At 40.3% G+C, this 60,842-nt stretch overlaps 7 protein-coding genes across 10 annotated transcripts in view; 4 read left to right on the top strand and 3 right to left on the bottom strand.

Moving 5' to 3' along the window:
- Positions 1–4,493: 4,493 nt before the first annotated feature.
- LOC113153367 (25-hydroxyvitamin D-1 alpha hydroxylase, mitochondrial) lies at positions 4,494–10,495 on the top strand. The gene is made up of 9 exons (XM_026346960.1): positions 4,494–4,779; positions 5,604–5,794; positions 6,247–6,437; positions 7,224–7,424; positions 8,084–8,247; positions 8,337–8,503; positions 8,588–8,669; positions 8,788–8,985; positions 9,363–10,495. The coding sequence occupies exons 1-9, from the start codon at positions 4,552–4,554 to the stop codon at positions 9,474–9,476; spliced, it is 1,536 nt and encodes a 511-aa protein (XP_026202745.1). The 5' UTR covers positions 4,494–4,551; the 3' UTR covers positions 9,477–10,495.
- A 1,112-nt stretch (positions 10,496–11,607) lies between these two features.
- mcrs1 (microspherule protein 1) lies at positions 11,608–17,120 on the top strand. The gene is made up of 14 exons (XM_026350302.1): positions 11,608–11,793; positions 12,589–12,743; positions 12,914–13,052; positions 13,168–13,332; positions 13,453–13,562; positions 13,663–13,771; positions 14,010–14,148; positions 14,702–14,777; positions 14,961–14,989; positions 15,385–15,477; positions 15,572–15,654; positions 15,798–15,885; positions 16,216–16,343; positions 16,439–17,120. The coding sequence occupies exons 2-14, from the start codon at positions 12,589–12,591 to the stop codon at positions 16,523–16,525; spliced, it is 1,401 nt and encodes a 466-aa protein (XP_026206087.1). The 5' UTR covers positions 11,608–11,793; the 3' UTR covers positions 16,526–17,120.
- A 1,272-nt stretch (positions 17,121–18,392) lies between these two features.
- Positions 18,393–25,809, top strand: suox (sulfite oxidase). Its single transcript, XM_026349669.1, has 5 exons — positions 18,393–18,503; positions 20,930–21,000; positions 21,314–21,473; positions 22,260–22,532; positions 23,451–25,809. Exons 2-5 carry the CDS (start codon positions 20,942–20,944, stop codon positions 24,672–24,674), a joined length of 1,716 nt encoding a protein of 571 aa, XP_026205454.1. The 5' UTR covers positions 18,393–18,503; positions 20,930–20,941; the 3' UTR covers positions 24,675–25,809.
- A 3,510-nt stretch (positions 25,810–29,319) lies between these two features.
- Positions 29,320–33,300, top strand: mmp19 (matrix metallopeptidase 19). Its single transcript, XM_026346854.1, has 9 exons — positions 29,320–29,461; positions 29,559–29,644; positions 29,795–29,925; positions 30,516–30,728; positions 30,818–31,063; positions 31,290–31,415; positions 31,579–31,743; positions 31,830–31,957; positions 32,065–33,300. The coding sequence occupies exons 1-9, from the start codon at positions 29,372–29,374 to the stop codon at positions 32,293–32,295; spliced, it is 1,416 nt and encodes a 471-aa protein (XP_026202639.1). The 5' UTR covers positions 29,320–29,371; the 3' UTR covers positions 32,296–33,300.
- Positions 33,301–33,648: 348 nt separating this feature from the next.
- Positions 33,649–44,569, bottom strand: LOC113153254 (transmembrane protein 198-like). 2 transcript variants are annotated; one of them, XM_026346803.1, is made up of 5 exons: positions 44,284–44,569; positions 36,370–36,604; positions 35,574–36,149; positions 34,822–34,970; positions 33,649–34,634 (listed from the first exon to the last, which is right to left on the bottom strand). In XM_026346803.1, the coding sequence occupies exons 2-5, from the start codon at positions 36,506–36,508 to the stop codon at positions 34,485–34,487; spliced, it is 1,014 nt and encodes a 337-aa protein (XP_026202588.1). In that variant the 5' UTR covers positions 36,509–36,604; positions 44,284–44,569; the 3' UTR covers positions 33,649–34,484. The 2 variants fall into 2 exon arrangements, with proteins under 2 accessions (XP_026202588.1, XP_026202589.1); XM_026346804.1 differs by having other exon boundaries at positions 34,893–34,970.
- A 3,803-nt stretch (positions 44,570–48,372) lies between these two features.
- timeless (timeless circadian clock) lies at positions 48,373–57,724 on the bottom strand. 2 transcript variants are annotated; one of them, XM_026349456.1, is made up of 30 exons: positions 57,609–57,724; positions 56,701–56,840; positions 56,443–56,596; positions 56,152–56,266; positions 55,980–56,042; positions 55,791–55,892; positions 55,546–55,701; positions 55,326–55,459; positions 55,107–55,194; positions 54,811–54,987; positions 54,161–54,378; positions 53,978–54,081; positions 53,627–53,796; positions 53,421–53,546; positions 53,076–53,227; positions 52,742–52,839; positions 52,377–52,497; positions 52,061–52,262; positions 51,625–51,764; positions 51,449–51,525; positions 51,207–51,327; positions 51,047–51,129; positions 50,766–50,920; positions 50,425–50,647; positions 50,228–50,296; positions 50,030–50,148; positions 49,632–49,863; positions 49,321–49,372; positions 49,167–49,231; positions 48,373–49,027 (listed from the first exon to the last, which is right to left on the bottom strand). In XM_026349456.1, the coding sequence occupies exons 2-30, from the start codon at positions 56,780–56,782 to the stop codon at positions 48,885–48,887; spliced, it is 3,741 nt and encodes a 1,246-aa protein (XP_026205241.1). In that variant the 5' UTR covers positions 56,783–56,840; positions 57,609–57,724; the 3' UTR covers positions 48,373–48,884. The 2 variants fall into 2 exon arrangements, with proteins under 2 accessions (XP_026205241.1, XP_026205242.1); XM_026349457.1 differs by having other exon boundaries at positions 57,646–57,709.
- An 805-nt stretch (positions 57,725–58,529) lies between these two features.
- Positions 58,530–60,842, bottom strand: part of prph (peripherin) — a 5,357-nt gene continuing 3,044 nt past the window's right edge. Inside the window, exons 4-9 of one of the 2 annotated variants that reach the window (XM_026349458.1) lie at positions 60,423–60,587; positions 60,189–60,314; positions 59,862–60,082; positions 59,489–59,535; positions 59,299–59,372; positions 58,530–59,182 (exon numbers count right to left, since the gene is read on the bottom strand). In XM_026349458.1, coding sequence (XP_026205243.1) covers positions 59,102–59,182; positions 59,299–59,372; positions 59,489–59,535; positions 59,862–60,082; positions 60,189–60,314; positions 60,423–60,587 — 714 coding nt within the window. In that variant the 3' untranslated portion in view covers positions 58,530–59,101. Of the gene's footprint in view, positions 59,183–59,298; positions 59,373–59,482; positions 59,536–59,861; positions 60,083–60,188; positions 60,315–60,422; positions 60,588–60,842 lie in introns of both variants that reach the window. The other variant, XM_026349459.1, reaches the window with a different exon arrangement.

Below are 60,842 nucleotides of genomic sequence, written 5' to 3'. Positions count from 1 at the left end.
GTTAGAGCTTCAGGATTATTTTGAGCTCTTTTTTGGTCCCAGAAGGACAAGGTCTTTCCTCTTGTGCCACTTTCAGGGAAACAAATTCTGGACACATGTACGATTATAGTGTAGTGAGTCACACTAATGTGGGACAATCAAAACTCAGACTAATTTTTACTTTACTTGTAAGGAGGAGAGTCAGAGTTTCATCTGTATCGAAGTTCACAATATCTTTCAAAGAGAGAAATCATGAGCAGGATTTTTTATACACACATAAGTTGACCTCAGGTGGTTCAGATAAGCACACAGCTGCCCTGCTCCCTACATGTGCATCTGCACGGATTTCCCATGTGAACGCAGATGTCTTTTCTATCTAGAGTTAGCTAAGAAAACAACACACAACAAAACTGTTTGATTTCACACGTTTACACACACACACACACTGAAGAACTGCCTTTTCTTTTGGTCTTCACAGTAATGGGTTTACTATTGTAAGGTTCTACATGAATTGTAAAGTTTAATATATAATTAGACTTTAAAAAAAGTAAAGTTTTAGTTTCGTACTCTTACAAATCACTGTAGAGTTCTGTGTAATTACTCCTACTATACACTTCATATACATATGTGTGCTGTCGTAATAGTGAACATACAGATGTGCTCTTAATCTATGACATCTTAAACACCTATTGTATAATGTTATAGTAATGACATGAAAGTGTTTCAGTCCTAATTCATTACCATATGTTCACCATTAAAAATCATTTTTATTGCTCTATTGTTATTCTTCATTACCACATCCTGATATCCCATGTGTTCACAAGCAGTATTAGGTTTATTGTCAGAGGTAAGATTCTGTGTCTGAACACGTCTAAATGAAACCGGTTTAACGCACGGTTAAAAACCGTTTTAAAATATGAATTGGACAAACAGGAACAACATGTATGTACTCCAGATAGAATTATATACAAGATAGAACAGGCATTACCGTACACATTCATAATAGCATTTTGGAACATTGCAGTTGTTGCCAGTGAAGCAATTTAGGTCTATTTGAGCTGATAGAGCTGTCAGACAAAAATGACTGTGGCCCATGACTTCATGTACAACGGCCATTTAAACGCCATCTTCACGGGCCTGCTGAGTGAGGGGAAACACATAGTCGTTCACCTCTGGACACATGAACATATATAAACATCTGTGTGTTAACATGTGTGTGTGTGTGTGTGTGTGTGTGTGTCCAAAGACAGTTCTGATACCACCCAGAGAGGCAGTCTAAAGCCATGAACTTTAACATACTAGTCTCTAAGTATAACGGTCTTGCCTCTGGGCATTGGGCCAACACAGTAAAGTGAAATACCTTTTAGGTTGCATGTGCCATGCTCTATACCATGAGCTCCAAATGGGCCACATCAGTGCACACTGCATGACAGCACAAAGAAACCATTCTTTCCCAGGATTTCTTATAATGTTTTCCATAATCAATATTAATCCCTTGTTTCTCAGGCTGGAGCAGATTAATTAAAAATGTCTGGTTTGGGGGGGGTGTTTAAAATTTGTGGCAACGTTGTGTGTGGTCTTCAATTAACAACCTGCTGAACTGAAGGCAAGCATCTGAACCACTGTGCCAGAGCAAGATGTGAGGCCATGTGCATGTTTCTTAGAAAAGGCCACGAAGAACAAGAGGTGTAAGGGGCGTTTTGATATCATTTTTAAGTCCTAATAGATATTAGGTGTCCATTTGTTTGCAGTGCATTGTGTAAGATCACCCCCCAAGGTAGCAGAGACCTTGTTTCAAACTTGTTCATGTGTTCATGTAAATTTCAGAGGTCAGTGGTTATCTTTCATCCTTGAAGACGACTCAGCATCTTCGAATCAGGCAGCCTTATGTTACGTGTCTCGTGTACAGACTCTCGTCTGACAGAGCTGGTTTGATCTTTGCTCCGCGCTGCACTATCTTCGTCATAACTCAGCATCACACTTTGTCTACTGCAACAAAAGTCTGATTGACATGTCCAGGTTTAGTACTGTAAATACTCAGCTCAAGTCAAGTGACGAGTGCTGCACTGGTTGAAAAAATGGTCTGCCAATACTACCCTTTTCCCCTGGAGACTTTATTCAATACAGCTGGAGCTCTTGTCAAGTCTTTGCATTGATTTCATGTTCGTCTGATTTAGTGTCCACGATCACGATTGTGCAAACCTAATGTGACTTTGTTATGTCAGACGTCTGCCACTGATGTTCTTATTCCTGCCTCTGCCATGTGTCGAGCTTTGCAGACAGCTGCAGATACATCTTGAACATTATATTTAAGATATCTGACATATATTTGACTATTACTACAAAATGGGAGGCTTGTTTGAAGTTCCCCAAAACTTTCCCAGACACATGTTGGTTTTTGTTTCATTTTTACTGCCGATCAATTAAACTTCATCACATCCAGTCTTCACAAGCAGTATCAGGTTATTCTCATGGGACTAAATCCACCTCCAGCCCCCACCTAAATAAATCATTCACACTTTACTTGATATTTGCAGAGTGTCACATGAGATTGGCCCAGAAAATAAACACCATTTTCCCAAAACAGAGGACCTAAGCATTCTGCACTAGCTCCCACAACAGATGAGACCTTTTTACCTGGAGAAGAGTGGCTGGACATGTGAGAGTGCAGCAGCAAGAACTTCTGTGCAATACAATTCTCTTTATCACCATTTTGCTCTGTAATACTGCACCCTGAGTGTGAACATCAGAGGGCAGTAGGCGTATAACACTGTAGTAAATCTACTGAATACTTCTGCTTAAACAATATGCTGATGTGATGGTCTTCAGTGTCACTTTTTGAACAATGCTGTGGGTCAACTCATGTTTCTTTATCCTTTGGGCTGCACACATTTACACGGCCGTATCATTGGGCAGCCATATTATGCTCATAACTCTGATTTTAAATGGTTAAAGTGTGGCATTACAGTCATAGGTGGAAGAATGATTTAATCATATGTTTCAGATACACTTTTTTTAAAAATGTATTCAACTTCTGCTTATATGCAGTTATTTTAAAAAGCAATCCAATATCAGTTTAATCTTTATAGCTATAGTTTTTTATTTTAAGTGAGGGTACAACCTGTCACTCAGTTGATGCTCTACCTATATATATATATATATATATATATATATGTATGTATATATATATATATATATATATATATATATATATATATATATATATATATATATGTATGTATATATTGATATTGTCCTTCATAATACTACCACTAAATAGTATTATATTTAAGTGTTTGTTATTTATTTCTTTTAAAATAACCATTTTAGACTCATTAGCCTGACATGTATGAGGCTCATAATCTGATGTGTTCATTTTTCAAGTATAGTATATATAAATATAAGTATATTAACCTGAGGTATTTATTCATATTCTCTGATTCGTCCATGTGTTCCCTCAGACTCTACAGACAGGCCATTTTTCTAATTTGTATGCGTGTCTGTTTTTATGGATCCTCTGGTAGTTGGCAAAATGTTATAACTTATACTAATATATATATTTATATACACACACATAACATTTTCATAAAGGTAAACTTTAACACACACGCCCACACCCACAGTGCAGAGGCCTTCCCTCAGGCCTCATTATAAATATCTTAGGTTGCCAGCCGGTCCTCTGCGTTTCTCTGAAGCTGGGTGATATACGATTTCTAACTAAAGCAAACGAAATACAGGAGCAAACGTCAAAGCAGATTCTGAGTACGGGCTCAGGGTTGTTACTTCACAGTCTGTACACATGGTGCTTTGGACAACTTCCATTTCAAATGAAATCAGGTCAGGATTTTCTCTCTCACTAAGAAACCCACCCGGTCAGCAAAACGATGGTTTCGATCTGGGTAAACAAAGCACCACCAGGTCTTGACAAGGCTTTGCCTGACTTTTGTTCCACTTAAGCTTCCAGTGCATTTGCTGCTGTAGGTCCTCTATACCTGTACAGTGTGGATGCTGGTGGAGAAAACCAAAACCATAAGTTGTAATACTTATTGGGTCTCTGTTCCTGCTTGGTCTTGTTAGGGTGAAACTGACCTCCATGGTGTCCAGACCTCTTATCTCTGTCAAACACATCTGGTTTCCCCTTTTAGATAAATAGGATCTATCACAACATTGGCTTTGGGGTGTTAGATGTCTTCAAATCACACAAAGCGCAACTTCAACGAGTGCGTGATCATTTTAAATATGTCGGGGTGCTGGAGAACCACAGAGCCAAGTGCTTCACATGAGGTCTGAACAGAAACACACATCTTCACTGTTATTTTTCCAGGACCTCCACGTGTGCTGCTGCGGGATGGTCCGGGATCAGTCCCCTGCTTTGACACACCTTCATCGCAGCTCACGCCTTCGCAGTCTCATCCAGGGCGGAGCCTGCGCTGCATTTACACCCACGATTGGCCAAAAATAAGTAAATTTACAGCTTGATTCGTGCGGGTCCGAGGAGCAGGTTGCCTCTTATAAATACAGCCTCCTGCCGGGAGAATAAAATGAGCACAGACAGCCGACGGCCACCGCTCCATGATCTCATTGAGAAGGATGCTGCAACAAGCTCTTCGAGTATCCGGCCGGAGCGCCTTCCCCCTGGTCAAGTGGATGGAGAGGTGGGCCGAGGGTGCGGCTGTGGCTCCTGAGGGGACCAAGCAGCAGACAGTGAAGACTCTGGACGAAATGCCCGGACCATCGGTCGCCAGCTTCGTCTGGGACTTGTTCGCCAAACGAGGGCTCTCACGGCTGCACGAGTTACAGGTAGGATGGGGCTGAAGTTTACTTGAGCATTGTTACTATCTTTGTACTTTTTCACACCTGTTTTTCAATGCATGCATTTGAAAATAAAGTACAGGGTGCATCATAGTAGACTAGAGAACAAATACGGATGCACAGGGTGAATGCATTTTAGAAAATGGATTCATTGCTTATAGGTAGTGGAGGGAGAACAAGGTGATAAGATCTGCGAAGATTAAGTGGTAGAGAATGATCTCAAAGGCTGAAATTGCTTGTAGCTTTCCTCCAAACACTTAAAAATACTTGGATTGAATAATGATTTGTCTCTGACTTGGTTTTACTATTTGAAACGTTGCCTTTCTTTTCCATCTCCAGTCTAAGCTGTGAAAATGCAAAATATAGTCAATTTACTGGATACCAGGTTTCTCTGACCATGTTTGAAAATGTATTCTCAGTCTATGTGCACTGGAGATCTCCATCATATAAGTGCACTGTGACTGGTTTCCAAACTAGCTGTTACGTCACCAAAACCTCCAACTCAACTTTAAGATGTTCTCAGAGAAACCTCCTCGGCAGATGAAGGAGAAAACCCTGTAGTGTCGCATTCTGCACATTATTCTGCACAATGAAGATCACATTATTAAATGTGTTAGTTGAGCCGTCGTCTATCAGCCAGACAGTTTGGCTGATGTTATGTTCAAAAATGATCTCACCAGCAGTGTGTTGGAAAAGCCTGCAGGCTTCTCCATTTCTGCAGTGGGCTTCAAACTAGGAGTTCATCTAAACATGTCAGCTATCTTGCTGCCTGCAGAATGTTTACAAGGTCATACCTCTTTCTCATGTCCCAGCTGGAAGGTGTGCAGCGGTACGGCCCGATGTGGAAGGCGAGCTTCGGCCCCATCCTGACAGTTCATGTGGCTGATCCAGAGCTCATTCAGCAGGTACTGAGGCAGGAGGGCCAGCACCCCATGCGTTCTGATCTGTCCTCCTGGAAGGATTACAGGAAACTCAGAGGACATCACTGTGGACTTCTGACATCGTGAGTAATTTGGTTTATGGCAGCTTTTGCTTTTAGTTTTCCATATCTGTGTTCTCTCCGCTCTTAACTGGTAGAAGTCCTGAATCACAAGACAATTTTACATTGAATGTAATGTATGATATAAGACGTATGATGTAATGAAGTGACTGAAATGATAAAACAAAGACATAGCATCGAGAAATGACCATTCACACAATCGACCTTCCTCTTCTGTATTTAATTTATTAATTAGTATGAAACTATTTAACTCACATAAAAAACTGGACTATAAATAACTTTAGCTACAGTTTAAGATTCATAAAGTGTAATGAGGAGGAGGCCTACTGTACAACATGCATGGTTAAAGCACAGTGGATAAGCAACAGTTCACGACTATCTGTTGAAACCAGGGAATACTAGAATCAGCTATGTGCAGGTCATTATTAATTTTTACTCTGTGTGTGTGTTTGTAGTGAGGGGGAGGAGTGGCAGGCAGTGAGGAGTCTCCTGGGAAGGCACATGTTGCGGCCAAAGGCAGTGGAAGCCTATGATAAAACCCTGAACAGCGTGGTCAGTGACCTCATTGCCAAACTTCGCCACAGCAGTCGACCTCAAGGCCTTGTCACTGACGTCGCCAGCGAGTTCTACCGCTTCGGCCTCGAAGGTAACGTTTCATTCACTACTATGCATCGCTACAGGATGTAGCACATCGTGTAAACATTGACTCTAAGGGCCAGGCGTCTGCAGGATGCAGTATTGAAACAGTGTTTGGAATTAAATGTTGTGGCTGCAAACAGAAAGTTCTGCATGAATGTAACCAGATACAGAAGAAACATGGCTTCTACTTATGTATGATTATTGAATATAGCTCAACTCATGTTACAGATCGCCTTTCAAAAGAAAATGGAGCCTACTTGCCTCAAAGCTTGTGAAGAGTTATTCTTGATGTAAGAAAAAGCAACATTCATTTATTTTCCTCTCCCAAATTTTCTCAGACTAAACACTGTTAAATCTAGTGGGTCTGCGGTTGCACGGGTAGTTCCCAAACATTTACTCTACTGTCGTCTAAATGATAGTGTTGTTGAATGGAAACTGGGCCAAGAACTAGGCTGGATGATGGTACAACTCAACTAATAATGAAAAATTTCTAATTAGCTATTAAATAACAATAGATATCACAGCCATTCATTCCCTTTGTCATAGTCGTTTCTGCAAATCCCATGAACATGAATACTGAGCACTTTCTGTTTGTCAACCACATAGTTATTAATCAAACACTTTACTTCCTGCTATGAAATTCCAGTTGTCATCAAGTTACCGTGCTTGTTATTGCTTGTTTTACTCTATCATAACAAACTGTGTGTAACGTAGCTTTACCTTCTCATGTATCCAGAGCTTTCGGCACATTGTTCTCACTTTCTTATCTTCTTTCCATTTTTTTTTTTTACAGGCATTTCCTCGGTGTTGTTCGAATCTAGAATCGGTTGCCTGGATCCGGTTGTTCCTGAAGAGACAGAACGTTTCATCCAGTCCATAAACACCATGTTTGTGATGACGCTTCTTACAATGGCCATGCCAAGTTGGTTGCACCAGCTGGTCCCTAAACCCTGGAACATCTTCTGTCAGTGCTGGGACTACATGTTTGACTTTGGTAGGTTGTATGTCCTGAGCGTTTGGAGTCAGCATATGTGCAAACAGGCCTATCGGTAAATAGGAACTGTGATAGTGATACTGATAATGATAGTTGTATTGCATTTATAGCATCAAACTTAACAAAATGTTACAATGTGACACGTTCAATCAAAATATTTTAACATATTAAATATGTTATGAGAATTCATTAAATTCCTTTTATTCTCTATATTTTTCACTAGCTGCTGTTTTCCTAGTGCTTTCCAGCACTGGGTTGTTATTTGACTAACTCTGTACAGTATATTAAGACTTGATCTGACATGTTTAAAATAATCGCACTGGTCTAAACTGGATCAGGAAGCAGGAGATTAAAGTTCTTAAGCCTCACGCACTACTCACTAGATCATCCAAGCTGAAACTAACATAAAGTCAGATCTTGAACAGTCTTGATCAGGCATGATGATCAAGTTGAGAGCGTAATCAATGTCATAGTCTTGTGTTAAGTTCCCTAACTTTGTAAATCACATATTTCATGTTTTTGAGCAAACCTATGATATAATCAGCAGGAAATTCATGTGTGGCTTTAAATTCTCAGAAAAAAATTGTTTAAGAATAACTGGATCTCATGACTTGCTGTAATATCACTCTAATAACTGTCCATATTATCTGTGCCTGTAGCAAAAGGTCACATTGACCAGCGTATGAAGGCTGAAGCAGACAAGGTGGCCCGTGGAGAGAAGGTGGAGGGGCGTTACCTCACCTACTACCTGTCCCAAACAGGGTTGCCCATGAAGACCGTCTACAGCAATGTCACAGAACTTCTTCTTGCAGGCGTTGACACAGTAAGAACAAACCCTCTGTCCTCTTCGATAGCGGAGTCTGTTGTCAGTCTGCACGTTTTTAAACCCTTTTGTGGCCTGCGTGGTTCCAGATCTCCAGCACAATGTCCTGGTCCCTGTATGAGCTGTCCCGTCACCCTGGGGTGCAGGCCTCACTGCGGGACGAGGTGCTGAATGTCATGGAGGGCAGAAGGATACCAGAGGCAGCAGACGTGGCTCGCATGCCACTCCTAAAGGCCACAGTCAAAGAAGTGCTCAGGTATGATTTAAACGGTTAAACCTACCTTTAGATTTCTACCTGCAGGTTGAACTGTGCTTCAGTTGTTGAACTTTGGTTTTCCAGGTTGTACCCTGTTATCCCTGCTAATGCGAGGGTGATTCCTGAGAGAGACATCCAGGTTGGCGGCTACCTCATTCCTAAAAATGTGAGTGTTTTGTTATATCATATTTTGTTGTGGATATTTAGAGATTTAGGACTGGGCTAGATATGGGTGTTGTGTTTGCAGTGCAACACATATTTGACCATAAAATCTTTCCATCTAGACTCTGATTACCCTATGCCACTTTGCAACATCCCGGGATCCGGCAGTATTTTCAAATCCAGATGAATTTCAGCCTCAGCGATGGTTAAAGAAGGATCACACCCATCACCCGTATGCCTCTGTGCCCTTTGGGGTGGGAAAACGCAGCTGCATAGGTCGTCGCATCGCTGAGTTGGAGCTGTACCTTGCCCTTTCCAGGGTGAGTTAGCTGCACTTGATCTGATCTGATGTTTAGGACTTACATAGTTTGTAATATGACCTGGAAGATTCATTTTTGCTGTTTAGTCAGCAATAATACTTTCCTTAAAACAGATAGCACATGGTGCTGCATGTGCACAGATTAGAAACTGCAGTATTTCTGACAAATCCTCTTGCTGCACCTTTTCTTGGAACAATGTGGAAAAAAACTAAAGCTATTGTCCAAATCCAGCTCCTAATTAGCTAATTTGATTACTTAATCCAGGGATTTCAGTTAAGAGTCAGTACCCAACACTTACCACACAGTGAAAACTCGATTTGTTCATTTCATTCACACTGTAGTAAATCTGGTTTTCCCATTTCTGCTCTTATTATTAGATCCTTATAGAATTCGACATCAAACCCGACCCAGAAGGGGTTTCTGTGAAGCCTATGACACGGACGCTTCTGGTTCCTGAAAATACCATTAGCCTTCAGTTCAATGAACGATGACCTACTCTCCTGAGCTGATCAGTTACGTGGAGGTAAAAGTGAGTCTCTCAGCAGTGGGGGCACTGGCAGGTGGCGTTATCGCAAGAACCGTGACCCTGCCAGACACAGCAGATTGTATCAGAGCTGACCTTCAGCCTCTGACATGACAAAGACCAAAGCCCTTGGTACCTGTAACCTTGTTCCAAGAGGCCGACACGTGGAGAAGGTCATACAAACGAAGAACGAGGAATGATGGCTCATCTCACCTTGAAGCTTTGCACTGGGAGTGGTATAACTCCAAATTTAATACTGTGTCTCTAAAGAAAGTTAAATAAAGTCACCACTAAGCACTTATTTGCACAGAGGCCAAGAGCAGGGCAGATGTCTCCAATACATTTCAACAGCCTTTCATTTTTTCCTTTAAATAAAATCAGATCATGTTACATTTTCTGGAATTTGACACAATATGTCAGCCTTCAACTACTGTCCATACAGCAGTATCAGCAGTCTCCTCTGATTGTGAAAACAATTTTAGTACAGTGTTTCTGTACATATGTTATTCACATATACAGAGGCATATTACACATCCATGTCCATAATTTAAATACAGAGTGCATTGTTCATTTTCTTTTCAAGAATTTTGGCAGGGCCTCCGGCTAAAGCATGGAGACAATATTTCCAAAATGAAGATTGAGCTAGTGGTGCATATGGTGACAAACCTTTAGTGACTGGTTCATTCTTTTTTTAAATTGGCAGCTATTGAAATTATTCCTGTGTAGCAATTTATCATGCCACTGAAAGGCCCAAATAGGCTACGATGCGCTCAGGCTTTATAAGTCTGTCTGAGGCATCTATCTGTTTGATGTATGTTTGAGATGTATACGTTCATCTGTCTTTAATTTTGTAATGTCTACACCTACTACTATGTAATATGACGCCATTTGTAAACTGTATATTTCTGTACTCTGTATTTATTTTAATTTAACACATTTTGAAACTGTTATTGTAAATGAGAATAAAACCTGCCTATGTTTATTTTATTTGTGTTATTCAATAAGAATCCAGTTTACATCTATCACATCTTATTTTTTTGTGTTTCGCTTGTCTTATGAAAAATAATCTCTCTCGTGATCGAGCATTTAAATCTGCTTCAACCGTAACTCGATGTATTAGGCAACATAAACATATTAAACTGATTTCTAGTAGTTGACTTGATGCCAACGAACAACCGTTTGGCACGTAGGCAGCAACTTCCAAGAAACATAACACTAAGTATCAAAGTTCCTGTGGTGCAGCAGCAGTGAATCAATCATTTGGAACAAACCGCTCCACTGCTCATCACGTCTATCTGTCCTGAACAGTTTAGCCTCATTCTGAAAAGCCGCCTCAAAACAGAAGTCATGCTATTCAACATTAAAAGTTCTTTCCAGATGTAAAAACCCTGTTTGTCATTAGTAAAATAATATGAATGGAGGGACTGAAAGATCATCTAACAACTACATCTGACTCTGGAAAAATACTATTACTTAACTAAATTTGAAAAATACTATATATACCCCATACTGGGTAAACCTGCAAAGACATTGGAAATATACAGCTAAAGTGGAAAGTTTTAGATTCCTGCTGGGAAAAAGAGCTGCAATTGGTCTATTAGACTAATTCAGTAAAATTTTATTAAGGTTTGTAGTTGGACTCAAGAGATCCCCTGATTCCTGGCCACATGTCAAAGTACTCCCGGACAAGACACTGAACTGTTAGTTGAGCTTAACTGTGACATAATATTTTAGGTGAATAGTTTTTGCTGGGCCACAAGCACATTTTTTCACAAAACTTTATTTAGGCAAAATATATAATATGAGCGAGCAACATGTGAAAACAACATGAACAGAAAAAAACAATACTGCAAATAAATAAACTGTATATTTATGGATATCACATTTGGCAAAGTAAAGAAGAATATCTTTAAAAGAAAAGTAGAAATCAATTGATAGTTCATTTTGAATGAATACAAGAACATTCAAACTAGTTTGACATATGTACAGAATTAAAATAGTATTTAATATGTTTTCCAAAACACAGTTTAAAATGGACGTGTCTGGTAAACGATTTAACTCCAGTCCAGAAGGGGGCGGAAGTGGATCTTAGAGCCTCACTGAAACCTAACAGGAAGAAAACAGCCAGACTAGCAACTATGCTAATGCTAATAGGCATACGTCAAATTCATCTTGCCAGTTAGCCATGTAACTAGCAAACAAGATATTGATAAAGACATAGATACGTATTATACAGACACTGGTTAACGGATCAATTACGACAACGAAGCAAATAACAAAGAAAGGTGAGTCAGGAGGCTGGAAAGCTACTTGTATTAGCTCGCTAATAATCTGGTTAACGTACAGTAAGAACGTTGTATTAGCTAAGCTAATGCTAGCTAGCTAGCATGAACCACCTTTATTTGAATCGCATTACGTTAGCTAAACAAGCAGGCGGTAGTTTAATTTTAACTCGGCAAACTAGTTATAATTCCCATATTACGTTAAGGTCATATTAAGAACTGCGAATAGAAGCAAATGGAGAGGCCAAATAGCTAATGTTAGATGTAAACAAAAGGCGTCGTTGATCAGTCCCTCCCTTCCTGTGAGACTCACACTAAACAAACAGGATTTTACAAAAGCTGAAAATGGTTCTTGCTGAAATGTTGAGTAACTTTTTGAATAAAATACTCTGATGTTTAATCTACAAATATCACATTGTCATACAATATTGTTTAGACGTTTTACTTACCACAGAGTAATAAGATTAGTATTAACAACACAAATGGACGCAGTCCAGCAGACTAAGACTCGTTTATTTATTTGTTGCATGTCAAAGTGAGACAGTGCCAAAGTCCAGTGACTTCCTGTTCATCCCATAATTATTTAAACAAGTTATTATTATTGACGTTGCTCTTTATAGTTATGAATAGTAATAATAACTTAATAAGTGTGTGATTCTTAGACACAGCAGCTCTGTGAGGTGAAGTTAAACATTCATAGTGAGAGCCATTGGAAGGATGTTTAATCATATTTTGAGTCCTGCTACTCAGGGATGTCTGAATTATTTTTTAATGTTTCATCATGTTGTCATTGAAAAGATGCAAGCAGGTGACTCTGTGGTTGGTGCATCCATGGCGGTAGCTGGTGCTCAGAGTCGGTCAGAGGACGAAGAGTCTCTCGGTGTAAAAGACATGAAAAGGACAGCAACGCAGGCATTTGGAAGTGGTGTTCCCAAACGCAGAAGCTCCTCCAGGTTTGATATTTTTCCCTGTATACAGCACTGTCCATTTAACTGTACACTAGCATGTTTTTTGTTGAATTGATTTATATACAAAATAGGAAAACTGATAGAGCTGTGTAAGTGTATGTGCCAGTGTTTTAAGAAGTGCAGAGTTGCCATATAAATAGGAATGTCTTCATCAGATCAATAAAGAGGAAGAAGTTTGATGATGAGCTGGTAGAAAGCAGCCTTGTGAAGTCATCCAGTAGAGTTAAAGGCCCTCCTGTTATAGAGCCTGTCCGCTGTTCAGGAAGTGAACCTACATCTAGTGAGAAAAAGAAGGTGTGTATGACCGTAAAATCCATATATCCCTTAGGAAATCTGTGGATTCTTGAGATAGTGTAGATTTGATGGTTAGTTTTTGCAACTTCAATGCTGTTTTTTTTTTTTTTTTCAGGTAGCAAAGTCAGGAGCTGTTCTCACCCCACCTCTCACCATGGTGATAAATCCTGCGCCTATCACCAAAAGAGTGAAGAAAAGCAAGCAGCCTCTACATATAACTAAAGACCTGGGCCGATGGAAACCCACAGATGATCTTCTGCTTATAAATGCAGTTTTGCAGGTGAGTAATGCAAAAATTGGGATCATTTTCAAAATAGATGAATGCTGTTTTTGAATTAATGCAACTTCTTGGATGTATAAGAACCCTGCCAATCTTGTCTCTGTGTGTATGTGTCTCTAGACAACAGATTTAACATCTGTTCACCTGGGGGTCAAGTTCAGCTGTCGTTTCACTTTGCGGGAAATTAATGAGAGGTGGTACGCTCTGCTTTATGATCCAGTCATCTCAAAGTGAGCACAAGAGAACTTTACCTACCCCTCTAAGTTTCTGTATCTCACTTTTTCCGTAACTTTTAATATAATTTTTATTGACTTCCTCTCTGTCTGATAGGCTGGCATGGCAGGCCATGCGACAGCTTCACCCAGAAGCCATTGCAGCCATCCAAAGCAAAGCTCTCTTCAGTCAGAATGAGGAGGCACTGCTGGCCAAAATCAGTTCAGTAAGTGAAATAGATTGGTTTGGAATACCTGACCAGTGTATACTGAGATTAGTGTCTAACAGAGAGATTTTTTCTTTTTGATGAAAGAAATTAATATAAATCTCTCAGCGTATTTTACCTACTTTCTTTCTTTTATATTCAGTTTTTGGGAATTGATACATAAAATACATGTCAAGCTTTCTTACTTATCATCTAAATGTGATAACAAGTAGTTGTGTATATGTTCCTCACTAAACAGACCAGTCAGCCAAAACTGGATGTGTTCCAGGAGCTTCTGAGCAAACACCCTGGTGTCTTTCACCCATCTCGCACTCCTAAGAGTCTGCTGGTGCACTGGCAGCTGCTGAAACAGTACTACCTACTGGATGACCAGAGTGGTGAGTCAACTTGACTATATACGTTTGTATACTAAAGTTATCTGGAAAGTAGACAAACACAGTAGCATTTAATATTTACATTTGTCTGGACAAATTCAATTTGAATTGAATTGAATATAGTAACATTAAATGAGAAAAACTGCATTGTTTTTGTTATTTAAGCTAACTGTTGTGTTGGGATTTGAGGGCAGTAACAAGAATTTACAGTACACTAAACAGACAGCATGTAGTGTGTGTTGAAACCCCAGCATTACAAAATGAACTCAACTCAGACTCTTATACGTGTGACTTAGAATGAAACCTAGGGAGGGAGCATTATGACAACTAACACTCGTCCAAAACAGCTTAGTCAGACATTCAGGAAACAAAATTGCTTACGCAGATAATTACATTTCGACGGGTAGGATGATATAATTTTTCCAGCATCATTTTCATCTTAATCAGACTTACTGGTATAGTACTCAAAATACATTTTTATTTTTCATCTGATTAACTCATTGGTTTTATAGTTAACAGAATTAATTGTCTTGTTGGTTTTGGTTGTGTTTTGCAGTCCAGCCTCTCCCTAAAGGAGACCAGGTCCTCAACTTCTCTGATGCTGAGCAGATGGTTGATGACGTAAAGTTAAAGTAAGAATATTTACTATTGGTTAATTTTATTTTCACTATTTGATGTTTTTGCTGCTGAAAAGTGTCTTCTTTGTGTCTGTGTGTGTGCATGTAGTAAAGGATAATTTAAAAAAAAGATCCATCTTCTAGTGCACAAACATGACTTTTTATCGCTGATCAGTGTTTCGGTTTCTTTTCACACAGGGAGAGCAGAGATGAGGTTTTGGAGCATGGTAAGAAATTGTTATACATTAGGCAACATAACTGAGTGCATCCTTGAGCCTTTGTTGCTGTTGCTTTTAAGATATGGAGCTTTTTATTGTAGTAATCAAAAATGTATGTTTTTTTAAATTAATTTGTTTCAAATTAAATCTTAGACATTTAGCGATGTTGACCAGGGATGTTCTCAGGTATGGTTTTCACAGTGAAGGAACAAGTTGAATACAAATTGTTTCAAGTTACAATAAATGTGTAACTTGTGACTGGAGGAGCAAGCTCAGATAGTCAGATACTACAAAGCCGAAGTTATAGTTCAGTTACGGTTCACATTGTTACTGTTAAAGCAATGTCCTAATGGCTTTTATTGTCACTTTGTAAAATATATGCAAATTGTCCTCTTCCCTTGCAGAGCTGATGATTTCTGATCGCCACCAGAAAAAGGAGATCCGGCAGTTGGAGCAGGAGTTGCCTCGTTGGCAGGTCCTTGTGGATAGTATCACAGGTACTTTGTTTTACTTGTCACTCACAGGCAGACGCCTGCTACAAGTAGGTTTCTTTTGAGGAGTCCAGTTTAATGAACTTGTTTTTGTGACCAGGGATGAGCATGCCCGACTTTGACAACCAGACACTGGCAGCATTACGAGGACGAATGGTACGCTACCTCATGAGATCACGAGAGGTAAGTAATCTTTTAGAAACGTCTGTTACAGAGAATAAAATGGTGAGAAACTGTATTTGTGAGAAGCAAGTGGAAGGAAATGTCTTATCTGTGAAGGTGTATTTTCACTGTGCTAATAATTCTTTGTGTTCATGTTGACACAGATTACGTTGGGCAGGGCGACCAAGGACAAACAGATAGATGTAGATCTGTCGCTAGAGGGTCCTGCCTGGAAAATATCAAGAAAACAAGGTGATCATCAGGGTGTGACATGTCATGCAAAACAATGTTCTGAAATAATTTTCTTTTAGTACTGATGGAAGCTGAGAAAATGTAAACAGCAGAATAAAAACCAGTGAAAATTTCTCACAGTTTAGGTTTTTGGAGCAATTTCTGCTTAATTATTATATAACGTTTTATGATATTGAGATTATTTGTCTCAGCTTTATGATAACTGTTATATTTTAATGGTAAATTTGTATGCAACACTGTTTCTCCTCATTTGTATTGAGATGCGCATCAGATAATTATATCACACTGATGTAATTAAAATTACGTTTTGCTGTGTTTTGATGTTCACAGGAATTATTAAACTAAAAAATAATGGAGACTTCTTCATTGCCAACGAGGGAAGGCGACCCATCTACATAGATGGCCGACCAGTTCTGTCAGGCAACAAGTGGAAACTCAACAACAACTCAGTGGTGGAGGTGTGTGGAGAAACCCCGTCAGTTGTACCGTATATGTATACGTGAATGGACGCTGACTGCAATATGGCTCTAACATACTGTGTCTGTTTCTTCAGATTGCAGGTCTTCGCTTTGTGTTTCTCATTAACCTGGAACTCATCTCACTAATAAAAGCTGAAGCAGCCAAGATGACACAGCAGTGAACGTCAGCCATCCAGCGCAAGAGCTGACCTACAGGACATGTTGGCAGACAAATGGACCAGACTCATTACTGGATAGGTTAACGCTTCTTACAAAGTGCAGCAGTGTTACCAAGAACTGGGCTGACATTGACAATGTTAACCTGAAATGTGAATATATACAGGCTACAACTAAATCCTGGTGCAAAACCAGTAACTGGTTTTACTTTGTGTTTTGGACATTTTTCATGTTGTAATGTAGACACTCTGATGTTAGAGCCTTGTCTTTTCCGGTTGTTCAGAATATTGTATTTAAATTCTGTAGTAAAGATTTTTCTAATTATTAAACTTGTATACATGGCTTTATGAATTTCTATTTACAGCCTAAAATTAAGTTTCACGTGTTAACACAAAACCGGACTGTGAGAAACACAGTACCATCTGTCACTAAACAAGATCAGTATTTGCACACATAGGTAAGTGTACAGATATTAGGACATTTACAGCTTAGTACAGTAACAGATTGCACCCAGTTGTGCAAACTACACACAATAGATACACAATAGATACACCATTACTCCTAAAAGTAATATTTATTAAAGGTGTGTGTGAAGTTTGATTGTGGCCTGATATTTGCTTTTTTTTAAATGTGAAAATGTCTGACATATCTGTTCTTTCTGTCTGAGATTAAGGAGCGTTTTGTTTGTAAAACCTTTCAATGGGCAACAGTATGGTCTGGTTCATTCACAAAGTGTTTTTCACTAACCTGAACATGTCATAGGGTGTTAAGGACAGATGGATATTTATAAAGCCCACATTAACTGTATATATCATTACCCCAGGACAGAAAATAAAATTCCGACTCGCAAAATTTTGTAAAAATATAGAACGTGGGTTGAAAGTATTATCATCAAAACACAGTTTTTGCAAGCCAGTGAATGTTGTTGCCATAGCAACTCAGCCCTAACTTGGTGCTACAGGTTATGTTTTCACTGGATTTCCAAACATGGCGTACAACATATTTTAACAAAGCTCAAACAAGGCACAGATGAATAACCCTGAGCCACATGTTACACAGCAGTGGTTTAAATCCAGACACACACCTTCAGCAGTGAGAGAAGAAGCGGAAATTAAGTGCAATGGATGCTGTGGGTCCAGTATGAGAACTGGGAGATCTGTGTTCATTTTGTAGTAGTAGATTTTCACTGGAACTGCAGCTGTTGACTTTAGGTAAAGCTGCAGTGTGCAAGAGCTACAGCAGCTTCCTGCTGAGAGAGCATCCCTCAGCAGTGTAAAGAGCATGCTCTTCAATACCTCACTCCCCAATCAACCATAAGCAGTTCATCAACCGTATTGTGGAACAGGTTTTATACAGACAAAAGAATGTTGCCTTGTCAGTTGACATTATAATGTCTCATTCAAACCTTTAGTGCACGTTTCCACTGAGTACTGAAAGTAAAAGTGACAATCAAGTGTGCTCAGTGTTTGTCTAGAGATGTTGTATTGACAGAAACAGAAATCTAATGCTGTGGTAGCAAAGCAGCTGGGAATATCCATAATACATATTTTTTATTATTTAATTATCATTTTAATAATACAGCTTGATTTATTTTTTTATATTTTACTTTTGTTGCCAGATATTCGGCAGCCCCTTTCCCTGGAGGTCAATGACCCCATGGTGCAGTAGTATGTGTTCATTCAAGTGAATTCATTCTTATTCATAAACACTGAAGCAAAACCCACAGAAAATGTTGTTATTAAAGTGTTAAAGTGTTAAAGTGTGTTAATTACACTGGGTGCGTGATACTTGTCGGGCTCGTTCATCAGACAGGTTTAGGGTGGGCACACGTCGTTCACAGATAAGTAACTTCACTTTACCAGTTGCCTTGAACGCCCCTCGGTCTGTGTTTGTGCGACGTTTAAACGCTGAGCAACGTTGTTGTTGTTTCGCGTCGTGCAGCATCTACAGCAGCTACAAGCAGAGGGGGTCGACACTGCAGCCGTGAGTACTTTAGTTTGGTCTAGATGAAGAAACCGGGATCAGCTTTAACCATCCAGTATGATTATGAACACATGGGCATGAATGGTTGAAGTCGGACACGCTGGCTGTCAGCCGGGAGCCTGCTAACCGGGGTGTTAGCTAGGTTGACTCTAGCTGTGAGGATGGGGATGAGTTTACGCTGCTTTTATTTGCTCGTCTAAGGTCAAATTAAAGCCTACACTTTTGTTTTTTTAAGTCTGGATGGATTGGGCGACATGTGTTTACACTGTTCCTGCCTACATGACTAGTTTAATAGACTTTATCTTCGTGTTTTTTTAATAAACACAGGTCTCACCGTGAGACACTTTGCTAGCTCCCTTTTAGCACTTTTATCATATTTCCACATTGTTCGTGTCATTGTGCTTTATTGAGTGTAGATTGATGGGCAAAAAAAGTTGTTGGCAGATGTTTTGGATTGTGTATTTATATTAATTTCATATCTAAAAGACTGAAATCAACTCCATAGAACCGTATTCTAATTATTAAGGTAATAAAATTGGTCACTAAAAAACAAAGCAAAGACCATTTTGCCCTTAAACTCGTGAAATATAAATAACATTGCTGCCATTTAATGGCTTGCTACTGTGAAACATGTTTGGTGATAAGTAGTAATCTTAATAGTCCTGGTGATAAGACGGGTGTAATTGATTGATAAGGATTGTTCAGCCACATGTTATATGTATTTTTTTTAATGATTAACATACAATTCAAAGATGTTAAAGATATGTGGCCTGTTACTTGGTCTAAGTCATTAGTTTTCTTATAGTTAAAATATCAGGACAGCTTTAGCAGGTGATCAAATCCTGCTTAATGTCCCATCAGGTTTCAATACATTTGAGTTAGTTTACTTCATTTGGAGCGGTGCAGACTGTGTTTACTGGTAAGGAGGAACATTTACAGTGACCTAAAGCGGAGCCCTCCTCCTCTTTGCTCTTCACTTCCCCTCGGCTGGTTTGCTCCTGAAGTAGCTGCTGGTTGGTCAGCTCAATAGAAAACAGTGGGTTTAAAGGTTTAGTTGCTTGTCTTAAAAAACATGCATGTTGCATGTTTGTAAAGCTGGAGCACGCTTGGTTGATTTGTGCTGCAAAGAAAAAGAAAAACAGCGTAATAGACTGTAAATGGACTTTGGTGCAATGCTGTGTTACTTTCTATTCATACTATTTAACATTTCTTTAACGGTTTTGTTTGCAGAAACTGGGTGTGAAAATACACATTAGCCAGCAGATAAATGCTAGTCAATGTTTTATCTGAAGACTGGGTTTGAGGGTTGAGACCCTGTAAAAGGGTCAAAGGTGAATTTAGTGGACACAGGATAATTAACTAGATTTAAAAAACATGAATGAACTATGACTCTTTTTAAGAACACTGTCATAATTTGTAATTTCATGTAATATACTGTTAGTTATGAATAGAAATGACTTGAATGAAGCAAACTGAGATGCTAAAAAACAGCTCAGATATGGAGAACATGTGTTCAACTTTATATGTTGAAAGAGGTCACAGGTACATGATTTAATTTTAAGGGGCCATAAGACAAATATTGCGGACGCTGCTGTGCATAAACAGGACATTTTTGAATTCTTAAATTCAGGCAGTGACATCCTTCTTCTGTCAGCCAGTCTTACCTGTGTGTGTGTGTGTGATCATGTTCATCTCCTGTTGAAGCCATAGGTTGGGTTTCAGGAAACAGAGGTGTATAAACATCTGTATAGCAGCCATACTTAAAGCGCGAGTGTGCAACATTTTTTAATGTTTTCAGTAGAAATATGCTCCAAAGCTTATCTGATTGTGTTTGAGTTTCTGTCAACACCTCTCCTGAAGTCAGACCCACAGAGCAGCCTGTAGGCAGATCAGAGATAGTAGTTTATGAAAGTTTTTGAGCAACAAAGTAGGGCAGCCTTTATAAAACCTGTGAATCAAAAACTTGGACAGATAGTCCGCAATGCCCTCACTCCACCAAACATTGGCACATTTCTTAATGTAAATCAGTTTTATTGTCATCTGGACTATGGAGTTCAAGGTCCGGAGACACTCCAGTGAGGGAATTCAATAAAAGCAACAGAGGAGGATTTAGAGAGGTGACGAATGTCACTTCCATCCCCAGTGAAAATGAAACCCTTGCATGTGTGTAACATACAGCACAAACTGACCATGTAGCAGGACACACACGTGTCAGAGAGATAGCAATAGTAGTCACGGCACAGTAGTTGACAGTTGCTAGTCTGTGGACTGTGTGAAATAAAATGTCTGCTCAGTAGGTGGCAATTGACTGTGGCCTTTGTCACATCTCAAAATAAGAGCAGTAACGTGTTCATATGAATCTATTTTCTTTCAGTGTTGTATCATTATGAAATTACTCATTTTCCCCAAACTCACTCCCTCTCTAGATCATCAGTGCAATGCTGCTTCTCAGATGCGTCCACAGCCTGAGTCGAATCAGCCCTCGGAGCGTTCAGAGGTACTGTGCAGTAATAAAATGACCATTTGTCTGAGGTATTACACCTGGTGGTTTAAGTAGAGTTAAGTTTTGTCTGCTCTGAGCTCCACCCAGTCAAAGGTCTTAGTTTAATGAAGAATACCAGAACAGACAACATAACCTGACTAACGGTGTTATATCACTTGTAAATACACCAGAACTGTATAATTAAACTTACACATACAGCTGCACTGAACATTTAGTTATTTTGATATAAGTAAAAATTACATTCCCTTTTTTCCCCCTTGTTTGTTTGTTTGTTTGTTTGTTTGTTGTTGTTTTTATCATGTCATAGGTATCAGGTGGCACCTGCTCTGGCAACATGTGGCCTTCATCGATGCAGCGGCGACCAGAGATCATACCAGCGTGCCCAGAGTCCCAGCTGGACGTATGCCCTGACCGGACTGCTGGCTGGGACAGGGGCTGTGCTGGCTTATGGCCTCCAACACCACAAGGTTGGGAGGAGATAAGATCTATAAAGAGAGTCAATGTTTGATTTGCTTGTGATGTGCCAATGCTACATTATGTCAGTTAAACATGTTTTAACTGTTAATTTGACTGTAATAACTTATATTTATTTATATGGACAAAAATACTCCTGTGGCAAAGAAGCTGAAGTTTTTGTTATAATTTGTTATGTGACATATATTATGAACAGTGTGTTGATGTTAAACTTGTAACATTGTTACTGAGTACAATACAACAATTTCCCCATTGCAAGTCAATGTGCACATGAATCCTGAAGATACATAAATAAGAAAGGTCACTGGAAGTTTACATAAAAACACAGATGATGACTACAGATGCAGAAATGTTCTTGCATCATCCTAAATAGGTCTTCATGTAGTTTCCCATTTCTGTCATGCATTGTGTATTTCATATACCAGGGTGTAATTGTGGACACTGTTGAACTTCATTATTAAGGCAAATGTGATTTTTATCTACTCATTTACAGCATTGTAAATTGTGCTAAATGATCCATCTAGCTCTCACATGCACGGTGAGAAAACAGGCCCAAGTGTAGCTGTTCTCCACTGTATGAATGTGTGAATAATTAACACAGTGAAGCTACAGATTGTTGGTCTCAAGACTTTGTGTAGTACTACTGGCATAAATTGTATATTTGCTTCAGAAGCTTTCACAATCTGTTCAACTATTTAGTATATTAATGAGTAATTTGTATTTTTTTCAGTTATTAAAAAGATCAGGAACATGCTGTTGCTGTCTTCTCTCCTGTGCAGGGTCAGCAAGCAAAGACCAGTGAAGTGCAGACCACAGAGAAGATCTCTGCTTTCCCCATCTTTAGCCAGGAGGAAGTCACAAAGCACCGCTCTCTGGAAGACGGCATGTGGGTCACTTACAGAGGCAGTGTCTATGACATCACCGAGTTTGTGGCCATGCACCCCGGTGGGGATAAAATCTTGCTGGCAGCAGGAGGGGCTCTTGAACCTTTTTGGGCATTGTATGCTGTACACAACCAGGAACATGTGCTGGAAATCCTCTCAACATACAAGGTGGGCACACTGTTGGTTTCTGTATATAGAAAAGTTTACCTTAACATCAGGTTGAAAAGTTGTGTTTAAATCAAACTGCAGAAAAGGAACACACAGTTATCCCCAAAACATGAGTCAAAACAAATAATACAGAGTCTAGTGAGTACAAGCACATACATTTATTTAATAACAGAAACTTAGTATTTACTATAAAACCTTTCAACTGTAGATAAAATGTTGAACTCTGAGAACATTTTCAGCAGATGTTAACCAGTCTTGTGGTTCCATCAAACAGGGTGTAGCACAAAGCTGAGATTTCATTCATCTAGAATCACAGAATAAAGTGAAAGCTTGTGTGTAGATCGTTTAAACACTCTTCAGGACTTCCAGTCAAACACACTTTTATTTGAAATTCAAAAGCGACATGCAGCTGTTAACCAGGGGATGTGAGTTTAAATTTTCCTAAATAAACTTTTAATTTATTTTTTCTGTCTTGTGTTTGATCACTGAGGAGGCCGAGGTTGGAGCTGCCAAGAGGTCTAGAGGAAGCCCAAAGAGGAGATTTATGGATGTAGTGAGGGGACATGTTAGTTAGGTATTAGAGAAGAGGATACAGAGGATAGGATTAAATAGAGGCAGATGATTAGCTGTTGCGACCCCTGATAGGGAACAGCCGAATGGAAAAGAAGTAGGATTTGATCACTGAAGACACATGAAAAGGTCGACTGCGTACTGTATAGTAAGGGAAGAATGCTAAATCCTGGCACTCCCCCAAGTGGCCAGTAAAGAAAATGCTTGAATTTTTTTCTTCCTCTTTTCCTGTCGATCTGTATTTAGGTCATCTTTAGATTAAATTAAAAGTTTAGTTAAAATATATGATGATTTGTGAGTTAGTCCCATGTGGTCTAATACTGCTTTTATGTCTCTGTTTATTACAAGATTGGTGAGCTGAGCGCAGAAGACGTGAAGAAGCAGCAGACTGTGAAATCATCTGACCCCTACTCTTCTGACCCTGAGCGTCATCCTGTCCTGCATGTTAACAGCCTCAAGCCATTCAATGCAGAGCCGCCTCCCGAGATCCTCTCTGACAGCTACATCACCCCGTCTGCTTTCTTCTTCAAAAGAAACCACTTCCCAGTTCCTCAGGTGGACCCAGCATCTTATCGGCTCCATGTGGAGGGACTACCTGGAGGAACGCTGACGCTGTCTTTAGAAGAGTTGAAGACTCGATTCCCCAAACACACCGTCACTGCCACACTGCAGTGCGCTGGTAACCGACGGTCTGAGATGAATGAAGTCAAGCAGGTGAAAGGGCTGAATTGGGGTATAGCTGCAATCAGTAACGCCACATGGGGCGGTGTGAAACTCAGGGATGTGCTGCTAGCAGCTGGCTACAGGCCAGATGTAGCTCAGTGGGCTCTCCATGTTCAGTTTGAAGGACTGGACAAAGATATGACAGGGACTAACTACGGTGCTTCCATTCCTCTAAACAAGGCAGTTAGTGAGGAAGGTGATGTGCTGCTGGCTTATGAAATGAATGGTGAGGATCTTCCTGCCGACCACGGCTTCCCTGTTCGTGTTGTGGTGCCAGGCGTAGTAGGTGCACGTAATGTAAAGTGGCTGGGGAAGATCATAGTGAGTGCAGAGGAGAGCAGCAGCCACTGGCAGCAGAACGACTACAAAGGCTTTTCTCCTGGAACAGACTGGGACACGGTGGACTTCAAGTCTGCTCCCGCCATCCAAGAGCTGCCCATCCAGTCTGCGATCACCACACCGGAAGATGGCACTGTGATTGATCGCGACAGAGAAGAAATAACGGTGAAGGGCTATGCCTGGAGTGGTGGAGGCCGAGAGGTGATACGAGTAGACGTTTCTCTGGATGGGGGGAAGACATGGCATGTGGCCCAACTGAGGAGCAGTGACGAGGGAAAAGCTCCTGATCCCTCACCTCCATTAGGAAAAGCTTGGGCCTGGAAGCTGTGGGAGATAACAGCTCCTCTTCCTGCTGAGATTAAGGAGCTGGAGATAGTTTGCAAGGCAGTTGACAACAGTTACAACATGCAGCCGGACACAGTTCCTCCCATCTGGAACCTGAGGGGAGTCCTGAGTAACGCCTGGCACAGAGTGAAGGTGAAGATCAGAGAGGATCTCAGTGGGGAATAGACTCGCTGATCTGTGCCTGATCCAGAGTTATGAGAGAGTGGACATCTACATGGGAGTTAGAGTTGCTGAAGCCAAATGATGTCCAGTTTTATTCAATGATTCACTTGCACTTTGGTCTGACGTGAACATGAGATTCAGTTCACTCTGAAAGTTTGTGATTTATAAAAGACAAAAAACATTTATTTTTGTAATCGCTTGCAGCATTCTTAATGAATTAGTACGATTAATAAGTCAGCCTTTAATTGATAGAGTGAGATTTAATAGAAACATAGCCTGGTACTGTGTTTATTATATAGTTGTTACTTTAAATGAAGCGTACTGGAGTTGAATGACATTCACTTTATTTAAAAGCGAACAACTGGAGTTTTTTTTTTTTTTCCAGCTGCTGATGAATGACGTCTGCAGCTGAGAGCATCATTTAATATCTTTCCCTGGGAGAACTTTTACCAGCTTAAAGAAGATTTACCAGAGGTTACTGTCAATGTTTAAGATGATCACTGTTTGCTTTTAAACAGCAAATGAGAGGTATTAACCCCCCCTTTAACATTTTTATGAAGCACTTTTACATACAAATTTTCAAACTACAGCATGTTTCAGATTGACCACATGTTTGACCTGTTGTGGGTCACGCAGGCCTCTGTGCTCTATATGTGAGCAAAGAGTTTTCTGAGACAACCAAAAGCAATAATTTAGAGAAGGAAGGCAGTAATTGATGGTGACTCTCCACGAAGAGAGAGAGAGGAGTAGTAAATAATGTGTAAAGCAAGGTACGCCGCAGACTTAGCGTTAAGCTAAATATCTGCCTGTGTTTAGAGCAAGATTGAACTGGAATAACTGCACAGCTTTTCTTTTGGGAGTCAGGGAGATTTCTTAGTCTTATTCATGTTAATTTATTCATATTGACAGGTGATTCTGTTAAAGCTACTGACTTCCTGCCATGGCAGGCAGGCTAGTGATTAGTACTGTACACTGCATTGTGTAGAATGTATCTATGTATCTGCCAATGAAGGTGATGAATGAAGAGCTCTAATTTACACACGGACATACTGAACTCCTATTGACTTCATTAACTGATTTGTTAAAACTGGCTACCTCTTGTTTTGTGTATGAAAATGAAAAGTAGTCATTTTTAATTCTTAAAATAAATGTGTTAAAGAAAACCATCACAGTGCATCAGTGTATGTAACTCAGCTTTTTAGCGCTCACATTTGCCCACTCTGTAATTACTGTAAATCTGAAGATCAGGTAAACTGAAAATTGTGGACTGACATTCAAACTCGAGGTGATAATGGTTTTAAAATATGGTTAATTGAATGTTAAACCTGTATGTTAAACATTAGCAACAAAGACAATGACACAGAACGGAAGAAATGTTTACATAGCAGGCGCCTTGTTTGTCATTTTGTGTGGTTATTTTGTGTCAGTTGTTGAGTATAGGCCACTGAATGCATTTTCTCATAATCCCTCCATGGTTGATGACCGCTTTCAATTTTATTTGTGTGGTGCCAAATCACAACAAAAGTCATCTCAAGGCATTTTATAGTATAAGGTTTAGGACCTTACAAAGTATAGATAATCCCATATGAGCAAGTGTTAGGCAACAGTAAGTACCAGGCTCAGGGTGGGCGGCCATCTGCCTCGACCTTTTGGGGTGAGTGGAAAGAGGAGAGAGGTTCTCTTCTCTCTGGAGCAACAAAAGCAGGAACAACAACAAGCAGGAAAAACACTGGGCAGGTCAACTGGACTCTGAGGGTAATCTATAACAATACGAGATCAGAAAAGCAACCGGAGAGAACAGTAAGTGACCATTAGAAATAAGAGAGGAGAGAGGTCCACCAGCAACATCTATAGCAGCATATAGGTTCAAGTCACTATCATCTGTAACTGTAAGTTTTATTAATAAGAAAAGTTTTAAGTCTAGTCTTAAATCTATCGAGAGTATCTGCGTCTAACCGTAATGGGAACGGTTCCACAGGAGAGGGCTGATGGCTGAAGGCTCTGCCTCCTATTCTATATCTGGAAACTTTAGGAGCCACGAGTAGACCTGCAGTCTGAAAACAGAGAAAATATGAAACTATGAGGTCTTTAAGATAAGATGGAGCTTGAATATTAGGTGCTTTATAAGTGAGGAGAAGAATTTTAAACTCTATTCTATTCTTCAAAATCTCAAATAATGTAAGACTAAATAACCTCTCACCACCTTATTAATTATGCAGAAATAAAGTTTCAAATGCAAATATGAATTATGTTCAGGATATAAGTGTTGGCACTAAAACGTGTTATCCTGGATTTTGGATTTCGATCTCCTTCTGACGCTTATACTACGTGATTCCTGAGTGTTGTGGTTGAGGAAACAGGATATGAACTGACTCAGACAGTTTCCTGAACGAAGATGGAGCAGCTGGCAGGAAGAGTACAAGAGCAAAGATAGAGGAGGAACGTATGACAAAATATGAAATCGAAAAAAAAAAAAGAACTAATTCAACATGTAAACTACATTTAACTTGCACTCATCATTTGTGACTTCTGAATGAACTGGGAGTTAGGGTGTTGTCATGATGGTGACTAGTCTGCCCTATTGCCCCAGTGGGATGTTGATGTTCTGCGTGTTGTTTTCTCTGACTGAGTTCGTAAATGATAAAACAACACATATTCCAGCATTTCCTTTGCATGATAAACGCCACGTTCTGACCAGTTCACTAATAACCGGAGGGGATTTACCAAGTGGGAAGATGTTTGCCAGTCAAGTTTGTTATAAAATTTTTTCCTTCTTTCTGATCAGCGTCTGACTCAGAAATGACTAAAACTATCGTAAGCAGAGTTGCGTTGGATACATTTATAAGGTTTTGCAGCTAACCCAGGCTGTAAGAATCAAAGAATGAGTTTGATCTGTTGTCTCAAATTAGCTTTATTAATCCATGGTTAGATCAATAGTTGAATTTAGTTCAATTTAGTGCAGTCTATTTGAATAGTACCAAATCCCAACAAATAGATTTCATGGCACTATATTATATTTACAGTCCTGTGATGTTTTTCTCATCTCAGTTCCTGCTTTTTGTTTCTTCCTTCCCAGTTTCAGAAAGTGTCATAACTCATTCTCACAGCTATGACAAATCATAAAGCTGACTCTGGGCTTCTCTGCGTCAGTAAATGCAAAAAATCGTATCACGTTTGTGGCAAATGCAAACTGGTGCAAGAACAGATTTCCTTTAATTTCTCTGTGTGGTAAGTTGTGATAGAGTGAGGAATCTGCCACATGTGGACGGAGCCCGTACTGGGCTGTTTGAGGGTTTTACAGAAACCATTCAAAAAGAAAAAAAAGACTGTAAAAATCATTAACCTTGCCTAATATTGTTTGTATACATCATTAGCGCTCGATAACATCTACTGTAATTAGGAATTTATCTGTGGTTACTGGGATGTGTCACATCACATCAAGAATAAAGCTTGTATGAAAAAGGTTTCTTCCCCTCTCGCCTTGAAAATTTGGATTGAAGTTCTGCAGTTGGCGCACAAAGATAAACATTTGGTGTTAGTGTAATGTGTCGCGTTTTAGTCTGCGCGGTTTCTCTGACGCCATGTTATTCCAACTATGTCCTTCTTGACATCTTGACTCCAGCTGTTTGGTCAGTGAGTGCTACTGTAACATTTATGTCACTTCCATAGAGACTGGTAAGAAATTCTTCAAGCAGGTACAATGTAAGAGACCCTCCTGTCGGTCATAAATAAATAGTGTAACCATATATTATTGATGTAGACTTTACATATTTTGAGGGTTTGGATAAAATCTACTCAGTTGCAAGCACAGTATCTACATGGATCAAAAATCTAACCTTGTCGCTTCACTAACATTTGGCTGACAAAGCCAAAACTGAAATAGTAGCAGAAGTTGGTGAGACATAAATCAACACCCACACTTCTGGTTCATGTCAGGTGCTCTGTGATACAATGCAACATCAGCATGATCTCTTTCCTTACAGCTATTTAAAAAGTAACTGTGAGTAATTCAGAAAAATCACAAATAAAAAAAATGGACTCACTGATGATAACTAGGTCATCCTTGTTTGTGTTTGGTTGGAACAGGTAGAAAGAGGGGAAATGCAGAAACGTAACATTTTATTATTAACAAAATAAATGAATGAAATAAAAAAAGAAAGCGTCAACTGCTTTCTGTGTTTTTTTTTCATCTCTCAATATTCATCTCAGAACTAAGATTAGCCTAAATTGTAATTGTTGGGAACCACTGGTTTATAAAGTATTCACAACTAGCTGTTAACTGCAGATAACAGTTAACTGCTGTCATACTGTGCATATCTCATGCTTTTATTTTGTTAATAATAAAATGTTTCTGCTTTTTACCTGTTCCAACTAAACATAAATAACTATGACCAGTGCACCATATGCTGTGAAGGGTTTATTGTACAGAGTTTCTTCATTTAAAAAGTGACGGGACAGATAAGTGTAGAATCCACATCCTCTAACAGCTGTACAACTTAACAGCAGACATGTTGGCTACAGATCAACTCGCGGCTCTTGTAATCCTCATTCTTCAGAGGTGGGTCATCGTAGCCACAGGGCTGACTCATTGTGGGCTGAGTTAAAAGCTGCTGCAGAGCTCTGAGAACAAACAGAGTCTGAAGAGACACTCTGCTGAGCACTTCCAGCTTCAGTCTTGGACATTTGAGACTAAAAACTTTATGGACTATTCAGGGCTACTGATTCTGGTGCTCTACCTCAATGGAGCATTCAGTGCAGTGGTGCAGTGGCCAGAATTAAACAAAGCAGAGGTAACGTTGCTTTTCTTTTTCTCTATCAAGACAGACTCAGTTTTTGTGTTAAAGAAGTTGTCTTACTGAATTCTAAACATGAGAAATGTTTTTACAGGCATATTTAAAGCGGTATGGCTACCTGAATGAGCCTGCTGATGCACAGGATCCTCAGTACCTGGAGGAGATTATGGAAGCTCTCAGGTAACATAGATCACACCTAAAATAAGCGGTCTTAGTGCAATAGGTAAAATTCGACCTATAGTACATAGTAGGATGTTTTGGAAAGATGTTGAAAGATGGTGGACAGAGAATTCACTTTGCAGATGTTCAGATGTCACCTTTTGCTTCCAGTGTCTTCCAGAGGGTCAACGATCTGCCACCTACTGGAGAATTAGATGAAGCCACCCTGGAGGTGATGACAAAGCCCCGCTGTGGCATGGAGGACCCCTTCAACAAGAAGTTTCACAAATACAGAGTGATGGGTGAGTCCACATTGTAAACATCTGAATTTATGTTATGTTATGATACTTTTAATATAATTATAATAATAATTATATTGATTTACCTCCTAGGAAAATGTCTAGTTAAAAATAAAAGCATTGGCTTACACTCAAGACAAATATCAATATTAAGTTTCCTAAAGTGTACTTAGAAAATTAGGAAAGACAGCACCATTAGATGCGATCTTTACTATCTTTACTATGTGATGTTAAAAACAGAACCAGGAACTGACTATAAACCAAAAAACTTTTTTTTTTCTTGTTTTGTTTTTTTATTTTTTGAATTCTAAACCTTGTGGAAATATGAGAAATCTGTACCGGAAACTTCTTCAAATCTTAATGGTTATCAAACATCAAATTCTAGATGCTGTGAATAAGTAGCTAAAGATAGACTGCAAACTTTACAGATCATCATCATGTTAATGTGTAGTTATCGTTACTAATTGTTTAACAAATAAATGTAAATAATATAAATGATGTGCTATACATCCCATACTCACTCTAAACATTTTGCTTTTCCAGTCAGTTTTTTTTTTTTGTTGGGACTTATAAAAGGAGCTGCTCTCTTTCAGGTCGCTGGAGAAAGAGGAGTCTGACCTATCGCATCTACAACTACACACCTGACATGAAGAAGACAGAGGTCAGCGCAGCCATCAGCTCTGCGTTTAAGTACTGGAGCGATGAAGCAGGGTTGACTTTCAGAGAGGTTAACTATGGCAGAGCTGACATAAAGCTCTCCTTCCATAGGAAAGATGGGTCATGCTCTGTCCCCTTTGATGGCCGTGGTGAGTTTTCTCAGTTAAGATTTTTTCTCACTGCCACCAGGCTTGAACCCCTGAAACACCATTTTAAAATGTTTGTTTGTAACCGGCAGGTCATGTATTGGCTCATGCTGAGTCACCAGAATCTGGCATTGTCCATTTTGATGAGGACGAGTTCTGGACTGAGGGAACACGTTATGGCACTAATCTCCGTATTGTGGCTGCCCATGAAATTGGTCATGCCCTTGGCTTGGGTCACTCTGAGTTCAGCAGCGCTCTGATGGCACCAGTCTACTCTGGTTATCGCGCCAACTTCAGGCTGCATTTCGATGATGTGAGAGGCATTCAGAGGCTGTATGGTGAGTGTATCAAGAAAGTCCATCAAGAGGACTGTGTTAACACTGAAACATCACCGATGGTATTGTGTTGGCTGTTTTTAATCCCTGATGCATCAGCTTGTGCTAGTACTTACAGTAGATAATGTCTCTGTACTGCAAGTGTCTTTCCATGGTCCCAACTGAACTTTCCCAACTAAAAGAAAAAGCACACTTTCATCCCACAACTCGCGCCCTCTCTGTTTTACAGGCAAACGCATCATTGGTGGTTTAGGCAGTCCAACGACTCCAGACAGTCAGCCTCCAACCATCAGCAGCCATGATACTGAGATCATCCCTGACCCCTGCACTGCCACATTGGACGCCATCATTTTAGGTAATTTATAGATCAGCCGTTGTTTTGAAAAATTACAGGATAAATCCTATCTATCTACCTCACCAGAACACACACAAAGTAACGTAACTCAAAATAGCAGCTCTACACAAAATACAAAATGTGTCACGAATACTGTAAGGAACCTCACTGTATGTTCAACCAGGTCCATGGAGGCAAACGTTTGCTTTCAGTGGTGATTACGTGTGGACGATCTCTGATCTTGGGCACAATAAACCAGTAAAAATTAACAGGCTGTGGAAGGAACTGCCTGGAAACCTGAATGCAGCTGTGCACTCTCAAAGAACCAACAAGACATACTTTTTCAAAGGTATCAGATTTATTATGCAGTAACTCTGTTCTAAAACTTCTGTTCTCCAGAACCTTTGTAAATCTTTATATTGTTTCTGCTCCCAGGCGATAAAGTGTGGAGGTACACCAGGTTCCAGTTGGATTACGGTTACCCCAAACCGGTGACACGAATCCCTCCTAATATCGATGCAGCCTTGTACCTGGAGAAGAACAAAAAGCTGGTCTTTATTAAGGTAGCATTTATTAAAACATTAATATCAGCAACAATATAACAATAACATACAAGTCTTGCAGAAATCATCAGCTTTTCTTCCATCTCCTTGCTTGTCAACCTGTTTAGGGTTCAGAGCACTGGCAGTGGGATGAGATTAAGTACACCAACTTAAGTCTGTACCCAAAACCACTCTTCATGCTCTTTACTGGAGTGCCAACCAGCCCAGATGCAGCATTCACCTGGACCAACGGCAAGATCTTCTTCTTTAAGGGAGATAAGTACTGGCGAGTGAATGAGCTGCTGAGAGCTGATAAGGGATACCCGCTGAGCAAGAAGGAGCGCTGGATGCAATGCTAGGAGCAGACCGTCAGGTGGCAGCAGGCACTTAGAGGTCAGCAGGGGTGCTGGTTCCACTCCAGGGGCATTGACAACTTCACAACCTCAACAGCAGCGGTCAGCAGTAGTGCAAAGTAATTACACAAGTACACATACAAGCATATCTAAGTACAACTTAGAAGTATTTGCCACTTGAGTATTGCCATTTTATTTACTACTTGAGACTTTCAGAGTAAGAATACAAAAAAGAATATAATAATGAGACTTTATTGATTTCCAGTGTGAAATTTAAAAGGTTCCCCACAGTATGTAGTCATTTGAATTATAATAATAGGTTAAAATCATATGGTCATCAAACCAGCACAAGGGTTATTACCAGATGCAACAGTAAAGTGATTAATGAGTAATAATAACCATTCATTATAATCCAATAATATAATATTTACTTATGTGAAAATACTTTAGTACTTTTACTTGGGCAACATTTTGAATGGCACACTGCTACTTGTAACTTGAGTATTTCTACACTGTTGTTGTCCTACTTTTACTTACTAAGGAAATGATCTGAGTACTTCTGCCCCCACTGGTGATCAATTGTAGAAGATAATATGCTTTGAAAAAGAAACAGCAGGGAATTCATTTTACTCTGCTGGATTACAGCTTCGCTACTCCTTCTGACAAAGCAGGGTGATTTCGTGAGGCTTATTTCTTGAGCACAAAATGTGTGCTTTTGTCACTGAGAGAATTATGTAAGCTTTTGTATGATCTCAGGGAGAAATCAAGGGAGGCCTTGTGTTTTTCTCTCTCGCATATGTGTTGGATTATGTGTCATAATACTTTCAGCAAAATGTAATCTGATGATGGGAGTGTGCACTTTCTGTTTAACATTTTGTTAAACCTACTTCCTAACCCAATGTTCAGTTCTTCTAAATGTTACTAAACACTTCCATTATTTCATGAATCACACTGGCTTGTGAGCTGATTTTTTATGTGAAAATCTGTTTTGTACCATTAAACAAACACAATGTCAACAGTAAAACTGTCTCTGTCTCTGACTGCAGAGTCCAGTCACCAGAAAAGTGGCTCAAATTCCCATTAAAGAAGGACAGAAAAATATTTAAGTTCCACTATGATGAAAGGTTGGTCTGTTCTGCATTGTGTTTGTCTGCAAAAAAAAAAAAAAAATCTTGGAGGCACCATGGCAACCCCAACCAATTGCAGAGTAGGAAATCCTCCCCATGACCTCTTTATTGTCTATGAAAATCTGGTGAGTAATGCTGCCAGTGTTGCTAAGAGCCCGAAGAGACAAACAGTGCAATTGATCTCACTCGAGCAATGAGTAAAAACGGTTTTTGTATCAAACACGTTTATTTATATTTGAAATTTCTATCAACAGGTATGTACAAAGTCAGGTGAGAAGTTCCTGCAAAATTCAAACAATAATGTGGATAAAAATCTACAAATGAACAACAAACATGCTTTGTTTTTTTGTCCCATTTTTCAACACTACCACGTCATTATATAAATTAAATTATAAAAAGTTCACTCTGCAACTGTCTAGTGTATATTCTTTGCCTACTGAACTCTGACAGGAACTACACTGCAAAAATGAAAAACCAAAAAAAAAAAAAGTCACAGAATTGCTGCAAGAAACGTTTCTGATAAAAGCTGCTGTCAAAAGCTTTTAAATACAAACGGTTCTTTATTTGCATCATTTGTTTTGCTTCACTTCCTCACTCACCGGCCTTCATCTACAAAATACAGAAAAAACACAAATCGTATGTCCACGCGGTTAAACGTAAAGGCAGGAAATAACACTTCAAGGCAAGGACTAACTTAGTACAGTACATGTCAAACAAACTGCTTTGTCATATTCACTACCATCTAATTTTGAGGCTCGTACTTGCTGTTATGTATTTATGGCACAATGTAGGAAATGGCGGACCTTACTTTACTTTGTTAGCATCTGTCTTTAGTGTTTTACTGACAAACACAGTGGTTATAGCATTCACCAAACAGGAGCGTGACACCCCTTTCTTCTCTCCGAAAAGCAGCACTCATTCACTGGACACTCGAGCCTGACACACTCATAGGAGAAATCTGTCCTCAAGGGTAAAATCCTTAGCTGGGTGGAGCAGTCTATAGGTTCTACTCTACGCTAGGGAGACGGTTGGAGAGCAATAAGTAGTCCCTTCTTATCACTGTGTTGCTCAGACGCTGACGACTGGGGTTGTAGTTGTGAGGGGTGCAGTGGAGCCGGTGTCGTAGTCCAAGTCAATCATAGTGTGGTTGGCAGTGCCCAGGCTGCTAAGGGAAGTGCCTGTGCCTGTCTGTCTGTCCCGCAGACTTTGCAGGTAGCTCTGTGGGGAAGTGAGGGAGAGTAAAATGTGTGAGACAGACACAAATACGGCATTGTCTCAACTTAAAAAAAAGGATCTAGAGACACAGTGAGTCCGCTTTTGCATGTTTTTTGGCTTTGCTGATATTATTGCCATAAAAACACAACAACCAGCATCTACAGCACACGTCATGTTGGGTGACACTGACCGGTGCCAGTAGATCCCCAGCGTAACGTTTCACTGGGGTGGGTTTACGGCGGTATGTGCCATCCTGCCCACCTGCCTGCTGTCGTTTCTTGGCGTCCTTCTCTCGAATTCGCATCAGTTGGACTCTCTTCTGTCTCCGACTGATAACAACTATGAGGATAAGGAGAAACGTTCAAAGGTATGAAATGAAGCATGCTTGTAAAATCCAAACTGAAAAACATCTGGTTGAAAGTAAAATAGTATAAAAAAAACCCTTCACTTTAACTCCTTTGCACGAAGTAAAGTATAAAATGTCTGACACTTTTTACGAGAGCAACAGAAGTCATAAAACACCCCCTCTGCATGATCGTACATGGCAGACAGCAGCAGTCGTCATGAATACAAATCATTCTCTCTCAATACAAAAGTTTGCAAACAACAATGCTATTGATCACAGATTCGTCAGCCTAGTGATTAATAAATACACCTATTTTCCTGTAGAGTTCTGTTTGTGTTATTGACAGTGATTTTGTTTGAAATCATTTTTACTTAATCTTATTTGTGGCACTCAATTCTCCCTATGTCTTTTTACCCATATATGCATTATAAATAAATAAATTATTTACTTCACATTTGAGTCACTAGTGATTATGCTGAGGAGAAGAATAAAGAAGAAGAACATCACAAGGACTTTAGATCATACGCATGCATGCATGGATACGCATGATAAGTCTGAAATCAAAGAGTTAAAATGTCATCATATTTTTGTCTTACCCTCAGTGTGTGAGAAGCTATTATCCGTCAGTTTCCACTGGACTAGTACTCCTATGAGGCTGAGAGCTGGCCAGATGCCTAGGATGACCCAGCTGTACCAGCACAGAGGTGGTCCGGATGTCAGGCGCAAGCATTCATACACATGCTTGCCCAGTGCCAGCATCTCCACAAAGTAATCAGCACACACTGTCATGATAGCTCCCCCGAACACAGCTGTAGAGAGCATGGTGAAGAGTTTTTGCCACTGCAGCGTCAGCACAGCAAACAGCATGCCTGTTCCCAGAAGAGCCCCGAGGGGAACCCAGACTGTGGTTGGAGTGTAGAACTGATGAGTAACCAGCAGGGCAGCAAGGGCCAGAAGGAGGCCCAGCAACAGGCCAGTCATGAACAGGCCGACGCTTCGCACCAGCATAGTGACCAGACCGCACAGCAGGCCAATACCGAGGCCGATGCCTGCGCTGGCCTCAACGCTGAGCTGGGTGTCAAACACGTGCTCCTTGTGGCACAGCAAGAAAATGATGACAGACCCGAACATCAGACCTGACAGGAACATCACAGCCTTAAAACAGCGATAACCTGGAAGAGGAGAGATAGGAGAGATCTACAATTAGGAACTGAGCGTTAGTAGAAATAACGTAATTAGCAATTATCCCAGTGCATGACTTTAATGAGGTAATGAAGCGGAACATATGTAAACAATCAGTGTAATTGACATTTTGGTTGATGTGTGGTGGTGTCATCCTGTGTTTCTGCATGCTTTACGTCAAGGTCTGTGAGCAGGGCAGGGGATCCTCACCAAAGAAGCAGTAGATGATGCCGAACAGGCAACACATGGAGCAGATGACAGAAGGGATGACATCATACTTCCTGTCTATCTCCAAACTACAGACGTCGACTCCCACCCCTTCAGAGTTCAACTCAGTGGGATTTGCCATTCTGGCTGAATGTGGGAGGCAGTGGGGCTAGGTGAAGTTAGAGATAAGGGTAGAAGTTCTGGTGGCGTTATCTGAAGTCCATAGTAGGTTTGGAGACTGTAAGAGAAGAGAAAATGCTGATTAATAAAGAAATAGAAGGAGGAATGACTGCATCTGAAAGTTCTGTTCATCAAAACATACAACTACTACTACAAGGGGAAAAGGTGAAGTGTGAGATCTTAAAGTCAACTGTGACTTTTTTCTAGCTTCCCTTTATGTGCAGCTGTCACAAACCGGACACATAACACTTTGCAACTCAGTGCAATCATGTACAGTATGTCTGGGCAACCACACAAGCAGCTCATTCACTCATAATCATCCGTGAGCCAAGACCCCTGTCCAGCACTGCTCTCTCCGAATCATGTAGGGTCATGAACTCTCTACACTTATGATTTAATTAATTGAAAATTGTAAACTATGCTTATTGAAAAGATGCTAATGTTAAACTGATGATTCTATCATAACATGTAGTAGACACACTATCTATGTCCCAAATGTGACCGTGCTGTGAAAACCATCTAGTATTCTTAAAAAGTGCATGTGATATTTACGCTGGCAGGCGTGTAGAGAACCACAGAGGGGCTCCAGGATTATGGGTGGACTTCTCTTTGTGAGGCTGCCTCGTGTGATCTCACCACAGCTAAGATCCGATTACAGCTACCTCACGTTTTGTACTCAGGACACCCAGTCAGCTGGCCCTGCTTTTGCTTTTGGCCAGATCTTTCGGCCTCTCTTGTCTATCTTCTACCTCCCACTTTTTACCTGGAACTTAAATCAGTTTCCTTCCTAACACTAGAGTGTGAGTCGTCTCTCCTTTCTCTCAGACACGTCTGTGTAATTTGTATGTCCTGCCTATGAGTGACTGTACTTGGAAAAAATGAGAGCTCATTGGAAAGTTTTCTTTACTTCTTCAGTCCCTCACTGTTCTTCAGAACCCGTTTCTCTCTCTCCTTCCCTTTTTTGCTGTTTTCTGTCAGTTACAACTGTTTAATGTCTCTCCCTGAAAGACAAGACAGAATCTAGAGATGTCTACAGGTCAAATTATAGACACTGATGAAACGGATATACAGCATAGGATAAAGCCTAAACAGGCTAATCAAGTAGTCAGTTATATTTTTTATATGTTTTATAAGTTAAAAGTTATTAAAATTGCGAGCGCCGTCCTCATACTGTTTGTATGTATGTACAAAAATGTAAGGTGAGCGTAGTAATGTAGTTGCTTGATATTCATAAAATAAAAAAAGCTGTTCACAGAGGTGGAAGCAGCAGAGTACCTCAGTGGAGCCCTAAAGAAGAATGCCTGTATTTATCTGAGGGTAATCTCTATGTCAGAAATTGAGATTACATTCGAACTTTTAACATATGAATATAAACTTCAGTGTGTTTGTCTGTATGTGTTGTGATACACTCACTTCCAGCCCGTTTGACTGTGAACGGGATAAAAGGTTTTAAAAGGACGGACTGACAGTCACAGGGGTTTGGGTGTTACTGTAATCTGCCTCTCCATGTTGCTGTTGTTTCAGTCATACGAGAAGGGTTTTTTTTTTGTAATATTATACTTTATCAAGCTGTTAATATATTCAAAACCATATTTATGCATCTAAAATGAAAAACCAACCAGGTTGTCTTCATTTACGCCTTAGTAAAATTGCTAAATAGTCTAAGTAGGTTTATCTCAGGTCACCTGGCTGGTTTGGATATGAAACACCTGCAGCAGCCAGTTTCCTGCCAGTTTTCCTCACATTTGAATACATCCTTCTACACTATTTTGTGGACTTATAAAACAGAAAACACTTCACGTGTAGGTATCTTATTTTTAAAGTAATTTTTTGACCAGCTGATTAGATTTAGTTCAATCACGAGAAGTTGTCAATAGGAAAAATTAGTGCAGTGTCCTCCTTTCTGTGATTTGTTGTTAAACATCGTAAAAATCTACATTACAAGTGCTAACACAACTTTTTTCAACACATAGTATTTTACATGCACACCCCTGGACGCTTCTCTCTGTCTCTATGTCTCTGGGATCTGCCTCATGTTACTCTCCGTAAGTCACAATGGTGTCCTATGTCTAGCAGATTTGGAAGTCCTCGCTGCTGTAGAAGAATAGAGCCATTATGGGGCAAGACAAAGACTCTGAGGCCCATGCTGTGACCTCTAGTGGCACTCAGAGGAAACCGTGCAGACCAAAAAGGAGACAACATGAAAATGGCTGAGAGCACCAAGGAAACTGGTCGATCCCAAGTGTTTGCTTTAGGATGGGTGCCAAGTGTTTGCCTTCATAGGCATGGTGAATGATGGAGGGAGGTGGCCCTAACTAAAAGCAGAGCTATCTGTCTAAATGACTGGATCCCTGGAGGCCCCAAAATCTCCCAATGCTTTCTAGCTACATTTTTCAGACGTTAAAGTCGCCTGGCAACAAATCTAACACAAGTCAACAACACTTAAAGTCATACCACATCGACGCTCTACTTAGCTGTAGCCTGCTGACATGATGATGTTTTCCAGGTGACAGTCTTTTTACATGTTCGTCATCTAGGTTTAACCTCTTAACTCACTAAAATTCCTTAATTAGGACTAAACATGCAGTTAATGCCGATGAGAACGACATTATTTTTTTCAGGTTTCATGTGGTCATAAAACTAAATATTGGACAAATACAAATTCAGCTCTTATAGTGCGAGATGAAAGCTTACCTACTGTATGTGAATATTATGTTGCATTTGAAACCAACATTTTCCCAATAGTATATTCCCCCTAAACAAATGTTGTGGGGGGCTGAGCAGCACTGATTTAAATGCTCAGCTGCTGAGGAACAGGCAGGGCTGACTAGAAGTTCCCCACATAACTAATTTGGGTGTGTTTAATCAAGGGGTGGGCTTGGGTGATCACAGCCAGGGATTGTGTAAGAGCTCCTCCAACTTGACAGCAAGGGCCAGCTGAGAAGCTGAAAACCTGCAGTGTTATGACTTGGCCGTCTGACAGCTTCACTTGGAGGACTCTACCAAGAATGTGAGATGTGCTGTGCAGTTGCAGCCATAAATCATGCCACCTCCAGCTGAGCACCCCAACCAGTTGAGAGACTGATTAAGTCTAGACAACAGGAACCATTGGAATAAAGTGACTTTCGCAGTGGGGGTTATTAAAATGGATGCCACATTGTGCTGAGCACAAAACTGGATAAACATGAATAAATTGAAACTGGTCATGACAATAACATCTGCTATCACTCTGGAGCATATTGAGCAAGACATCATATACTGAGCTTCCTGCCCTTCCAAAGCAGGAACTCGGGACCAGATGAGGAAGTGGAACATCAAGTTTCAGCAGGAACTGACCCTGTGTTTGTGACACAACGCAGAGACAGGACCAAAGTGATGGATCATAAACACTGAGGACTCTTCTCAACTCTCAGTGTTCAGCTGAGAATCTGAGGATTTTAGAAACTTTACCTTAGAAATACAAATACCTGGATCTGAGAGAAGCAAAATGTCCTTAAGAAGCCCACGGGAAAGCCACTCTTTGCATATGAAGAAAATAAGCTCGTAATCTGTCTGGCTCGCAGACTAATCGAATTATACCACTTGTGTCACCAAGTACCTCTGCTTGCGTGATTGAGACTATTTCAACAAGCTGTTTGTGCACTGCAACTCCTGCCATGCTGGTGTGCTGCTACTACTTACATAATGAACAGAGCATCACATGACAGTCACTTTTCTGCAGTTTTTGTGATTCCTATACATACAATGGCAAGAAAGGGTATGTGAACCCTTTGGAATTTCATGGTTTGTTGCATTCATTTGTCCTAAAATGTGATCTGATTATACTTTTTCTTGCCACTGTATACATGGGGCTATGAGCCTTGACTTGTTCAGAACTTTCCTTGCCCACATTTCCTCAATGCTAAACAACTAAACAAAGAAAATAGACTGATAAAACTAAAACAATGTATGAATATTTTGAATCCAACTCCAAGTCTTAGCTTTAAAACCTTACCAGAGTGCATGGTATAAACAAATGCTGTGCCATTTGTGCTCCTCCCTGTGCACACGACAAAGTTGACTATGTGGAGAATATTTGCATGCACATTACATACATAGACAAGAGTCTCTGACAAACCTCTGAATGTGGCTTCAACGACTGGATCCCTGCTCACTGGGTGTATTCACAACTTTATAAACAGCTTTACACTTCTTATTATATGACTTGTAATCAGGAACAACATTAATAGGGCTTATTTTCCCTTAAACAGCTTTAAGACGCCATTATCACTACGGTTGTTTCTCTACTGTCAGCTGTCTTGTTAGGGCGTCTCATGGTTTCTCTAGTGATCAGCTGCTTAACCCAAAGCAGTAACCAGGGAACTCAATCAGACATTTACCAAAAGTCTAAATTTAGATCTTGATTATTACCCCAAATTATAAATGTTGACACTATTTTGCAATATTTGGTTGTTTTTGATAAGAAGACACAGTTGGCAACTGTTCAAATGAGTTAAAGTGTGGTTCTCAACTGAAGTGTCTTATCTATCGTGGAAAATAATTTCAGGACGATATTCTCATTGCCAAATGATTTGACCTGTGGCTCTAGTGACAGTGACGGTCACTAGTGGCAATAACTTATTAGTAATATCCAGCCTCTTTTTCCATTATTATCTGGCATGCCTGCTGGACTCATAACAATAGAGGCCTTTCAACTTAAGACTGCAGCGAGCTTCTTACAGTGGGTCATGAAAAAGATCAGAAACACAATGAGCAGCCTTCTGAAGGGAGTCACGTGTCAGTACTGCATGTGTGTGTAAAATGCACATCAGAACTACACAGGGCCATTTAAGACAAGGCTAACTTCAATCCACCACACTCTATGGCGCATTAAGTTGGAGTTGTGATTCAGCAATAAGGAAACGTGCCTACAGCATATACAGTATGTGCCAAGGAGGGGCAGCTCCACAACGCTCTATTAGGGTTTGTGGTGCAGGGCAGCATTTAGTAGGCGGTGCGGTGGAATCTGATGTCCATATGTTAGCGAGAGCATGAGATAGTGTATGCTTCTGATGAGCACTAGGTTGGCGTGAACGTAACCACCCATCGTGCACCAACGCCCTATCATCTCCAGGCATCTTCTGACCTCCCTGTGAAGCACTTTCAGTGAGGTATCATAATACTATTACAGCGCTCGCATCAGTCAAAAACAGAGCTGCTCGGCCAAAAGGAAAGTCAAATAAATGGTAGCTTGGTTTGCTATAGAGGCAGAAAGGTTGAGTCCGAGCACAGTAGTGATTCAGACCTCCGTGTAGTGCCTATATACGTCCGCAGCACTTCCACTGCAGCTCTGTCATTTCGAGCCACCATTTAACCCTCTTTGTCAAATTCCAGTCTACAATAATTGTACCTCCTACAGCGATCTCACAAGCCTAAAATATCACGCATGTCCTTCATTTTCCAAGCCAACTCAACGCCCCCTCTGATGTCACAACTATAACCAGTGTTTAAAGCGCTAAAAGTAGCCTTTGGATGAACGTTTCAAAATCACTGGTATCAGTTTTTTTATGTGGTTTCCATGTGACAATGGGTACCCAGAAACCTCCAGATCCTTCCAGTCTAACATAAACTCATTTTTTAGTACAGCCACTTAGAAGAAGACAAAGAAATTACACCCAGAGTTGGGTTCTTTAGGTTATAGTTACTATTTACTTTGTCAAAACAATATTCTGTAATCCTTCTTGATACATTACTCAAACTAAAAAAAACTGTTACTGTTACTTTCCTAACTCTACTGGGATCAGATAAAAAGTGAAAAAGTTGTATACATTTTATTAAGCACAATAAAGACCTAAAATATCTGGCACAATTTGATTTGTACTGTGTTTTCCCTTTAACTATTCCTAGATGTATCTATCAGACGAATGCACACATGAGGCACAGGTGCAGATCACAGAAGTCTCCTTATCAAACTACACAAATGAGTCTTGTACATATTATAAAATACAGCTTTTCTTTAACACTGCTCTTATTGATAAGCCAAGCTTAGAGTCATATACTTATCAGTTTACAGATTAGTCCACGTGTAGTGCTAATGGACAGACACAGGAGGCCCCTCGCAGCTGCTAACCCACCAATAGTGAAGACGTGAGATAAAGTCATCCAAATACTGCGATGTGTCATTGTGCAACTGATTTTCCCACTGCTGAATCAGCGTCTTGGCCTACATGATTCTGTCATTACTGTTAATATTCCTATTACTCGTGAATATACACGGTAAAACACTAAATATGACTAAATTTTGTTTTAGTCGTGAAGTTCATTTTCAGCTGGATCAACGTAATTCAGCTTTAGCCCAAGATATTTATCATGTTAACTAAAAAAAAAGGGGTTGTGTATTTTATTTGTACTCCTATTCAAAAGAGTTAAGCAGAGTCGACATCTGTTGATATAAAACAGGCCGGCCAGACAATACCTTACTTAGAAGAATAAACCTTAGTCTAGTCCATGACTCTGCTGTATTGAGGGGGGAAAAAAACGTCTTGTGTTTAAAGAAGAAAGCATATCCACACACAATAATTATCCAAACGTCAAATTAAAGCATGCACTCATAAAATGGGAATTTCTTTTTTGCTGTGCGGGGCAGCTGCTCTTACTGCGCAAACAGTCACTTCAGTAAAGTTTGTCTCAAATGTCGTATTAACGGTTGGAGATAAGAGATGTCAGCATCGTGTTATGGTGCATATTCTAATAGCAAAGACAACTGTGCTAATGAAAAGGAAGCGTTCCCAACAACATGTGCAGTGTAACTTTCATCAAGCCCTGCTCTTCATGCCTCCTTTCCTGCCTTCTCTTTTTCCCCAAAGCAGGGAAGGGCTTCCTCTCTGCTTTTTCAAAGGGGCATAACCATCTGGTGCAGGCTGACAGAGTAGGTCAAGTAGATGGGGGGGGTTGCATTGAGGCGGTGTAACTACAGACTGCACTCCCCAGTAAAGACAGGCTGTCCTCACACAGCCCAAAAAACCAGGCAGAGCTCCCACACTGGATCACACGACAGAACCACAGGGCCAAGGCTTTTTGCACGCTATGACGGGAGAGAGACATTAAATGTTGGTCGTACAGGACGAGGAACGCTTCTGTATAGTTTGTATAGAGAGAAGATGTAAATATAAAAGAATAAGAAAACAGAAAGTCTGTTTCTCCAAGTGCACGTCCAGTGTTCGCTAAACAACCTGTGGATTTGAGAACACAAATGTCTGAATTTAAAGAAAACACATCATAGGAGTTGATTATTTTTGATACAGCTTACTTACTGGAGCTTTAATTATCCTGAATCACTATGTCTTTGTCCTTAAAGGCTCAATCACAAGTTGCATTATCTCCCTCTGGTGTAAAAAAGGTTTTTGAAAGGGGAGCAGCCTGGAGAGCTACGTGTTATTCCAAACATTTCCAGCTGTAGAGTTTGGCACTGATCAGTCTGGATGAGGGCTTGAATTGCTCAACTGTAATCAATCATAATCGATAATGAAGTACGTGGCTCTTGTTCATATGGACAGACTGGATTTAACTCCATTCAAATATCCTGAGAGCAACAAACATGCGGCCAAAAGGAAGAGTGGCACAGGGATCCACACACACACACACACACACACACACACACACACACACACACACACACACACACACACACTATAAAAGATAAGAGTCCTGCTCTGGTTAAAGTTAGTTAAAGTTAGTTAAAGTGAGTTGAACACTTACCGATGAGTCTGGGAGCTCTACCCTTCACTTCTCCCCGACGATCCCTGTCAACGCGCCTGCGTTCCCAGACGCGCAAACGGCGGCAGGAAAGCTGGGGAAACCGGTTTTCTCCCAACTTGTCCCCAGGCTCTTTCTGGCTGCACTGTTCCTAAACCGACACCATCGTCTCGCCTCGACCCCTGCCTCATGCAAAACGTCCGAGCACAGCTGAGAGGGACGTTTCCATTCCGCCTCAGCCGCGTCCACACTGGTCCGCTCCACGTCCCAACGATCCTCCCCTCTTCCTTTCTCCCCGCTGAAGTTAATGCCACTTTAAAACAAAGGAGGAAAAGTCCCCCCCCCCCACTCCTCACTGCCTCCCTCCCTCCCTCCCTCAGAGGTAGTCCCCTCTCTGTGTCCGTCCTGCGTCCGTTTGGACCGTTGGAGGGGCCGGGCGCAGGGAGGGAGGGAGAGAGGGCTGTGGGGGCGCAGCTACACATGAGGCCCCATCTACATGAGCTGGACCCAGGGGCCCCAGGGGTCCCCAGAGGTTTAGGGTACACATACTTTTGTCTACAGAGTTTGATTATTCACAAATTACTTTTTGCACCACTTTTGCAGAAATTTGTCATCATAGCAAAATCTCACTGTCCCCTGATCCTGGGGGGGGGTTCACCCATCTCCACTGGCTTTGGCAATTTGATTAGTTGCTAAGGTGCCAAGTCATTTGCATCACAATCAACTAAGGTGGGCCTCTCAGCTAATGACCTGTGCTTGTCTTGTAGGGGTAAGCTGTCAAACTCTAGTTTTAGGACCTTCTGATGTATTTTGTTCTCCTGTGGAACATGTTCGTGAAATGGGAATAAAACCACCACAGACTAAGGCCTGTTAAATATTATAGCACAGGATGTCAGGACTTTATACGGACTTGGAAGCTGTCTTCACATTCATAGGGCAGTGGCTGAGTGCTCAAAGAGGCCCCGAAGTAAAGTATATTTTTGTCAGTAATGGTTTTCCAGCTCTTCCAACAATATACTAAATGAAAACACAGCATAGACTAAAGTTAATTAAGGCCCACACAAGCAAACTACGGCTGTTTTTCTTTTCATTTGAAGGATTAGATAAAGTGTCAGCTTTAACAGGACCACTCTCTTCAGCCCCTATTTCTTTACTTTTGTAAATACAGAGTTAGACTTAATTCAATTTCATTTTGTGAGGATAATCCAATCAACACCTTTCCAGGGATTCCTGGCTAAACACAGGGCAGACAATTAAAACATAATTACAACTGATTGTATTGAACTCATTAACATTTTATCTGCTTATCAGAAAGTGAGAACAGGTTAGAAATGGCTTATTAACATTTATCACTGTAATAACTATAGCTCCCTAACAGTGTTTGGACATATATTTTCATTTTTATATTCTTAGTTACACACTGAAGGTAACTGGGAATTCACTTGGTTCAGAGAGCAGCAACTAGTGACGCAAGACCCTGTGGATTGTGTTGGTACATTCAAAGGGAATGAGTTACAGCTGTGAGCGCTGAGACTGTAGGAGCACTTCATTTCTCTTCGCAGGGTCTCCCGGATAAGGAGGAGGTGGTGGCTGTAAGCGGTGTGTGTCACGGACAAGGTCTTATTTATTTATAAGCACCACCATAGAGTGTTTGGCCACAACAGCTCACAGCTACACCCACGTGGGAGTGTTGTTTACCCCTTTCAGGGTGTTCACATTAACATATGGATATGATTTTATGATCTGTTTAGTCACATTAAGACTTGTCTGAGCAAATCAGAAAGACTGTACATTATTATATCTTTGGCATGACTTGTAGCGTCAACAGTTTGGGGCCTTGAAGTGTCACACTAACTTCATATTTCACTGACACATCGTCTTAATTTCCAGAAAGATTTAGCAATAGACAGGTGTTTGGCTGTGCTGCTGATAATAAAATAAACTGCATACATTGCTCAGATAGCAGTGAAGTCAAGTCTACAACATGTCTCAACATAAGGCTTAGTTCCAATGTAAATGGGGTTTAAGAAGAATAGATGATGCAACAAACTAAGGATTTTTCTACCCCTCACAACTGGATAGACAAGTATACTTCCCTGAGAACCTTCTTAAGTATCAGACTGTGCCCCTGAGGTATCCCACAGCAGAAGTATCCCTGACAGGACGTAACAATTACTGAGACTCTGTGAGGTGTAGGTTTCTCTTCACATCCATTCTTTCCAACATAAAAACCTATTTAAGGAGGTTATGGTGAGAGGAGTTTCTCATCTTAGCCAACACAGACTAGATGGAAAATAGAAAATCATGCATCTATGTTTTCAGTGTTTCCTGATATAGATCATGTCAAAGAAAACTATTTTAAAAATGGACATTTTTCAAGTAAAAACCTTGAAGTTTTTATCTGAATATTGTGTTTGAACAGTTAGTTAGAAGTAAATATAAGAAACAATCGAGGGTGACATCTGCTCCTTTGTGAGATTTTTAAATGAACGTTTTGATTTGATTAAGACGAGTATGGTTTCCATTTACTTCAACAGTGTAATGACTGCATAAAGCATCTGTTACTCATACACAAACTGTTTCCAGCCTTTGGCTTTTGACTGAGTTGCAAAACAATGAATCATCCCTCTGTGTTTAACACATCATGTCTGAGTACAAATACCTGGGAGTGTACTTGGACAATAAACTGGGCTGGACTAAGAACTCATCAGCACTGTAGAAAAAGGCTCAGAGCCAGATGTACTTTCTGAGGACACTCAGGTCCTTCAGCGTCTGCAGCACCATGCTGCGGATGTTTTATGAGTCTGTGGTTCCGGTGTCATCTTCTATGTTGTGGTCTGCTGGGGCGGCAACATGAAGGTGGCCGACACTAACAGGCTGAACAAACTGATCAGGAGGGCTGGCTCGGTTCTTGGGGTGGAGCTGGATCCTCTACATGTTGTAGCTGAGAGGAGGATGCTGTCCAAACTCCCAAACTCCTCTTAATTCTGAACAATCCCTCCCACCCACTGCACGGTGAGCTGGCTGGACAGAGGAGGAGCTCTGTGCTCCACAGAGCGCCGCAGGAGATCCTTTCTACCTGTGGCCATGAATCTTTACAATTCCTCCCCCCTCTAAAAGGGGATGGGGAAATTACCATTTCCTGTCATATAACCTCTGTCATTCCACCCGGGTCCATAATTATTAACCTATTTTCATCAATCTTACATATTCTCTACATATACAGTTTTCTGTGTTGATGTTATTCTGTATTTGTGTTGGTGTGGATCCTTTCTGGTTGTGGTTCCTTTTCTTTCTGTCCGTGTTTAAAGCAACTGTAACAAGGCAAAACTATTTCCCTCTGGGATTAAAAAAGTTTTTTGAATCTTGAATGTCAAAGCCAGGTTAGGGTTAATTCATGGAGGAAGTGATATACAGTACCTTTAACCTTTTAGCTCCAGGAACTGCATCCACCCACCATTGTGCTCACATGCCTAGTTCTCAGCAGTATCTGTGAATTTTCAGGTCTGCCTCTGGTTCTGTACGGATGGGGGACAGAGCAGATGCTATGACAGGAAGTTACTAATATGGACCAGATGTGAGGACAAGAGACCACCTCCAACACAACTGGGACATGTGGAAAGAGGCAGAGACTGCAGGCGTACACATGATACAGGATCCCTGTGGTGAAGTAAGGCGTGTTCATGTCATTATTTACTCTGCCCCAACTCACTGCAGAGGAACAATACAAACATTCAGCTTAAAAAACAAAACAAAACAAACATATATATATAAAACATATTCTAAATGTAAAGCTGTGCCTGCTTACCCTCAGGAGTTACTGGGTTTCTGGGTCTGATCCCAGCTGACACTTTGTGAGAGGCAAGATACATCTTACACAGGTCACTAATCTGTCAGAACTGACAAACATTCATGCTCACACCTGCCAATTAGCCTAACCTGCATGTCTTTGGGCCATGGGAGAAAACCCACATGTACAAACTCCCCAACCTCAGACAATCTTCAAATGTCAATGTTTAACATTTAAGAGCCCTCTAGTGTTTAAAATGATGCAGTGCAACAAACACAGATAGAGAGACACTATGTCGACAACAATACTTTTTTATTTATTAGTGAACACCGTTTTTCATTCAAAATGTCTGACAGGTACAAAAGTATACATGCAGCAACTTTATCAAAGGTGAATTTAGAGAGTTACAAAGCCGTGTGATGTTAAAACCTTCTCCAACAAAAGTGTATGATATCCATGGTGGAAATGATAATGATGATAATGGTAGTAGAAAAAGAACCAAATAAAGAACAACAAACAAAAGATGGGCACAACACATTTATCATAACCTTATGAAGGCACCAATGCCACGATGCATCTTGCTGACATTCTGCGAGAGGCAGGGAACACACAGGCCAGTCAATCACAGGTCAAAACTGAACACAAAATGAAATGTGTAATTGGTTCTACGTATCCACAGGGGCACGTCTAAGTGCCTACTTCTTTTGAGCTGTTTGTAGTTCATTAAGAGAGCAGACCCTCCAGAGGGATGCAAGCACCTCTGAGCAACATGACAGACTTGTATGTCTACCCTGTCTGCAGTTTTTACAGTCCATTAAACAGAGTCGTTAATCTCGTCTTCCTCGTCATCAATCAAGACCATCTTCCGTCTGCGCTTCACAGGAGCAGAGATATCTTCCCTGTCTGAATCTGCATCACTGTTGGTATTCGCCTCCATTGCAATGGTGGAGTCATCCTCTGTAAAGACAGCATTGTGTGAACAGTGTGTGGCAAACTAAACCTGGTTCACTTCCAACCTAAATTTTACAGGTGCCCTCACATTAACAATTAAAGCAACACATTAAGATACTACTTTACACCAATGAGAAGAAAATACCATTGTCATCATCATTGTCCAACAATCTGCTTCTGCTTCTTTTAGTTGTGGTCTTCTCTTGGGACCTGATGTGAACAGATTAAGAATAAAGATATAAAAACAGACATTTCTCCATTGAGGTTTGGTTTAACAAAAACATCAGGCAATGCCTCACCTCTCAGTTGTACTGTCTGTATCCTCAGTGGGGCTGAAATCAGACACAGGGGCTAAAAGGCAAACAACAAATGCCATCTTAAGCTGTTACCCATCATGAAAAGCAGTAGATTTAAGCCATTAGATTTAAATGCTGCTTCTTAAATGCTTTAGAAACACCTAAAACATATCCCAGTGGTTTTAGCCATCCAACTGCATATTTACATCAAAAATATCCACTTTGCTATGAAAGAGCCAAGAAAGCCATACATTAATTGGTATTATTTTACACGACAAAGCAATGATAATGTCCTATTCTCACACATACTGTACCTGTATGCTTGCTGTTGTGATGTTTCCGTTTGCGTGTGAGCAGCAGAGCCCTCAGAGCCTGAGCTCTCTGTTCTCCCGAGACCGCCTCCTCTTCCTGAGGTTCTGCTGTTGGGCTCCTACTCCTCTCTTGCTCCTCTGCACCTTTAGGTTCATCCTCCCTGGGACTAAGAGCTGCAGCTGCACTCCGAAGCTGGGATGTGCTGATCTTTGCTGGGATTCTCCAGAAAGTCTCCTGATTACCAGTGAAAAATAACTTTGATTAACTGATGCATAAAATATGAACTACACTGGACTTCATTTTTCCTCATCAAACTCAACCAAACAAACAAAAAACACATTATTGAACAAATATTGGTTGTGAAATTTACACAAAAAACAAAAAAAGAAGAAAAACACACCTGTTCATTCGCAGGTGCTCGTAACCCCAGTTTCCGTAAAAGCTTCTTGAAGTGTTTGTTGTCCATAGCTTCTTCATTGGCCTCTGTCAGAGGGACCAGTGGCACAGGCTGGGAAAAACCTAGGGGATGGACCAAAATGATGTAATTATTTAATTTACTCACTCACAATTCCCCAAGCACGAACAAAAGTGTGCTTACCATCTTCTTCACGGTGATGTGCTGTTACATTAAGACAATTCTGTAGCCACAGCAGGGGTCCAGACAGGCCTGTTAGAAAAACAACGTGAAGCAAGTCATTCTTTACTGTAAATAGTCAAGTATCAAAAATATTTTACTACCTTCTAATTTCTATTTAATGAAAAGTAAAATGCAGTAGACAGCACCGTGTGTCTCACCTTCCTGTCGTAGCGAGTTTACCACAGTGCCAACGTCAGGTCTCCTCTCCGCTGTAGAGTGGAAACTTTGGCTTCTTCTTATGCCATTTGGGGATTCTTCACCTTCATGCTCTGCTTCTTCTTCCTCTCCTTCACTCTCTTCAGACTCATCCTCCTCATCATCTCTGTCCACAGACTCACCTGGGAAATCCTGTGTTAGTTCTGCCAGGAACTCTTCCTCAGTCTGTGGCAAAGACAATGTTGTAGTTATATATATATATATTAAAAAAACAAACTAAAACCACAGTTTATAAATGGTCAGTTTCTTTTAAAACACCACTGACGATCTTAAATAATATTACCATTCCTTTGCCAGAACTTTTCCCTTGAGCATTGCGACTTCTCTTCTTATAAAGTTCTCGCCTCTCAGACACCAGGCCCATACTGAGCAGCTTGTCCACCACACGTGCACGGGACCGCTTGGCTGTGATCTTCTTCAGAATATTACCCAGCACATCTGTGACAAGACAATACAGTTCACTGAGGACAGTCACCATACAAACAATGAATCCAGGATGTACTGCTGACTACACTACTGTTGTACCACTTTATGTTCTCCTGCACTACAGAAAAAGTCCAGTACCATCAGAATCTTTGTATTCCTCAAACAGCATCTGCAGCTCGTGTTCCTGCTCCTCAGTCCAAAGAACAATCCGAGTGCCCTTCCTTTAAAAAAAAAAAAAAGTATTGCAGTGTAGATTGCAGATCCACTTGTTGCCTGTTATTCGGTAAAGACTACGTACTTCTGTTTCTTCAGTTCCTTAGAATTGTCCACAAGGCCCAGATGCACCAGCTGTGCTACCACCTGGCGCCGAGTGCGGGTGCTGCTGAGTAATGGCAGCAGTGTTTCCACGATATCTGGCACTAAAAACAAGAACAACAGTCAGTGACAGAATTTAGGCACACGTACACAGTGTGCAACTTCATCTTGTAACATTTGAAACAACAAACACAAAACATGTGCAAAGAACAAACTAGAATTCACCATCAGATTGGTGGTGCTCCTCATAGAGTTTGCGCAACTCCTCTTCCTCCTCTTCAGTCCATGTCGGTTTCTTTTCTCTGAAATATTTTGAAAAGTAAGATGCAATGGTCAATTTAACAGAACACAATAGAACACAGACACAAACGTTAACGACATACAAAACAAAGAGAACCAACCCCTCTTTGCTGTAGCCCTCTGTCATCTCATTTACAGCCCTCGTATTTTTCCAGAAGAGCAGTTCAACATATGCCTTGTCGTTTTGTGCTGCCAGTGAAAAGAATCGGTTCAGCACATACTTGGCAAACGTCACTAGTTCCTGTGAAAGAGAGTATGATAGGTAAGCTCTTGTGTCCGATGTACAGTAAAAGCTTGCTTGAAAACAATAATCTGATTTATCAAGATCCCAAATAGAGAGAATTAAAATGCATGTGCAGTCTTCAGATTATTAGACAATGTTTTTTTTTTTCCCAAACACATTAACATGAGGTCTTTCCAAAGACACAATCTTACTTGCACACCCTTACTTGTGCCATTTTTTGTGGGTGTTATCAAGTTTGCATTGAGTACACACAAACCTAAAGTAAATTAGGGCCTAAATGGTTATTACACTACCTTATAAGCAGCTGCAGCAGGGTCACTCAGGATTTTATTGAAAAGACTGAAGACTGACAGCTGGAAAAGCAGACCATCCATTTTGAGGTCGACAGCCAAGCGGTGCAGCATTCGAGCGATGCAGTGGTTTGTATGAGGTGAGTTTTTTGAGTATGATTTCAAAAGAAGGATATATGGGCGCACAATACTAGAACAGGCAAACCTATAGTCACAGGGGCACAAGAACAGAGTCAAAGGTTTTATTTATCATGAAGTGAGGACAGGCTACTTTATTGAAAGTAGCATCACAAGTAAGTTACTAGAACCGTGTGATCACCTCTTGATGAAGTCTAGAAATTTGAACTCCGTTTCAGAAACCTGGACAGACTCTAACTCTTCCTCTTCAAACTCTGCTCCATCATCATCATCCTCTACCACAGGCTCTGGAGGAGTGGACCCTGAAAGACAAAGTTAAGGTTTGAATGGCACATACATGTTGCAGTACATTAGAAGTGCAACAACTAAAAGAAGAAATTAAAGTTATAACTTGTGGTGATGCTGCAATATTCTGTACACTGTTGAGGTGGACAGTTTTATAAACCAAACATCTATTAACTGAGTAAATGCATACTGAAAATATGATTCAAACATGATGTAGCCCTAATACAAATGGTCACTAATGACATTTTAAAAAAAACTTACTTGGCAGGTTGGCATGCAGGATCTGCTTGAGGAGCTCCAATTCCTCTTCAGGCTCCACATCAGCTGAACCAAACACATCTCCATCCGGCCAAACTTCCCTGAGGATGACAAAAAGAAAATCTGTAATAATGTGTAGACCTAGAAATACAGTATGCAATTATTATCTATTTTAAACTTAGTGTTAAGGTTTCCACTTTGAGACGTTAGTCAGACAAAACGCCATTTTAAGAAGTCACCAGCAGCTCTCAGCACTTTTGTTAAATTCTTTTGCAAAGCGTAAAATTAACGAAGTGATCTAAAGCTTATTTGATAATGGCATGTCAGTCTCACCAACCTGGCAGCACGCAGAAACCCCAGTGCTTCTGGTCCCAGCCGAGCCAGCAGGGCATCCTGCACTCGCACCATCGCCTCAACCCGCTGCTCCTCAAGAGGAGTTTCAGATGTGGCATCGAATGGCACAATGCTTTCAGTTAAAGACTCTGACAACTGCACACAGAAGACAGAAACGATTTGATCATTTTCACACTGTTTATTGGTGTTGAACTGACTTTAAAAGGTTTCAACTTTAGAAATCATCTTTGCATAAATTGTACTTTGACAATCTGTTTCTACATCACAATAAATAATGACAGGAGGACATATGCTCTCTGCTCCCCCTGAGATTTATTTTCATACCGACCTGAAACCCTGTACCCTTCAGCTCTTCCTCCACAATCCTCCAGGTCTCTGCCAGGACTTCTGGAGTAGGTTCTGAAGTTGAAGGCTTTTTTTCACCTTTAGACCTTTTCCGTCTCACCTTCTTCTTCTGCAGTTACCAGAGAATGATGTTACATTTTAAGCGGGGACGGCAATTAGGCACACAGAACACTTAATCTAAAGACGTACCTGAACAATCAGGTTGTTGCGACCTTTGCAGAATCGCTCCAACATGCGCAAGAAGAGATGAGTAGACTCCACCAAGTCCTTGAGGTACGAGAGAGGCTGTCTGGTTTCATCATACTTCCTCAGCAAAGTCAAGAAAATCTCCCTGTATTCCATCAGGTAGAATATGTTACCTAGACATTGAAGGAAAACAGATGAGCCATTCAAAACCTTCCCCATGTGTCACAATTAAAGTGATAATTGAAAGTGGATACTGATTTAGTAGTAAAGCCATTTACATAAAACATAATGCTTAATATAAACGGTCTAGCTAACAAGTGTATTCTATCTGCACTAGAGCTAGTAGCATCTTACTTTTAATAACACTGGAACTCTGTTTGATGCTTTCGTCCTGTGAGCGGTCCATTTCATTCACAGTTAACAGCAGCTCTTGATACGCTTTTAGAGCCAGGTGCATCCTAGAAAGAACAAATGATATCAGACTGGGTCAGACTCATAGACTTGTTTCCATTAACCTGACATTAAGAGTCTTCTTACCTGCGGGACCAGGACGTGGTATCTTTCCGGTCAAGAAGCATTATCTCATAGTAGTTGGTGATGTTGCGCTCAATAAAATGGAAACTACGGATGGACATGGTCTCAGAAACCAAGTCAGCCCGGAACCCGTTGCCACGATTGAAAGCCATGAAAAAGCTGAGTGCCCAGAGATAATAGGTCTCATCATGTTGCTGAGCCTGCTCTCTAATCAGACTTTCCTATAGAGGAGACGGGGAAGAACAAAAAGTTCTTAATGAGTATAATGAGCGTTGCACACAATAAGCCTTGTGAAAATATCGCAAAATTAGTCCTAGAATGTACACAGCAAAAAAACATCTACTCATCTACGTCTAAACATCAACAATGCACTTTTATCAGCACACAGGCTGTAGTTTTTTAAGTTATCTTTCTCTTGGCCAATTTCAAATTGATTCAATTATTTTCTTGTGATTTGCCTTCTTGTCTACTGCTGCTTATTCAACTCTTTAAAACTGAGAAAAAAAACCTTAGTGTGCCAAGTTGTGTATCTGATGTTGTGATGTGGTATCTTGTTTCCCCATTTGTAAACTCATCAGTCCCCAATCCATCAAAAAGGGCCATTGTGTGAGCTCTGCTAGGAAAAACAAATGCTGTATGTGACAGCAGCTTACCTTGACAATGTGCATCAGATGATTGTAGCAGTTCTCCAAGAAATCCACACAGAACTCTCGCAGAAAGAGTCGAACATTTAAGGCTGAGCGGCGTTTGTCCCTACATTCGAGGGCCTGGCGATTCCTCTTGGGAACACGTCTCACTGCTTTTCCAACATCATGAGTGTAGTTTTTAAACTAAAAAGAAAAAAGAAGGAAAGAAAAACATAGAGACATTGAAATTAGTTGCATTACCTTCTCTATTCTTATCACTTGAATTTTTTCATATCAAATATTCTGGCAGCTGCACTACTCACATTATAGAGAGTTCTGTGGTAGATCACATCTTTGTCTCCAATTGACTTGAGACCTTTAACTACATAGGAGCCCCCAAAGCGAGAGTGTCTGACAGAAAACCAACATACAAACTATATTAATATTTTTTCAGTCTGATAGTATTTGTCATGCTCAAGTTCTTCTAACAAGCTTGTCCCTTTGTGTAACCAACACTAAAGAACATTTGCTTGTTTTTTCACCTGGTTCCTCGTTGGAAAGTGCGAGAACGTTTCTCTGCATGCTCTTTCTGCCTCAGTGACTCAAGCTCCTCAGAGTCTCTCTGCTTCTCCTCTGTTGAACGAGCATGACCAGCACTCACCAAAGACTCTGGTGTCTATAAGAAAAGGAAAAGAAGAAAATCAAACTGAAAAGACACCAGGGGATTTCTCCCTCTACCTGCAAAACTATCTTTAGACGAACCTGGTCTCTGAACATGAGGGAGATTATTTCCAGCACATGCATACTCCACTGCTGCTCACTCTGGGCTGATGCCAAGAACTTGACCAGGTCATCAAACCCGCTCATGTGTATTGCCCACAGCAGCCTGTCATGGACACTGGCATCATCATCTACTTTCTACAGACAGAAGAAAAACTAAAGGTGAGATAACAGATGAGATAAAGGACTTATGACAGATCACATTGGCACATATGTTAAAGTCAGACCTTCTCTTCACAGGGATCTGCAGGCACATGAAGCACATTCCTAACCAGCAGCAGGATCCTCTCTATCAACAGATTGTCCTCCTCCTGCCTCTGTTCCCAGTCCTGAAAGAGAAGAAGGTCAGTATGTAGACAAAAACAGAAACATGAATAATGAGAACTGATGTAAAGACAGTGATGTAAAACACTCACCAGTTGCAGAAGGTTATACAATGTCTCACTTAAAATGCCAAATACCCGTTCACTGGCAAAAGCCTGAAAATAAAAGGACAGGTCACAATAATTATATGCAAAATACTTAGTATCCCAGTGTTCATTGTACCAGTATAATTACAGCTATTAGCAGACTTAAAGGAGACAATACCTCTTTATAAGCTTGTAAGTGAGATGTAACTTCTAAAAAATGGTGTCTAAACACCGGATCATCTGGGACTTTACCAAAACAAAGCATAGCAGGCTGAGTAAGGTTGACCATGAGCCTGAGAAAAACAGAGAAGAGTCATATGTACACACTTTACAATTGATCAAAATAGAAAAATTACACAGTAAGCAAACTTACACACAAACATAACAATTCTATACCAATGGTATTTGTGTGTCAATAATGTGCTGAATAATTATGTATCATATGAAGTTTCAAGTGAGGGATTTTTACCTGATGCAGGCATCAAATAAGGCTCTATCTTGTCCATGTTGAATTACGATATGTAGAAGATCATTCTGTAAAATCTGTCCGGCACCCAGCTGCTGGCGGACATCACGGGAGTCATCTTCATGGCGTAAGTACCTGATCAAGTCCTTTACACTGTCTGCAGCACAAAGATCATCACGATCAATCAGAAAAGTATATTTTTATAGACAAATGTGTTTATTAGAGCAGCTAAATGTTTATTTATGTTTCAAACCAACTCACCTAAACAATCAGCCTCCTTGTGGTAGGTGTCTCCTTCAAGATAGCCAAGAGCACTGCACGTTGCCAAAATTTCACAGTTCATACTGAGTGTGTTGATAAACCATCGGCTAGCCTAAAGGTGAAGGCTCAGTCTTTTCAGTCTTACAACAGGATACAGAAAGAGAGAAATGAGGAGAGGGATTAATTTACTGTTCTCTTCACAAAGTATCTAACAATCAGCAAAACAACAACATTATGTAGAACACTAGTGCATTGTAACTGAGTACAAGTTCTATATGTGAGTATAACCTTTAACTTTAGTTACCAATTACTTTGCAAATTAATGGGTAAAACACAGACACAACATAGTATTGCCAAATGAGATTATATTCTATTAGGACTTTATTCCAGCTCAGTTTGTTTACTTATATCCAGTTTGATCAGAGAATAAATGCAAATGAGATGCATCATTTTGTTTTTGAGAGGAACTTCAACAATAAACACAATAATAACAAAATAGTTTCACAATCCCCTGTCACTCTCACAGTGAATAAGTGAATTTCAACATTTCTGATTATGATGTATAAATAGCTATAACAACGATGATTTACTTCAGCACTTAGTAAATACTTTAAGCCACTTTGCATTGTTGATCCTACTATTTTGAACTTTTCTTTAAGTGAATGATTCAAATGTAGAACTTTTGCTTCTACCGAGTATTTGTACTGTGTGTACTTAAGTAAAAGATATGTGCACTTCTACTGTAAATGAAAACTGTAAGGAACAGGTGTTATAAGGAGTTTAGCTAGCTGAACAGCTACTCTGCTAATGTTGTTTAGCCGAGACAGTTTAAAAACACTGACCGCGCTACGACTTCCGTCAATTGAAGTCATGATTCAAAGAAAGAAACACAACACAGATAAACGTACCAGACCTGCAGCCGCTGATAGTTATAAAGTTAAAAACCTTAAACCTTTTCCACCGGTGTAATGTTTGTGTTTGCTTCCTGTCTCTGCGCGGACAAGTCTCGCGCCAACAGAGCGAGCGAAAATTTAGGAAACGGAAGTAGAATGTCGTCACGCCTTTGCATTGTTGCCCTCGGCGTAGCTTTTCAGGCAGCGCCTTCCCGAGTGGTCTACCGACACTGGAGAGTTAACTTGTGACATGGTCAAGGTAGGTTCATATAATGCAGGTTGCAATTGAGACTGAGGCCGTGCGTGTGCTGTAATTGTCAGTGGAACTTCGTTTATGTTTTTTACGGTTTTTTTAGCACTAAAATGTCGCCTGAGAGACTATACACAGGGCAGCCTGAGTGAGGGACAGTGTCGAAGGAGAGGCCACGTTTAGAAAGTTTTGTGCTGCTGTTTATTCTTGACTCCAATCATCTGTGACATGTACACATTTGCTGTCCGGCATTATACATCAAATCATGTTTATGTTGTGTAAAAACGTTCTGATCAGTGTAAAGGGTCTAAAGTTGAACCTGATTGAAAGAGTTTTACAAAACACTGCACAGGAGCCTTTACAGGGAGAAACACCCATGGCATCATAGTCCTGGGGTGAAAGAAGAGTCTCAGTTTTATGATGAATTTAAAATGTTTCCCAAATATCTGATCTTGGACTTGACATGTCCAAGAAGACCTTGACATGTATGGAGGAAAAACTCTGGACTTGGGAAGACTGTAGCAATTAACAGGATGACATTTGTTCTTGAGTATGTGGACAGACAAGATAACACATTATTTTTGGTTTGCTCCATTTGCATTTATTTGCACTTACACATATTCATTGATCAGTCGCGCCAGATACTCACAGCATTGCAAAGCACATTGAGCAAAAGTCCTCAGTTGGTGACTGTCAAATTTTTAATATCTACTAATGATCCATGTGATTTGAATGTTTTTTTTTTTACAATGGAAGGAAAGCAACACTTACAATAAAAAGGCAAAGGTATTTAGTCATCTCGGTCTGTTTTTAAGGGTTGTTGACCAAAAGGCAGTGTCTGAAAGTCTGTTAGTAATTCATATCTACAACACAAACTTCTAAAATCCTGAATTTAAATTCTCTATAAAGTCTGTAGTTTAATGTAGTTTAATACTTGGCTACAAACATGTGGTTGTCTAAGGATTCCACGGAATTGCACTGTAACTCAAGGCCTCAGGTGGTTTGTTAGTAAGGGATGGTTCTTAACCCTACAGATCACACAAGTGGAGAGAAAATGTTGGGTGGCTTCAATAGCACCAAAGTGACGCTGTCTAGAGGGATTCATTGCACCTACTGTATACTGAAAGACTCTTTGCAACACATATAAACACATAACTAGTGGAAATGAAGACTATATAGATCAGAGTTTGTCTTTTTCTACTTTTTTTTCCTTGTATTTTTGTCTATTGTGGTACTGGCCTTTCAAATAATTTTTCATCTACTCTTCCTCATCATCCTTGTCGGTTCTATCAACGTGGCCTGAGTCTCTCTCCTTCTCCCTCCTGGATTCCTTCACCACCTGATGGAAAATGAAAACATGAATATTCATTTTCATTTTAGTAAAAATAACACAATTTTCTTCACAATTTCAAATAGTTATTTTTGCATTATTTTTTTTTTTACAAATCAGCGTACCTCTCCATCTCTAGTCTCGACTGTCTTTATCACCACAGTCCTCTTGCCCTGGCTTTCAGGTGCTTGTTCATAATCTATGAAAAAAACAAGTTAAAGCTTTATTAGTTGTTATTGCAGAATGAGTTGATGAATAATGGTTGCAACGGAGTCCAGAGACAGAGTCATATGTTATATTACAGCTTACCTCGGCCTCCAAGGTGATTGCTCATGCCAATATTTAAGATGGGCACACTAATCCTTAATACAAATATAAAATATTAGAAATATGTTATTTACCAACATTAACATTACATTTTTTTATTGTAGATAAAATATCTGACCACAGAGTAAACGTAGCAGTAACATTTTATAGCTTGAAGGTGAAAACATTTGCATCCAAAAACATTTAGAAACGTCCCAAATTCTTATACACAAACATACAAATCTACATCTATGAGCTATTTAGATTCTCCAGTCCATCCTTTCTACGTTGAACACCATTGCACCAATAACTTGACAAATGAACTCCAACCTTTTTCCCACCCTTTATGATCAGAGATTAAACATGGTATGTTCTCCCTCACCTGCTCTCCTCCCCTTCCAGCAGTTTACGATAAGTAGCTATCTCAATGTCTAGAGCCATTTTGACATTGAGCAAGTCCTGGTACTCTCGAAGGTGGCGGGCCATCTCCTCCTTCAGGTGACGGATCTCCTCCTCCAGTCTGCCTACGTTATCCTGGTAGTTAGCAATCTCATTACCAAACTGGTCCTCCATTTCACGCATCTGCCTCAGCAGAGCTTCATTCTGAAAAACAGAGGAGCACTTAGAGCTTAATATGTTTGATGATTATATGTTTTTTTGTGTGTATAATAGGTTAATGTAGAAATTCCCAGGGGGTGTTTAGTCTCACAGTGTTCTTCAGTGCATCAATTTCACAGTTGAGGGACTGAATCTGCCTCCTGGACTCATTGGCTTCCTGCTTGGCCTGCCTCAGAGCATCAGTGTTACGCTTTGCAGATTCAGTCAAATCAGCAAACTGCAGGAAGAAAAGATGAAGTACACAAGCATTAAGGTGTGTTTGTGTGACTATCATCATGTCTGACCATAGAAGGGATGTAGCATCTCTGTCAGTTTGTCTGCATACCTTGGACTTGTACCAATCCTCAGATTCCTGCATGTTCTTCAAGGCGATGGTCTCATATTGAGCCCTGATGTCCCTCAGAGCACCAGTTAGATCAGGCCTGGAGCTGCTATCCACCTCCATCTTCAACTGCTGGGTCTGGACACTCACTTGTACATCCTGGATTTCCTAATAACAAGAATATGGAGGCACACTAACATAAACATTACATAAAAAAGTATAGTCAAAAATGCAAAACAATCAAAGCAAAAGCATTTGTCTGGGTGTTCGATGCCAGTTTCTTCCAGGATTTAGCTTTAGGACACCTCTATTCAAGTTCTCATGTTGTTATTACCTGACATGTTCATTCCATTTATATACTAATGCTCATTTAAATGATCTTTTCTTTCTATTAGAACTCTGCAAATGTTCGCCTGTTTTATC

This window comes from Anabas testudineus, chromosome 5, assembly GCF_900324465.2.
Source record: "Anabas testudineus chromosome 5, fAnaTes1.2, whole genome shotgun sequence".
NCBI classification, from domain to species: domain Eukaryota; kingdom Metazoa; phylum Chordata; class Actinopteri; order Anabantiformes; family Anabantidae; genus Anabas; species Anabas testudineus.
This window is presented reverse-complemented; position numbering and strand designations above follow the sequence as displayed.

Coding starts and splice junctions, on each gene's coding strand:
- LOC113153367 (XM_026346960.1), top strand. CDS start 4,552: ATGATCTCATTGAGAAGGATGCTGCAACAAGCTCTTCGAGTATCCGGC. Junction 4,780..5,603: donor CACGGCTGCACGAGTTACAG/GTAGGATGGGGC, acceptor CTCATGTCCCAG/CTGGAAGGTGTGCAGCGGTA. Junction 7,425..8,083: donor GGACTACATGTTTGACTTTG/GTAGGTTGTATG, acceptor CTGTGCCTGTAG/CAAAAGGTCACATTGACCAG.
- mcrs1 (XM_026350302.1), top strand. CDS start 12,589: ATGCAAGCAGGTGACTCTGTGGTTGGTGCATCCATGGCGGTAGCTGGT. Junction 13,333..13,452: donor TTATAAATGCAGTTTTGCAG/GTGAGTAATGCA, acceptor ATGTGTCTCTAG/ACAACAGATTTAACATCTGT. Junction 15,655..15,797: donor ACCTCATGAGATCACGAGAG/GTAAGTAATCTT, acceptor ATGTTGACACAG/ATTACGTTGGGCAGGGCGAC.
- suox (XM_026349669.1), top strand. CDS start 20,942: ATGCTGCTTCTCAGATGCGTCCACAGCCTGAGTCGAATCAGCCCTCGG. Junction 21,001..21,313: donor AGCCCTCGGAGCGTTCAGAG/GTACTGTGCAGT, acceptor ATCATGTCATAG/GTATCAGGTGGCACCTGCTC. Junction 22,533..23,450: donor AAATCCTCTCAACATACAAG/GTGGGCACACTG, acceptor GTTTATTACAAG/ATTGGTGAGCTGAGCGCAGA.
- mmp19 (XM_026346854.1), top strand. CDS start 29,372: ATGGACTATTCAGGGCTACTGATTCTGGTGCTCTACCTCAATGGAGCA. Junction 29,645..29,794: donor GAGATTATGGAAGCTCTCAG/GTAACATAGATC, acceptor TTTTGCTTCCAG/TGTCTTCCAGAGGGTCAACG. Junction 30,729..30,817: donor TGTCCCCTTTGATGGCCGTG/GTGAGTTTTCTC, acceptor TGTAACCGGCAG/GTCATGTATTGGCTCATGCT.
- LOC113153254 (XM_026346803.1), bottom strand. CDS start 36,508: ATGGCAAATCCCACTGAGTTGAACTCTGAAGGGGTGGGAGTCGACGTC. Junction 36,150..36,369: donor CATCATCTACTGCTTCTTTG/GTGAGGATCCCC, acceptor CTCCTCTTCCAG/GTTATCGCTGTTTTAAGGCT. Junction 34,971..35,573: donor TAGCTTCTCACACACTGAGG/GTAAGACAAAAA, acceptor TTATCCTCATAG/TTGTTATCAGTCGGAGACAG.
- timeless (XM_026349456.1), bottom strand. CDS start 56,782: ATGAACTGTGAAATTTTGGCAACGTGCAGTGCTCTTGGCTATCTTGAA. Junction 54,082..54,160: donor ACCACGTCCTGGTCCCGCAG/GTAAGAAGACTC, acceptor TGTTCTTTCTAG/GATGCACCTGGCTCTAAAAG. Junction 51,130..51,206: donor AAGGAACTGAAGAAACAGAA/GTACGTAGTCTT, acceptor TTTTTTTTAAAG/GAAGGGCACTCGGATTGTTC.